This window comes from Leptosomus discolor, unplaced genomic scaffold (genome assembly GCF_034619465.1).
Source record: "Leptosomus discolor isolate bLepDis1 unplaced genomic scaffold, bLepDis1.hap2 HAP2_SCAFFOLD_27, whole genome shotgun sequence".
Classification (NCBI taxonomy): domain Eukaryota; kingdom Metazoa; phylum Chordata; class Aves; order Leptosomiformes; family Leptosomidae; genus Leptosomus; species Leptosomus discolor.
In genome coordinates this window covers 2,902,787-2,974,875 of record NW_028237782.1, presented here as the reverse complement: position 1 = coordinate 2,974,875, position 72,089 = coordinate 2,902,787, and positions in this window count along the sequence as shown.

Here is a 72,089-nt window from a genome sequence, read left to right as displayed (position 1 = left end):
GTAAAGCCCATCATCTAGTCCTACAGCCCAATGTCTGCAGGTAAAGCCCAACTTACAGAGGTGAAGGCAAACATCTAGATGTAAAACCCAAAATCTAGAGGTAAAGCCCAACATCTAGAGGAAAAGCCAAATATATAGATTTAAAACCCAAAATCTAGAGGTAAAGCCCAATATCTAGACCTAAAGCCCAAAATCTAGATTTAAAGCCCAACTTCTAGATCTAAAGACCAAAATCTAGATGTAAAGCCCAAATTCTAGATCTAACACCCAAAATCTAGAGGTAAAGACCAATATCTAGAGGTAAAACCCAACAGCTAGAGGTAAAGCCAGATATCTAGAGGTAAAGCCCAACATCTAGAGGAAAAGCCAAATATATATATATTTAAAACCCAAAATCTAGAGGTAAAGCCCAACATCTAGAGGTAAAGCCAGATATCTAGGGGTAAAGCCCAACATCTAGAGGAAAAGACAAATATATAGATTTAAAACCCAAACTCTAGAGGTAAAGCCCAATATCAAGACGTAAAGCCCAAAATCTAGATGTAAAGCCCAAATTCTAGATCTAACGCCCAAAATCTAGAGATAAAGACCAATATCTAGAGGTAAAACCCAACATCTAGAGGTAAAGCCAGATATCTAGAGGTAAAGCCGAACATCTAGAGGAAAAGCAAAATATATACATTTCAAACCCAAATTCTAGAGTTAAATCCCAACATCTAGAGGTAAAGCCCAACTTCCAGAGTTAAAGTCAAAAATCTAGAGGTAAACACCAATACCTAGAGTTAGAGCCCAAAATCTAGAGATAAAGCCCAACATCTAGGGATAAAGCCAGATATATAGATTTAAAATCCAAAATCTGGAGGTAAAGCCCAACATCTAGAGCTAAAGCCCCAAATCTAGATGTAAAGCCCAATTGCTAGATCTAAAGCCAAATACTCTAGAGGTAAAGCCCAACATGTAGAGGTAAAGACTAAGATCTAGAGGTGAATTCCAATATCTAGTGTTAAAGCCCGACACCTACAGTTAAAGCCAAACATCTAGATGTAAAACCCAACTTCTAGAGGTAAAGCCGAATATCTAGAGTTAAAGCGCATCCTTTCGAGTAAAGCCCAAAATCTAGAGTTAAAGCCCAACATCTAGAGGGAAAGCCCAGAATCTAGATGTAAAGCCTAACATCTAGAGGTGAATTCCAAAATCAAGTGTTAAGGCCTGACATCTACAGTTAAATCCAACCATATAGATATAACCCCCAACTTCTAGAGGTAAGGCCCAAAATCTAGAGGTAAAGCCCAGCTTCCAGAGTTAAAGTCCAAAATCTAGAGGTAAACACCAATACCTAGAGTTAGAGCCCAAAATCTAGAGATATGCCAAATATATACATTTAAAACCCAAAATCTAGAGATAAAGCCGAACATCTGAATGTAAAGCAAAACATCTAGATGGAATCCAAACATGTAGAGGTAAAGCCTAACATCTAGAGGTGAAGCACAACATATAGAGGTATAGCCCAACATCTAGAGATAAAGACCAACATCTAAATGTAAAGCAAAACATCTAGATGTAAACCCCTACATCTAGAGGTAAAGTCCAATATCTAGACCTAAAGACCAACATCTAGAGGTAAAACCCAACATCTAGTGGTAAAGCCCAACGTCTGGAGGTAAAGCCCAGATTCTAGAGAGAAGCCAAAAATCCAGATGGAAAACCCAAAATCTAGAGGTTAAGCCCAACATCTACAGGTAAATCCAGATATCTAGGGGTAAAGCCCAACAACTAGAGGAAAAGCCAAATATATAGATATAAACTCCAAAATCCAGAGGTAAAGCCCAATATCTAGACGTAAAGCCCAAAATCTAGATGAAAAGCAAAACTTCTAGATCTAAAGCCCAACATCTAGAGGTAAATACCAATAGCTAGAGGTAAAACCCAACATCTAGAGGTAAAGCCAGATATCTAGAGGTAAAGCCCAACGTCTCGAGGTAAAGCCCATCATCTAGTCCTACAGCCCAATGTCTGCACGTAAAGCCGAACTTACAGAGGTGAAGGCAAACATCTAGATGTAAACCCCAAAATCTAGAGGTAAAGCCCAATATCTAGACGTAAAGCCCAAAGTCTAGATGTAAAGCCCAACTTCTAGATCTAAAGCCCAAAATCTAGATGTAAAGCCCAACTTCTAGATCTAAAGCCCAAAATATAGATGTAAAGCCCAACTTCTAAATCTAAAGCCCAACATCTGGAGGTAAAGCCCAATATTTAGATTTTAAGCACTTCATTTATAGGTAAAGCCCAAAATCTAGATGTAAAGCCCAACTTCTAGAGGTAAAGCCCATCATCTAGTCCTACAGCCCAATGTCTGCAGGTAAAGCCCAACTTACAGAGGTGAAGGCAAACATCTAGATGTAAAAACCAAAATCTAGAGGTAAAGCCCAACATCTAGAGGAAAAGCCATATATATAGATTTAAAACCCAAAATCTAGAGGTAAAGCCCAATATCTAGACCTAAAGCCCAAAATCTAGATGTAAAGCCCAAATTCTAGATCTAACACCCAAAATCTCGAGGTAAAGACCAATATCTAGAGGTAAAACCCAACATCTAGAGGTAAAGCCAGATATCTAGAGGTAAAGCCCAACATCTAGGGGTAAACCCCAACTTTCAGAGTTAAAGTCCAAAATCTAGAGGTAAATACCAATACCTAGAGTTAGAGCCCAAAATCTAGAGATATGCCAAATATATAGATTTAAAACCCAAAATCTAGAGATAAAGCCGAACACCTAAATGTAAAGCAAAACATCTAGATGTAATGCAAACATCTAGAGGTAAAGCCTAACAACTAGAGGTGAAGCACAACATATAGAGGTATAACCCAACATCTAAAGATAAAGACCAACATCCAAATGTAAAGCAAAATATCTAGATGTAAAACCCTACATCTAGAGGTAAAGTCCAATATCTAGACCTAAAGACCAACATCTAGAGGTTAACCCCAACATCTAGTGGTAAAGCCCAACGTCTGGAGGTAAAGCCCAGATTCTAGAGAGAAGCCAAAAATCCAGATGGAAAACCCAAAATCTAGAGGTAAAGCCCAACATCTACAGGTAAATCCAGATATCTAGGGGTAAAGCCCAACATCTAGAGGAAAAGCCAAATATATAGATATAAAACCCAAAATCTAGAGGTAAAGACCAATATCTAGACGTAAAGCCCAAAATCTAGATGAAAAGCACAACTTCTAGGTCTAACGCCCAAAATCTAGAGATAAAGACCAATATCTAGAGGTAAATCCCAACATCTAGAGGTAAAGCCAGATATCTAGAGGTAAAGCCCAACGTCTCGAGGTAAAGCCCATCATCTAGTCCTACAGCCCAATGTCTGCAGGTAAAGCCCAACTTACAGACGTGAAGGCAAACATCTAGATGTAAAACCCAAAATCAAGAGGTAAAGACCAATATCTAGACGTAAAGCCCAAAATCTAGATGTAAAGCCCAACTTCTAGATCTAAAGCCCAAAATATAGATGTAAAGCCCAACTTCTAAATCTAAAGCCCAACATCTAGAGGTAAAGCCCAATATTTAGAGTGTAAGCGCACCATTTGGAGGTAAAGCCCAAAATCTAGATGTAAAGCCCAACTTCTAGAGGTAAAGCCCATCATCTAGTCCTACAGCCCAATGTCTGCAGGTAAAGCCCAACTGACAGAGGTGAAGGCAAACATCTAGATGTAAAACCCAAAATCTAGAGGTAAAGCCCAACATCTAGAGGAAAAGCCAAATATATAGATATAAACCCCAAAATCTAGAGGTAAAACCCAATATCTAGACGTAAAGCCCAAAATCTAGATGTAAAGCCCAACTTCTAAATCTAAAGCCCAATATCTGGAGGAAAAGCCCAATATTTAGAGTTTAAGCGCATCATTTAGAGGTAAAGCCAGATATCTAGAGGTAAAGCCCAACGTCTGGAGGTAAAGCCCATCATCTAGTCCTACAGCCCAATGTCTGCAGGTAAAGCCCAACTTACAGAGGTGAAGGCAAACATCTAGATTGAAAACCCCAAATCTAGAGGTAAAGCCCTACATCTAGAGGAAAAGCCAAATATATATATATTTAAAACTCAAAATCTAGAGGTAAAGCCCAACATCTAGAGGTAAAGCCAGATATCTAGGGGTAAACACCAACATCTAGAGGAAAAGCCAAATATATAGATTTAAAACCCAAAATCTAGAGGTAAAGCCCAATATCAAGACGTAAAGGCCAAAATCTAGATGTAAAGCCCAACTTCTTGATCTAAAGCCCAAAATATAGATGTAAAGCCCAACTTCTAAACCTAAAGCCCAACATCTAGAGGTAAGGCCCAATATTTAGAGTTTAAGCGCATCATTTAGAGGTAAAGCCCAAAATCTAGATGTAAAGCCCAACTTCTAGAGGTAAAGCCCATCATCTAGTCCTACAGCCCAATGTCTGCAGGTAAAGCCCAACATACAGAGGTGAAGGCAAACATCTAGATGTAAAACCCAAAATCTAGAGGTAAAGCCCAACCTCTAGAGGAAAAGCCAAATATATATATATTTAAAACCCAAAACCTAGAGGTAAAGCCCAACATCTAGAGGTAAAGCCAGATATCTAGTGGTAAAGCCCAACATCTAGAGGAAAAGCCAAATATATAGATTTAAAACCCAAAATCTAGAGGTAAAGCCCAATATCTAGACGTAAAGCCCAAAATCTAGATGTAAACCCCAACTTCTAGATCTAAAGCCCAAAATCTAGATGTAAAGCCCAAATTCTAGATCTAACGCCCAAAATCTAGAGATAAAGACCAATATCTAGAAGTAAAACCCAACATCTAGAGGTAAAGCAGATATCTAGAGGTAAAGCCCAACATCTAGAGGAAAAGCCAAATATATAGATTTAAAACCCAAAATCTAGAAATAAAGCTGAACATCTAAATGTAAAGCAAAACATCTAGATGTAATCCAAACATCTAGAGGTAAAGCCTAACATCTAGAGGTGAAGCACAACATATAGAGGTATAACACAACATCTAGAGATAAAGACCAACATCTAAATGTAAAGCAAAACATCTAGATGTAAAACGCTACATCTAGAGTTAAAGTCCAATATCTAGACCTAAAGACCAACATCTAGAGGTAAAACCCAACATCTAGTGGTAAAGCCCAACGTCTGGAGGTAAAGCCCAGATTCTAGAGAGAAGCCAAAAATCCAGATGTAAGAACCAAAATCTAGAGGTAAAGCCCAACATCTACAGGTAAATCCAGATATCTAGGGGTAAAGCCCAACATCTAGAGGAAAAGCCAAATATATAGTTTTAAAGACCAAAATCTGGATGTAAAGCTCAACTTCTAGATCTAAAGCCCAAAATCTAGATGTAAACCCAAATTCTAGATCTAACGCCCAAAATCTAGAGATAAAGACCAATATCTAGAGGTAAAACCCAACATCTAGAGTTAAAGCCTGATATCTAGAGGTAAAGCCCAACATCTAGAGGAAAAGCAAAATATATAGATTTCAAAACCAAATTCTACAGTTAAATTCCAACATCTAGGGGTAAACCCCAACTTCCAGAGTTAAAGTCCAAAATCTAGAGGTAAACACCAATACCTAGAGTTAGAGCCCAAAATCTAGAGATATGCCAAATATATAGATTTAAAAACCCAAAATCTAGAGATAAAGCCGAACATCTAAATGTAAAGCAAAACATCTAGATGTAATCCAAACATCTAGAGGTAAAGCCTAACATCTAGAGGTGAAGCAAAACATATAGAGGTATAACCCAACATCTAGAGATAAAGACCAACATCTAAATATAAAGCAAAACATCTAGATGTAAAACCCTACATCTAGAGGTAAAGTCCAATATCTAGACCTAAAGACAAAGATCTAGAGGTAAAAACCAACATCTAGTGGTAAAGCCCAACGTCTGGAGGTAAAGCCCAGATTCTAGAGAGAAGCCAAAAATCCAGATGGAAAACCCAAAATCTAGAGGTAAAGCCAAACATCTACAGATAAATCCAGATATCTAGGGGTAAAGCCCAACATCTAGAGGAAAAGCCAATTATATAGATTTAAAGCCCAAAATCTAGATGTAAAGCCCAGCTTCTAGATCTAAAGCCCAACATCTAGATGTAAAGCCCAAATTCTAGATCTAACGCCCAAAATCTGGAGATAAAGACCAAAATCTAGAGGTAAAACCCAACATCTAGAGGTAAAGCCAGATATCTAGAGGTAAAGCCCAAAATCTAGAGGAAAAGCAAAATATATAGATTCCAAACTCAAATTCTAGAGTTAAATCCCAACATCTAGGGGTAAACTCCAACTTCCAGAGTTAAAGTCCAAAATCTAGAGGTAAACACCAATACCTAGAGTTAGAACCAAAAATCTAGAGATATGCCAAATATATAGATTTAAAACCCAAAATCTAGAGATAAAGCCGAACACCTAAATGTAAAGCAAAACATCTAGATGTAATCCAAACATCTAGAGGTAAAGCCTAACAACTAGAGGTGAAGCACAACATATAGAGGTATAACCCAACATCTAAAGATAAAGACCAACATCCAAATGTAAAGCAAAATATCTAGATGTAAAACCCTACATCTAGAGGTAAAGTCCAACATCTAGACCTAAAGACCAACATCTAGAGGTAAAACCCAACATCTAGTGGTAAAGCCCAACGTCTGGAGGTAAAGCCCAGATTCTAGAGAGAAGTCAAAAATACAGATGGAAAACCCAAAATCTAGAGGTAAAGCCCAACATCTACAGGTAAATCCAGATATCTAGGGGTAAAGCCCAACATCTAGAGGAAAAGCCAAATATATAGATATAAAACCCAAAATCTAGAGGTAAAGCCCAATATCTAGACGTAAAGCCCAAAATCTAGATGAAAAGCACAACTTCTAGGTCTAACGCCCAAAATCTAGAGATAAAGACCAATATCTAGAGGTAAATCCCAACATCTAGAGGTAAAGCCAGATATCTAGAGGTAAAGCCCAACGTCTCGAGGTAAAGCCCATCATCTAGTCCTACAGCCCAATGTCTGCAGGTAAAGCGCAACTGACAGAGGTGAAGGCAAACATCTAGATGTAAAACCCAAAATCTAGAGGTAAAGCCCAACATCTAGAGGAAAAGCGAAATATATAGATTTAAGACCCAAAATCTAGAGGTAAAGCCCAATATCTAGACCTAAAGCCCAAAATCTAGATGTAAAGCCCAAATTCTAGATCTAACACCCAAAATCTCGAGGTAAAGACCAATATCTAGACGTAAAACCCAAAATCCGGATGTAAAGTCCAACTTCTAGATCTAAAGCCCAAAATATAGATGTAAAGCCCAACTTCTAAATCTAAAGCCCAACATCTAGAGGTAAGGCCCAATATTTAGAGTTTAAGCGCACCATTTGGAGGTAAAGCCCAAAATCTAGATGTAAAGCCCAACTTCTAGAGGTAAAGCCCATCATCTAGTCCTACAGCCCAATGTCTGCAGGTAAAGCCCAACTGACAGAGGTGAAGGCAAACATCTAGATGTAAAACCCAAAATCTAGAGGTAAAGCCCAACATCTAGAGGAAAAGCCAAATATATAGATTTAAAACCCAAAATCTAGAGGTAAAGCCCAATATCTAGACCTAAAGCCCAAAATCTAGATGTAAAGCCCAAATTCTAGATCTAACACCCAAAATCTCGAGGTAAAGACCAATATCTAGACGTAAAACCCAACATCTAGAGGTAAAGCCAGATATCTAGAGGTAAAGCCCAACATCTAGAGGAAAAGCAAAATATATAGATTTCAAACCCAAATTCTAGAGTTAAATCCCAACATCTAGGGGTAAACCCCAACTTCCAGAGTTAAAGTCCAAAATCTAGAGGTAAATACCAATACCTAGAGGTAAAGCCCAACATCTAGAGGAAAAGCCAAATATATAGATTTAAAACCCAAAATCTAGAGATAAAGCCGAACATCTAAATGTAAAGCAAAACATCTAGATGTAATCCAAACATCTAGAGGTAAAGCCTAACATCTAGAGGTGAAGCACAACATATAGAGGTATAACACAACATCTAGAGATAAAGACCAACATCTAAATGTAAAGCAAAACATCTAGATGTAAACCCCTACATCTAGAGGTAAAGTCCAATATCTAGACCTAAAGACCAACATCTAGAGGTAAAACCCAACATCTAGTGGTAAAGCCCAACGTCTGGAGGTAAAGCCCGGATTCTAGAGAGAAGCCAAAAATCCAGATGTAAGAACCAAAATCTAGAGGTAAAGCCCAACATCTACAGGTAAATCCAGATATCTAGGGGTAAAGCCCAACATCTAGAGGAAAAGCCAAATATATAGATTTAAAGACCAAAATCTGGATGTAAAGCTCAACTTCTAGATCTAAAGCCCAACATCTAGATGTAAACCCAAATTCTAGATCTAACGCCCAAAATCTAGAGATAAAGACCAATATCTAGAGGTAAAACCCAACATCTAGAGGTAAAGCCAGATATCTAGAGGTAAAGTCCAACATCTAGAGGAAAAGAAAAATATATAGATTTCAAACCCAAATTCTACAGTTAAATCCCAACATCTAGGGGTAAACCCCAACTTCCAGAGTTAAAGTCCAAAATCTAGAGGTAAACACCAATACCTAGAGTTAGAGCCCAAAATCTAGAGATATGCCAAATATATAGATTTAAAACCCAAAATCTAGAGATAAAGCCGAACATCTAAATGTAAAGCAAAACATCTAGATGTAATCCAAACATCTAGAGGTAAAGCCTAACATCTAGAGGTGAAGCACAACATATAGAGGTATAACCCAACATCTAGAGATAAAGACCAACATCTAAATATAAAGCAAAACATCTAGATGTAAAACCCTACATCTAGAGGTAAAGTCCAATATCCAGACCTAAAGACAAAGATCTAGAGGTAAAAACCAACATCTAGTGGTAAAGCCCAACGTCTGGAGGTAAAGCCCAGATTCTAGAGAGAAGCCAAAAATCCAGATGGAAAACCCAAAATCTAGATGTAAAGCCCAACATCTACAGATAAATCCAGATATCTAGGGGTAAAGCCCAAGATCTAGAGGAAAAGCCAATTATATAGATTTAAAGCCCAAAATCTAGATGTAAAGCCCAGCTTCTAGATCTAAAGCCCAACATCTAGATGTAAAGCCCAAATTCTAGATCTAACGCCCAAAATCTGGATATAAAGACCAAAATCTAGAGGTAAAACCCAACATCTAGAGGTAAAGCCAGATATCTAGAGGTAAAGCCCAAAATCTAGAGGAAAAGAAAAAAATATAGATTTCAAACTCAAATTCTAGAGTTAAATCCCAACATCTAGGGGTAAACCCCAACTTCCAGAGTTAAAGTCCAAAATCTAGAGGTAAACACCAATACCTAGAGTTAGAACCCAAAATCTAGAGATATGCCAAATATATAGATTTAAAACCCAAAATCTAGAGATAAAGCCGAACACCTAAATGTAAAGCAAAACATCTAGATGTAATCCAAACATCTAGAGGTAAAGCCTAAAACTAGAGGTGAAGCACAACATATAGAGGTATAACCCAACATCTAAAGATAAAGACCAACATCCAAATGTAAAGCAAAATATCTAGATGTAAAACCCTACATCTAGAGGTAAAGTCCAATATCTAGACCTAAAGACCAACATCTAGAGGTAAAACCCAACATCTAGCGGTAAAGCCCAACGTCTGGAGGTAAAGCCCAGATTCTAGAGAGAAGTCAAAAATCCAGATGGAAAACCCAAAATCTAGAGGTAAAGCCCAACATCTACAGGTAAATCCAGATACCTAGGGGTAAAGCCCAACATCTAGAGGAAAAGCCAAATATATAGATATAAAACCCAAAATCTAGAGGTAAAGCCCAATATCTAGACGTAAAGCCCAAAATCTAGATGAAAAGCACAACTTCTAGGTCTAACGCCCAAAATCTAGAGATAAAGACCAATATCTAGAGGTAAATCCCAACATCTAGAGGTAAAGCCAGATATCTAGAGGTAAAGACCAACGTCTCGAGGTAAAGCCCATCACCTAGTCCTACAGCCCAATGTCTGCAGGTAAAGCCCAACTTACAGACGTGAAGGCAAACATCTAGATGTAAAACCCAAAATCAAGAGGTAAAGACCAATATCTAGACGTAAAGCCCAAAATCTAGATGTAAAGTCCAACTTCTAGATCTAAAGCCCAAAATATAGATGTAAAGCCCAACTTCTAAATCTAAAGCCCAACATCTAGAGGTAAAGCCCAATATTTAGAGTTTAAGCGCACCATTTGGAGGTAAAGCCCAAAATCTAGATGTAAAGCCCAACTTCTAGAGGTAAAGCCCATCATCTAGTCCTACAGCCCAATGTCTGCAGGTAAAGCCCAACTGACAGAGGTGAAGGCAAACATCTAGATGTAAAACCCAAAATCTAGAGGTAAAGCCCAACATCTAGAGGAAAAGCCAAATATATAGATTTAAAACCCAAAATCTAGAGGTAAAGCCCAATATCTAGACGTAAAGCCCAAAATCTAGATGTAAAGCCCAACTTCTAGATCTAAAGCCCAAAATCTAGATGTAAAGCCCAAATTCTAGATCTAACACCCAAAATCTAGAGGTAAAGACCAATATCTAGAGGTAAAACCCAACATCTAGAGGTAAAGCCAGATATCTAGAGGTAAAGCCCAACATCTAGAGGAAAAGCAAAATATATAGATTTCAAATCCAAATTCTAGAGTTCAATCCCAACATCTAGAGGTAAAGCCCAACTTCCAGAGTTAAAGTCCAAAATCTAGAGGTAAACACCAATACCTAAAGTTAGAGCCCAAAATCTAGAGATAAAGCCCAACATCTAGAGACAAAGCCAGATATATAGATTTAAAATCCAAAATCTGGAGGTAAAGCCCAACATCTAGAGCTAAAGCCCCAAATCTAGATGTAAAGCCCAATTGCTAGATCTAAAGCCAAATAACCTAGAGGTAAAGCCCAACATATAGAGGTAAAGACTAAGATCTAGAGGTGAATTCCAATATCTAGTGTTAAAGCCCGACACCTACAGTTAAAGCCAAACATCTAGATGTAAAACCCAACTTCTAGAGGTAAAGCCGAATATCTAGAGTTAAAGCGCATCCTTTAGAGTAAAGCCCAAAATCTAGAGTTAAAGCCCAACATCTAGAGGGAGAGCCCAGAATCTAGATGTAAAGCCTAACATCTAGAGGTGAATTCCAAAATCAAATGTTAAGGCCTGACATCTACAGTTAAATCCAACCATATAGATATAACCCCCAACTTCTAGAGGTAAGGCCCAAAATCTAGAGGTAAAGCCCAACAGCTAGAGTTAAAGCCGAACGTCTTGAGGTAAAGCCCAAAGTCTAGAGTTAAAGCCCAACTTCTAGAGGTAAAGTCCAACATCTAGAGGTAAAGCCAGATATCTGACGGTAAAGCCCAACATCTAGAGGAAAAGCCAAATATATAGATTTAAAACCCAAAATCTAGAGATAAAGCCGAACATCTGAATGTAAAGCAAAACATCTAGATGTAATCCAAACATCTAGAGGTAAAGCCTAACATCTAGAGGTGAAGCACAACATATAGAGGTATAACCCAACATCTAGAGATAAAGACCAACATCTAAATGTAAAGCAAAACATCTAGATGTAAAACCCTACATCTAGAGGTAAAGTCCAATATCTAGACCTAATGACCAACATCTAGAGGTAAAACCCAACATCTAGTGGTAAAGCCCAACGTCTGGAGGTAAAGCCCAGATTCTAGAGAGAAGCCAAAAATCCAGATGGAAAACCCAAAATCTAGAGGTAAAGCCCAACATCTACAGGTAAATCCAGATATCTAGGGGTAAAGCCCAACATCTAGAGGAAAAGCCAAATATATAGATATAAACCCCAAAATCTAGAGGTAAAGCCCTACATCTAGAGGAAAAGCCAAATATATATATATTTAAAACTCAAAATCTAGAGGTAAAGCCCAACATCTAGAGGTAAAGCCAGATATCTAGGGGTAAAGCCCAACATCTAGAGGAAAAGCCAAATATATAGATTTAAAACCCAAAATCTAGAGGTAAAGCCCAATATCAAGACGTAAAGGCCAAAATCTAGATGTAAAGCCCAACTTCGTGATCTAAAGCCCAAAATATAGATGTAAAGCCCAACTTCTAAACCTAAAGCCCAACATCTAGAGGTAAGGCCCAATATTTAGAGTTTAAGCGCATCATTTAGAGGTAAAGCCCAAAATCTAGATGTAAAGCCAGGCTTCTAGATGTAAAGCCCAAATTCTAGATCTAACACCCAAAATCTAGAGGTAAAGCCCAATATCTAGACGTAAAGCCCAAAATCTAGATGAAAAGCACAACTTCTAGATCTAAAGCCCAACATCTAGAGGTAAAGACCAGTAGCTAGAGGTAAAACCCAACATCTAGAGGTAAAGCCAGATATCTAGAGGTAAAGCCCAACGTCTGGAGGTAAAGCCCATCATCCAGTCCTACAGACCAATGTCTGCAGGTAAAGCCCAACTTACAGAGGTGAAGGCAAACATCTAGATGTAAAACCCCAAGTCTAGAGGTAAAGCCCAACATCTAGAGGAAAAGCCAAATATATAGATTTAAAACCCAAAATCTAGAGGTAAAGCCCAATATCAAGACGTAAATGACAAAATCTAGATGTAAAGCCCAACTTCTTGATCTAAAGCCCAAAATCTAGATGTAAAGCCCAAATTCTAGATCAATAGCCCAAAATCTAGAGATAAAGACCAATATCTAGAGGTAAATCCCAACATCTAGAGGTAAAGCCAGATATCTAGAGGTAAAGCCCAACATCTAGAGGAAAAGCAAAATATATAGATTTCAAAACCAAATTCTAGAGTTCAATCGCAACATCTAGAGGTAAATCCCAAAGTGTAGATGTAAAGCTCAACTTCCAGATTTAAAGTCAAAAATCTAAATGTAAATACCAATACCTAGAGGTAGAGCCCAAAATGTAGAGGTAAAGCCCAACATCTAGAGATAAAGCCAGATATATAGATCTAAACCCCAAAATCTAGAGGTGAAGCCCAATATCTAGACGTAAATCCCAAAATCTAGATGTAAAGCCCAACTTCAAAACCTAAAGCCCAACATCTAGAGGTAAAGCCCAATATTTAGAGTTTAAGCGCATCATTTAGAGGTAAAGCCCAAAATCTAGATGTAAAGCCCAACTTCTAGAGGTAAAGCCCATCATCTAGTCCTACAGCCCAATGTCTCCAGGTAAAGCCCAACTTACAGAGGTGAAGGCAAACATCTAGATCTAAAGCCCAAAATCTAGATCTAAAGCCCAAAATCTAGATGTAAAGCCCAACTTCTAGATCTAAAGCCCAACTTCTAAATCTAAAGCCCAACATCTAGAGGTAAAGCCCAATATTTAGAATTTAAGCGCATCATTTAGAGGTAAAGCCCAAAATCTAGATGTAAAGCCCAACTTCTAGAGGTAAAGCCCATCATCTAGTCCTACAGCCCAATGTCTGCAGGTAAAGCCCAACTTACAGAGGTGAAGGCAAACATCTAGATGTAAAACCCAAAATCTAGAGGTAAAGCCCAACATCTAGAGGAAAAGCCAAATATATAGATTTAAAACCCAAAATCTAGAGGTAAAGCCCAATATCTAGACCTAAAGCCCAAAATCTAGATTTAAAGCCCAACTTCTAGATCTAAAGACCAAAATCTAGATGTAAAGCCCAAATTCTAGATCTAACACCCAAAATCTAGAGGTAAAGACCAATATCTAGAGGTAAAACCCAACAGCTAGAGGTAAAGCCAGATATCTAGAGGTAAAGCCCAACATCTAGAGGAAAAGCCAAATATATATATATTTAAAACCCAAAATCTAGAGGTAAAGCCCAACATCTAGAGGTAAAGCCAGATATCTAGGGGTAAAGCCCAACATCTAGAGGAAAAGACAAATATATAGATTTAAAACCCAAACTCTAGAGGTAAAGCCCAATATCAAGACGTAAAGCCCAAAATCTAGATGTAAAGCCCAAATTCTAGATCTAACGCCCAAAATCTAGAGATAAAGACCAATATCTAGAGGTAAAACCCAACATCTAGAGGTAAAGCCAGATATCTAGAGGTAAAGCCGAACATCTAGAGGAAAAGCAAAATATATACATTTCAAACCCAAATTCTAGAGTTAAATCCCAACATCTAGAGGTAAAGCCCAACTTCCAGAGTTAAAGTCAAAAATCTAGAGGTAAACACCAATACCTAGAGTTAGAGCCCAAAATCTAGAGATAAAGCCCAACATCTAGGGATAAAGCCAGATATATAGATTTAAAATCCAAAATCTGGAGGTAAAGCCCAACATCTAGAGCTAAAGCCCCAAATCTAGATGTAAAGCCCAATTGCTAGATCTAAAGCCAAATACTCTAGAGGTAAAGCCCAACATGTAGAGGTAAAGACTAAGATCTAGAGGTGAATTCCAATATCTAGTGTTAAAGCCCGACACCTACAGTTAAAGCCAAACATCTAGATGTAAAACCCAACTTCTAGAGGTAAAGCCGAATATCTAGAGTTAAAGCGCATCCTTTCGAGTAAAGCCCAAAATCTAGAGTTAAAGCCCAACATCTAGAGGGAAAGCCCAGAATCTAGATGTAAAGCCTAACATCTAGAGGTGAATTCCAAAATCAAGTGTTAAGGCCTGACATCTACAGTTAAATCCAACCATATAGATATAACCCCCAACTTCTAGAGGTAAGGCCCAAAATCTAGAGGTAAAGCCCAGCTTCCAGAGTTAAAGTCCAAAATCTAGAGGTAAACACCAATACCTAGAGTTAGAGCCCAAAATCTAGAGATATGCCAAATATATACATTTAAAACCCAAAATCTAGAGATAAAGCCGAACATCTGAATGTAAAGCAAAACATCTAGATGGAATCCAAACATGTAGAGGTAAAGCCTAACATCTAGAGGTGAAGCACAACATATAGAGGTATAGCCCAACATCTAGAGATAAAGACCAACATCTAAATGTAAAGCAAAACATCTAGATGTAAACCCCTACATCTAGAGGTAAAGTCCAATATCTAGACCTAAAGACCAACATCTAGAGGTAAAACCCAACATCTAGTGGTAAAGCCCAACGTCTGGAGGTAAAGCCCAGATTCTAGAGAGAAGCCAAAAATCCAGATGGAAAACCCAAAATCTAGAGGTAAAGCCCAACATCTACAGGTAAATCCAGATATCTAGGGGTAAAGCCCAACAACTAGAGGAAAAGCCAAATATATAGATATAAACTCCAAAATCCAGAGGTAAAGCCCAATATCTAGACGTAAAGCCCAAAATCTAGATGAAAAGCAAAACTTCTAGATCTAAAGCCCAACATCTAGAGGTAAATACCAATAGCTAGAGGTAAAACCCAACATCTAGAGGTAAAGCCAGATATCTAGAGGTAAAGCCCAACGTCTCGAGGTAAAGCCCATCATCTAGTCCTACAGCCCAATGTCTGCACGTAAAGCCGAACTTACAGAGGTGAAGGCAAACATCTAGATGTAAACCCCAAAATCTAGAGGTAAAGCCCAATATCTAGACGTAAAGCCCAAAGTCTAGATGTAAAGCCCAACTTCTAGATCTAAAGCCCAAAATCTAGATGTAAAGCCCAACTTCTAGATCTAAAGCCCAAAATATAGATGTAAAGCCCAACTTCTAAATCTAAAGCCCAACATCTGGAGGTAAAGCCCAATATTTAGATTTTAAGCACTTCATTTATAGGTAAAGCCCAAAATCTAGATGTAAAGCCCAACTTCTAGAGGTAAAGCCCATCATCTAGTCCTACAGCCCAATGTCTGTAGGTAAAGCCCAACTTACAGAGGTGAAGGCAAACATCTAGATGTAAAAACCAAAATCTAGAGGTAAAGCCCAACATCTAGAGGAAAAGCCATATATATAGATTTAAAACCCAAAATCTAGAGGTAAAGCCCAATATCTAGACCTAAAGCCCAAAATCTAGATGTAAAGCCCAAATTCTAGATCTAACACCCAAAATCTCGAGGTAAAGACCAATATCTAGAGGTAAAACCCAACATCTAGAGGTAAAGCCAGATATCTAGAGGTAAAGCCCAACATCTAGGGGTAAACCCCAACTTTCAGAGTTAAAGTCCAAAATCTAGAGGTAAATACCAATACCTAGAGTTAGAGCCCAAAATCTAGAGATATGCCAAATATATAGATTTAAAACCCAAAATCTAGAGATAAAGCCGAACACCTAAATGTAAAGCAAAACATCTAGATGTAATGCAAACATCTAGAGGTAAAGCCTAACAACTAGAGGTGAAGCACAACATATAGAGGTATAACCCAACATCTAAAGATAAAGACCAACATCCAAATGTAAAGCAAAATATCTAGATGTAAAACCCTACATCTAGAGGTAAAGTCCAATATCTAGACCTAAAGACCAACATCTAGAGGTTAACCCCAACATCTAGTGGTAAAGCCCAACGTCTGGAGGTAAAGCCCAGATTCTAGAGAGAAGCCAAAAATCCAGATGGAAAACCCAAAATCTAGAGGTAAAGCCCAACATCTACAGGTAAATCCAGATATCTAGGGGTAAAGCCCAACATCTAGAGGAAAAGCCAAATATATAGATATAAAACCCAAAATCTAGAGGTAAAGACCAATATCTAGACGTAAAGCCCAAAATCTAGATGAAAAGCACAACTTCTAGGTCTAACGCCCAAAATCTAGAGATAAAGACCAATATCTAGAGGTAAATCCCAACATCTAGAGGTAAAGCCAGATATCTAGAGGTAAAGCCCAACGTCTCGAGGTAAAGCCCATCATCTAGTCCTACAGCCCAATGTCTGCAGGTAAAGCCCAACTTACAGACGTGAAGGCAAACATCTAGATGTAAAACCCATAATCAAGAGGTAAAGACCAATATCTAGACGTAAAGCCCAAAATCTAGATGTAAAGCCCAACTTCTAGATCTAAAGCCCAAAATATAGATGTAAAGCCCAACTTCTAAATCTAAAGCCCAACATCTAGAGGTAAAGCCCAATATTTAGAGTGTAAGCGCACCATTTGGAGGTAAAGCCCAAAATCTAGATGTAAAGCCCAACTTCTAGAGGTAAAGCCCATCATCTAGTCCTACAGCCCAATGTCTGCAGGTAAAGCCCAACTGACAGAGGTGAAGGCAAACATCTAGATGTAAAACCCAAAATCTAGAGGTAAAGCCCAACATCTAGAGGAAAAGCCAAATATATAGATATAAACCCCAAAATCTAGAGGTAAAACCCAATATCTAGACGTAAAGCCCAAAATCTAGATGTAAAGCCCAACTTCTAAATCTAAAGCCCAATATCTGGAGGAAAAGCCCAATATTTAGAGTTTAAGCGCATCATTTAGAGGTAATGCCAGATATCTAGAGGTAAAGCCCAACGTCTGGAGGTAAAGCCCATCATCTAGTCCTACAGCCCAATGTCTGCAGGTAAAGCCCAACTTACAGAGGTGAAGGCAAACATCTAGATTGAAAACCCCAAATCTAGAGGTAAAGCCCTACATCTAGAGGAAAAGCCAAATATATATATATTTAAAACTCAAAATCTAGAGGTAAAGCCCAACATCTAGAGGTAAAGCCAGATATCTAGGGGTAAACACCAACATCTAGAGGAAAAGCCAAATATATAGATTTAAAACCCAAAATCTAGAGGTAAAGCCCAATATCAAGACGTAAAGGCCAAAATCTAGATGTAAAGCCCAACTTCTTGATCTAAAGCCCAAAATATAGATGTAAAGCCCAACTTCTAAACCTAAAGCCCAACATCTAGAGGTAAGGCCCAATATTTAGAGTTTAAGCGCATCATTTAGAGGTAAAGCCCAAAATCTAGATGTAAAGCCCAACTTCTAGAGGTAAAGCCCATCATCTAGTCCTACAGCCCAATGTCTGCAGGTAAAGCCCAACATACAGAGGTGAAGGCAAACATCTAGATGTAAAACCCAAAATCTAGAGGTAAAGCCCAACCTCTAGAGGAAAAGCCAAATATATATATATTTAAAACCCAAAACCTAGAGGTAAAGCCCAACATCTAGAGGTAAAGCCAGATATCTAGTGGTAAAGCCCAACATCTAGAGGAAAAGCCAAATATATAGATTTAAAACCCAAAATCTAGAGGTAAAGCCCAATATCTAGACGTAAAGCCCAAAATCTAGATGTAAACCCCAACTTCTAGATCTAAAGCCCAAAATCTAGATGTAAAGCCCAAATTCTAGATCTAACGCCCAAAATCTAGAGATAAAGACCAATATCTAGAAGTAAAACCCAACATCTAGAGGTAAAGCAGATATCTAGAGGTAAAGCCCAACATCTAGAGGAAAAGCCAAATATATAGATTTAAAACCCAAAATCTAGAAATAAAGCTGAACATCTAAATGTAAAGCAAAACATCTAGATGTAATCCAAACATCTAGAGGTAAAGCCTAACATCTAGAGGTGAAGCACAACATATAGAGGTATAACACAACATCTAGAGATAAAGACCAACATCTAAATGTAAAGCAAAACATCTAGATGTAAAACGCTACATCTAGAGTTAAAGTCCAATATCTAGACCTAAAGACCAACATCTAGAGGTAAAACCCAACATCTAGTGGTAAAGCCCAACGTCTGGAGGTAAAGCCCAGATTCTAGAGAGAAGCCAAAAATCCAGATGTAAGAACCAAAATCTAGAGGTAAAGCCCAACATCTACAGGTAAATCCAGATAGCTAGGGGTAAAGCCCAACATCTAGAGGAAAAGCCAAATATATAGTTTTAAAGACCAAAATCTGGATGTAAAGCTCAACTTCTAGATCTAAAGCCCAAAATCTAGATGTAAACCCAAATTCTAGATCTAACGCCCAAAATCTAGAGATAAAGACCAATATCTAGAGGTAAAACCCAACATCTAGAGTTAAAGCCTGATATCTAGAGGTAAAGCCCAACATCTAGAGGAAAAGCAAAATATATAGATTTCAAAACCAAATTCTACAGTTAAATCCCAACATCTAGGGGTAAACCCCAACTTCCAGAGTTAAAGTCCAAAATCTAGAGGTAAACACCAATACCTAGAGTTAGAGCCCAAAATCTAGAGATATGCCAAATATATAGATTTAAAAACCCAAAATCTAGAGATAAAGCCGAACATCTAAATGTAAAGCAAAACATCTAGATGTAATCCAAACATCTAGAGGTAAAGCCTAACATCTAGAGGTGAAGCAAAACATATAGAGGTATAACCCAACATCTAGAGATAAAGACCAACATCTAAATATAAAGCAAAACATCTAGATGTAAAACCCTACATCTAGAGGTAAAGTCCAATATCTAGACCTAAAGACAAAGATCTAGAGGTAAAAACCAACATCTAGTGGTAAAGCCCAACGTCTGGAGGTAAAGCCCAGATTCTAGAGAGAAGCCAAAAATCCAGATGGAAAACCCAAAATCTAGAGGTAAAGCCAAACATCTACAGATAAATCCAGATATCTAGGGGTAAAGCCCAACATCTAGAGGAAAAGCCAATTATATAGATTTAAAGCCCAAAATCTAGATGTAAAGCCCAGCTTCTAGATCTAAAGCCCAACATCTAGATGTAAAGCCCAAATTCTAGATCTAACGCCCAAAATCTGGAGATAAAGACCAAAATCTAGAGGTAAAACCCAACATCTAGAGGTAAAGCCAGATATCTAGAGGTAAAGCCCAAAATCTAGAGGAAAAGCAAAATATATAGATTCCAAACTCAAATTCTAGAGTTAAATCCCAACATCTAGGGGTAAACTCCAACTTCCAGAGTTAAAGTCCAAAATCTAGAGGTAAACACCAATACCTAGAGTTAGAACCAAAAATCTAGAGATATGCCAAATATATAGATTTAAAACCCAAAATCTAGAGATAAAGCCGAACACCTAAATGTAAAGCAAAACATCTAGATGTAATCCAAACATCTAGAGGTAAAGCCTAACAACTAGATGTGAAGCACAACATATAGAGGTATAACCCAACATCTAAAGATAAAGACCAACATCCAAATGTAAAGCAAAATATCTAGATGTAAAACCCTACATCTAGAGGTAAAGTCCAACATCTAGACCTAAAGACCAACATCTAGAGGTAAAACCCAACATCTAGTGGTAAAGCCCAACGTCTGGAGGTAAAGCCCAGATTCTAGAGAGAAGTCAAAAATACAGATGGAAAACCCAAAATCTAGAGGTAAAGCCCAACATCTACAGGTAAATCCAGATATCTAGGGGTAAAGCCCAACATCTAGAGGAAAAGCCAAATATATAGATATAAAACCCAAAATCTAGAGGTAAAGCCCATTATCTAGACGTAAAGCCCAAAATCTAGATGAAAAGCACAACTTCTAGGTCTAACGCCCAAAATCTAGAGATAAAGACCAATATCTAGAGGTAAATCCCAACATCTAGAGGTAAAGCCAGATATCTAGAGGTAAAGCCCAACGTCTCGAGGTAAAGCCCATCATCTAGTCCTACAGCCCAATGTCTGCAGGTAAAGCCCAACTGACAGAGGTGAAGGCAAACATCTAGATGTAAAACCCAAAATCTAGAGGTAAAGCCCAACATCTAGAGGAAAAGCCAAATATATAGATTTAAAACCCAAAATAAAGAGGTAAAGCCCAATATCTAGACCTAAAGCCCAAAATCTAGATGTAAAGCCCAACTTCTAGATCTAAAGCCCAAAATCTAGATGTAAAGCCCAAATTCTAGATCTAACACCCAAAATCTAGAGGTAAAGACCAATATCTAGAGATAAAACCCAACATCTAGAGGTAAAGCCAGATATCTAGAGGTAAAGCCCAACATCTAGAGGAAAAGCAAAATATATAGATTTCAAATCCAAATTCTAGAGTTCAATCCCAACATCTAGAGGTAAAGCCCAACTTCCAGAGTTAAAGTCCAAAATCTAGAGGTAAACACCAATACCTAGAGTTAGAGCCCAAAATCTAGAGATAAATCCCAACATCTAGAGACAAAGCCAGATATATAGATTTAAAATCCACAATCTGGAGGTAAAGCCCAACATCTAGAGGTAAAGCCCCAAATCTAGATGTAAAGCCCAATTGCTAGATCTAAAGCCAAATACTCTAGAGGTAAAGCCCAACATGTAGAGGTAAAGACTAAGATCTAGAGGTGAATTCCAATATCTAGTGTTAAAGCCCGACACCTACATTTAAAGTCAAACATCTAGTTGTAAACCCCAACTTCTACAGGTAAAGCCGAATATCTAGAGTTAAAGCGCATCCTTTCGAGTAAAGCCCAAAATCTAGAGTTAAAGCCCAACATCTAGAGGGAAAGCCCAGAATCTAGATGTAAAGCCTAACATCTAGAGGTGAATTCCAAAATCAAGTGTTAAGGCCTGACATCTACAGTTAAATCCAACCATATAGATATAACCCCCAACTTCTAGAGATAAGGCCCAAAATCTAGAGGTAAAGCCCAACAGCTAGAATTAAAGCCGAACGTCTTGAGGTAAAGCCCAAAGTCTAGAGTTAAAGCCCAACTTCTAGAGGTAAAGCCCAACATCTAGACGTAAAGCCAGATATCTGACGGTAAAGCCCAACATCTAGAGGAAAAGCCAAATATATAGATTTAAAACCCAACAACTAGAGATAAAGCCGAACATCTAAATGTAAAGCAAAACATCTAGATGTAATCCAAACATCTAGAGGTAAAGCCTAACATCTAGAGGTGAAGCACAACATATAGAGGTATAACCCAACATCAAGAGATAAAGACCAACATCTAAATGTAAAGCAAAACATCTAGATGTAAAACCCTACATCTAGAGGTAAAGTCCAATGTCTAGACCTAAAGACCAACATCTAGAGGTAAAACCCAAAATCTAGTGGTAAAGCCCAACGTCTGGAGGTAAAGCCCAGATTCTAGAGAGAAGCCAAAAATCCAGATGTAAAACCCAAAATCTAGAGGTAAAGCCCAACATCTACAGGTAAATCCAGATACCTAGGGGTAAAGCCCAACATCTAGAGGAAAAGCCAAATATATAGATATAAACCCCAAAATCTAGAGGTAAAGCCCAATATCTAGCCGTAAAGACCAAAATCTAGATGTAAAGCCCAACTTCTAGATCTAAAGCCCAAATTCTAGATCTAACACCCAACATCTAGAGGTAAAGACCAATATCTAGAGGTAAAGCCAGATATCTAGATGTAAAGCCCAACGTCTGGAGGTAAAGCCCATCATCTAGTCCTACAGCCCAATGTCTGCAGGTAAAGCCCAACTTACAGAGGTGAAGGCAAACATCTAGATGTAAAACCCCAAATCTAGAGGTAAAGCCCAACATCTAGAGGAAAAGCCAAATATATATATATTTAAAACCCAAAATCTAGAGGTAAAGCCCAATATCTAGACGTAAAGCCCAAAATCTAGATGTAAAGCCCAGATTCTATATCTAACGCCCAAAATCTAGAGATAAAGACCAATATCTAGAGGTTAAAACCCAACATCTAGAGGTAAAGCCAGATATCTAGAGGTAAAGCCCAACATCTAGAGGAAAAGCAAAATATATAGATTTCAAACCCAAATTCTAGAGTTAAATCCCAACATCTCGAGGTAAATCCCAAAGTCTAGATTTAAAGCTCAACTTCCAGATTTAAAGTCAAAAATCTAAATGTAAATACCAATACCTAGAGGTAGAGCCCAAAATGTAGAGGTAAAGCCCAACATCTAGAGATAAAGCCAGATATATAGATCTAAACCCCAAAATCTAGAGGTGAAGCCCAATATCTAGACGTAAAGCCCAAAATCTAGATGTAAAGCCCAACTTCTAGATCTAAAGCCCAAAATATAGATGTAAAGCCCAAAATCTAGAGGTAAAGCCCAATATTTAGAGTTTAAGCGCATCATTTAGAGGTAGAGCCCAAAATGTAGAGGTAAAGCCCAACATCTAGAGATAAAGCCAGATATATAGATCTAAACACCAAAATCTAGAGGTAAAGCCCAATATCTAGACGTTAAGCCCAAAATCTAGATGTAAAGCCCAACTTCTTGATCTACAGCCCAAAATCTAGATGTAAAGCCCAAATTCTAGATCGAATGCCCAAAATCCAGAGATAAAGACCAATATCTAGAGGTAAAACCCAACATCTAGAGGAAAAGCAAAATATATAGATTTCAAACCCAAATTCTAGAGTTAAATCCCAACATCTAGAGGTAAAGCCCAAAGTCTAGAGGTAAAGCCCAAATTCTAGATCTAAAGCCCAAAATCTAGATGTAAAGCCCAAGTTCTAAATCTAAAGCCCAACATCTAGAGGTAAAGCTCAATATTTAGAATTTAAGCGCATCATTTAGAGGTAAAGCCCAAAATCTAGATGTAAAGCCCAACTTCTAGAGGTAAAGCCCATCATCTAGTCCTACAGCCCAATGTCTGCAGGTAAAGCCCAACTTACAGAGGTAAAGGCAAACATCTAGATGTAAACCCCAAAATCTAGAGGTAAAGCCCAACATCTAGAGGAAAAGCCAAATATATAGATTTAAAACCCAAAATCTAGAGGTAAAGCCGAACATCTAGAGGAAAAGCCAAATATATAGATTTAAAAACCAAAATCTAGAGGTAAAACCCAATATCTAGACGTAAAGCCCAAAGTCTAGATGTAAAGCCCAACTTCTAGATCTAAAGCCCAAAATCTAGATGTAAATCCCAAATTCTAGATCTAACACCCAAAATCTAGAGGTAAAGACCAATATCTAGAGGTAAAACCCAACATCTAGAGGTAAAGCCAGATATCTAGAGGTAAAGCCCAACATCTAGAGGAAAAGCAAAATATATAGATTTCAAACCCAAATTCTAGAGTTCAATCCCAACATCTAGAGGTAAAGCCCAACTTCCAGAGTTAAAGTCCAAAATCTAGAGGTAAACACCAATACCTAGAGTTAGAGCACAAAATCTAGAGATAAAGCCCAACATCTAGAGATAAAGCCAGATATATAGATTTAAAATCCAAAATCTGGAGGTAAAGCCCAACATCTAGAAATAAAGCCCCAAATCTAGATTTAAAGCCCAATTTCTAGATCTAAAGCCAAATAACCTAGAGGTAAAGCCCAACATATAGAGGGAAAGACTAAGATCTAGAGGTGAATTCCAATATCTAGTGTTAAAACCCGACACCTAAAGCCAAACATCTAGATGTAAAACCCAACTTCTAGAGGTAAAGCCGAATATCTAGAGTTAAAGTGCATCCTTTCGTGTAAAGCCCAAAATCTAGAGTTAAAGCCCAACATCTAGAGGGAAAGCCCAGAATCTAGATATAAAGCCTAACATCTAGAGGTGAATTCCAAAATCAAGTGTTAAGGCCTGACATCTACAGTTAAATCCAACCATATAGATATAACCCCCAACTTCTAGAGGTAAGGCCCAAAATCTAGAGGTAAAGCCCAACAGCTAGAGTTAAAGCCGAACGTCTTGAGGTAAAGCCCAAAGTCTAGAGTTAAAGCCCAACTTCTAGAGGTAAAGCCCAACATCTAGACGTAAAGCCAGATATCTGACGGTAAAGCCCAACATCTAGAGGAAAAGCCAAATATATATAGATTTAAAACCCAAAATCTAGAGGTGAAGCCCAACATCTAGAGGTAAAGCCAGATATCTAGAGGTAAAGCCCAACGTCTGGAGGTAAAGCCCATCATCTAGTCCTACAGCCCAATGTCTGCAGGTAAAGCCCAACTTACAGAGGTGAAGGCAAACATCCAAATGTAAAACCTAAAATCTAGAGGTAAAGCCCAACATCTAGAGGAAAAGACAAATATATATATTTAAAACCCAAAATCTAGAGGTAAAGCCCAATATCTAGACCTAAAGCCCAAAATCTAGATGTAAAGCCCAAATTCTAGATCTAACACCCAAAATCTAGAGGTAAAGACCAATATCTAGAGGTAAAACCAACATCTAGAGGTAAAGCCAGATATCTAGAGGTAAAGACCAACGTCTGGAGGTAAAGCCCATCATCTAGTCCTACAGCCCAATGTCTGCAGGTAAAGCCCAACTTACAGAGGTGAAGGCAAACATCTAGATGTAAAACCCCAAATCTAGAGGTAAAGCCCAACATCTAGAGGAAAAGCCAAATATATATATATTTAAAACCCAAAATCTAGAGGTAAAGCCCAATATCTAGACGTAAAGCCCAAAATCTAGATGTAAAGCCCAGATTCTATATCTAACGCCCAAAATCTAGAGATAAAGACCAATATCTAGAGGTTAAAACCCAACATCTAGAGGTAAAGCCAGATATCTAGAGGTAAACCCCAACATCTAGAGGAAAAGCAAAATATATAGATTTCAAACCCAAATTCTAGAGTTAAATCCCAACATCTCGAGGTAAATCCCAAAGTCTAGATTTAAAGCTCAACTTCCAGATTTAAAGTCAAAAATCTAAATGTAAATACCAATACCTAGAGGTAGAGCCCAAAATGTAGAGGTAAAGCCCAACATCTAGAGATAAAGCCAGATATATAGATCTAAACCCCAAAATCTAGAGGTGAAGCCCAATATCTAGACGTAAAGCCCAAAATCTAGATGTAAAGCCCAACTTCTAGATCTAAAGCCCAAAATATAGATGTAAAGCCCAAAATCTAGAGGTAAAGCCCAATATTTAGAGTTTAAGCGCATCATTTAGAGGTAGAGCCCAAAATGTAGAGGTAAAGCCCAACATCTAGAGATAAAGCCAGATATATAGATCTAAACCCCAAAATCTAGAGGTAAAGCCCAATATCTAGACGTTAAGCCCAAAATCTAGATGTAAAGCCCAACTTCTTGATCTACAGCCCAAAATCTAGATGTAAAGCCCAAATTCTAGATCGAATGCCCAAAATCCAGAGATAAAGACCAATATCTAGAGGTAAAACCCAACATCTAGAGGAAAAGCAAAATATATAGATTTCAAACCCAAATTCTAGAGTTAAATCCCAACATCTAGAGGTAAAGCCCAAAGTCTAGAGGTAAAGCCCAAATTCTAGATCTAAAGCCCAAAATCTAGATGTAAAGCCCAAGTTCTAAATCTAAAGCCCAACATCTAGAGGTAAAGCTCAATATTTAGAATTTAAGCGCATCATTTAGAGGTAAAGCCCAAAATCTAGATGTAAAGCCCAACTTCTAGAGGTAAAGCCCATCATCTAGTCCTACAGCCCAATGTCTGCAGGTAAAGCCCAACTTACAGAGGTAAAGGCAAACATCTAGATGTAAACCCCAAAATCTAGAGGTAAAGCCCAACATCTAGAGGAAAAGCCAAATATATAGATTTAAAACCCAAAATCTAGAGGTAAAGCCGAACATCTAGAGGAAAAGCCAAATATATAGATTTAAAAACCAAAATCTAGAGGTAAAACCCAATATCTAGACGTAAAGCCCAAAGTCTAGATGTAAAGCCCAACTTCTAGATCTAAAGCCCAAAATCTAGATGTAAATCCCAAATTCTAGATCTAACACCCAAAATCTAGAGGTAAAGACCAATATCTAGAGGTAAAACCCAACATCTAGAGGTAAAGCCAGATATCTAGAGGTAAAGCCCAACATCTAGAGGAAAAGCAAAATATATAGATTTCAAACCCAAATTCTAGAGTTCAATCCCAACATCTAGAGGTAAAGCCCAACTTCCAGAGTTAAAGTCCAAAATCTAGAGGTAAACACCAATACCTAGAGTTAGAGCACAAAATCTAGAGATAAAGCCCAACATCTAGAGATAAAGCCAGATATATAGATTTAAAATCCAAAATCTGGAGGTAAAGCCCAACATCTAGAAATAAAGCCCCAAATCTAGATTTAAAGCCCAATTTCTAGATCTAAAGCCAAATAACCTAGAGGTAAAGCCCAACATATAGAGGGAAAGACTAAGATCTAGAGGTGAATTCCAATATCTAGTGTTAAAACCCGACACCTACAGTTAAAGCCAAACATCTAGATGTAAAACCCAACTTCTAGAGGTAAAGCCGAATATCTAGAGATAAAGTGCATCCTTTCGTGTAAAGCCCAAAATCTAGAGTTAAAGCCCAACATCTAGAGGGAAAGCCCAGAATCTAGATATAAAGCCTAACATCTAGAGGTGAATTCCAAAATCAAGTGTTAAGGCCTGATATCTACAGTTAAATCCAACCATATAGATATAACCCCCAACTTCTAGAGGTAAGGCCCAAAATCTAGAGGTAAAGCCCAACAGCTAGAGTTAAAGCCGAACGTCTTGAGGTAAAGCCCAAAGTCTAGAGTTAAAGCCCAACTTCTAGAAGTAAAGCCCAACATCTAGACGTAAAGCCAGATATCTGACGGTAAAGCCCAACATCTAGAGGAAAAGCCAAATATATATAGATTTAAAACCCAAAATCTAGAGGTGAAGCCCAACATCTAGAGGTAAAGCCAGATATCTAGAGGTAAAGCCCAACGTCTGGAGGTAAAGCCCATCATCTAGTCCTAAAGCCCAATGTCTGCAGGTAAAGCCCAACTTACAGAGGTGAAGGCAAACATCTAGATGTAAACCCCAAAATCTAGAGGTAAAGCCCAATATCTAGACGTAAAGCCCAAAGTCTAGATGTAAAGCCCAACTTCTAGATCTAAAGCCCAAAATCTAGATGTAAAGCCCAACTTCTAGATCTAAAGCCCAAAATATAGATGTAAAGCCCAACTTCTAAATCTAAAGCCCAACATCTGGAGGTAAAGCCCAATATTTAGATTTTAAGCACTTCATTTATAGGTAAAGCCCAAAATCTAGATGTAAAGCCCAACTTCTAGATGTAAAGCCCATCATCTAGTCCTACAGCCCAATGTCTGCAGGTAAAGCCCAACTTACAAAGGTGAAGGCAAACATCTAGATGTAAAAACCAAAATCTAGAGGTAAAGCCCAACATCTAGAGGAAAAGCCATATATATAGATTTAAAACCCAAAATCTAGAGGTAAAGCCCAATATCTAGACCTAAAGCCCAAAATCTAGATGTAAAGCCCAAATTCTAGATCTAACACCCAAAATCTCGAGGTAAAGACCAATATCTAGAGGTAAAACCCAACATCTAGAGGTAAAGCCAGATATCTAGAGGTAAAGCCCAACATCTAGGGGTAAACCCCAACTTTCAGAGTTAAAGTCCAAAATCTAGAGGTAAATACCAATACCTAGAGTTAGAGCCCAAAATCTAGAGATATGCCAAATATATAGATTTAAAACCCAAAATCTAGAGATAAAGCCGAACACCTAAATGTAAAGCAAAACATCTAGATGTAATGCAAACATCTAGAGGTAAAGCCTAACAACTAGAGGTGAAGCACAACATATAGAGGTATAACCCAACATCTAAAGATAAAGACCAACATCCAAATGTAAAGCAAAATATCTAGATGTAAAACCCTACATCTAGAGGTAAAGTCCAATATCTAGACCTAAAGACCAACATCTAGAGGTTAACCCCAACATCTAGACGTAAAGCCCAACGTCTGGAGGTAAAGCCCAGATTCTAGAGAGAAGCCAAAAATCCAGATGGAAAACCCAAAATCTAGAGGTAAAGCCCAACATCTACAGGTAAATCCAGATATCTAGGGGTAAAGCCCAACATCTAGAGGAAAAGCCAAATATATAGATATAAAACCCAAAATCTAGAGGTAAAGACCAATATCTAGACGTAAAGCCCAAAATCTAGATGAAAAGCACAACTTCTAGGTCTAACGCCCAAAATCTAGAGATAAAGACCAATATCTAGAGGTAAATCCCAACATCTAGAGGTAAAGCCAGATATCTAGAGGTAAAGCCCAACGTCTCGAGGTAAAGCCCATCATCTAGTCCTACAGCCCAATGTCTGCAGGTAAAGCCCAACTTACAGACGTGAAGGCAAACATCTAGATGTAAAACCCAAAATCAAGAGGTAAAGACCAATATCTAGACGTAAAGCCCAAAATCTAGATGTAAAGCCCAACTTCTAGATCTAAAGCCCAAAATATAGATGTAAAGCCCAACTTCTAAATCTAAAGCCCAACATCTAGAGGTAAAGCCCAATATTTAGAGTGTAAGCGCACCATTTGGAGGTAAAGCCCAAAATCTAGATGTAAAGCCCAACTTCTAGAGGTAAAGCCCATCATCTAGTCCTACAGCCCAATGTCTGCAGGTAAAGCCCAACTGACAGAGGTGAAGGCAAACATCTAGATGTAAAACCCAAAATCTAGAGGTAAAGCCCAACATCTAGAGGAAAAGCCAAATATATAGATATAAACCCCAAAATCTAGAGGTAAAACCCAATATCTAGACGTAAAGCCCAAAATCTAGATGTAAAGCCCAACTTCTAGAGGTAAAGCCCATCATCTAGTCCTACAGCCCAATGTCTGCAGGTAAAGCCCAACTTACAGAGGTGAAGGCAAACATCTAGATTGAAAACCCCAAATCTAGAGGTAAAGCCCTACATCTAGAGGAAAAGCCAAATATATATATATTTAAAACTCAAAATCTAGAGGTAAAGCCCAACATCTAGAGGTAAAGCCAGATGTCTAGGGGTAAACACCAACATCTAGAGGAAAAGCCAAATATATAGATTTAAAACCCAAAATCTAGAGGTAAAGCCCAATATCTAGACGTAAAGCCCAAAATCTAGATGTAAACCCCAACTTCTAGATCTAAAGCCCAAAATCTAGATGTAAAGCCCAAATTCTAGATCTAACGCCCAAAATCTAGAGATAAAGACCAATATCTAGAAGTAAAACCCAACATCTAGAGGTAAAGCAGATATCTAGAGGTAAAGCCCAACATCTAGAGGAAAAGCCAAATATATAGATTTAAAACCCAAAATCTAGAAATAAAGCTGAACATCTAAATGTAAAGCAAAACATCTAGATGTAATCCAAACATCTAGAGGTAAAGCCTAACATCTAGAGGTGAAGCACAACATATAGAGGTATAACACAACATCTAGAGATAAAGACCAACATCTAAATGTAAAGCAAAACATCTAGATGTAAAACGCTACATCTAGAGTTAAAGTCCAATATCTAGACCTAAAGACCAACATCTAGAGGTAAAACCCAACATCTAGTGGTAAAGCCCAACGTCTGGAGGTAAAGCCCAGATTCTAGAGAGAAGCCAAAAATCCAGATGTAAGAACCAAAATCTAGAGGTAAAGCCCAACATCTACAGGTAAATCCAGATAGCTAGGGGTAAAGCCCAACATCTAGAGGAAAAGCCAAATATATAGTTTTAAAGACCAAAATCTGGATGTAAAGCTCAACTTCTAGATCTAAAGCCCAAAATCTAGATGTAAACCCAAATTCTAGATCTAACGCCCAAAATCTAGAGATAAAGACCAATATCTAGAGGTAAAACCCAACATCTAGAGTTAAAGCCTGATATCTAGAGGTAAAGCCCAACATCTAGAGGAAAAGCAAAATATATAGATTTCAAAACCAAATTCTACAGTTAAATCCCAACATCTAGGGGTAAACCCCAACTTCCAGAGTTAAAGTCCAAAATCTAGAGGTAAACACCAATACCTAGAGTTAGAGCCCAAAATCTAGAGATATGCCAAATATATAGATTTAAAAACCCAAAATCTAGAGATAAAGCCGAACATCTAAATGTAAAGCAAAACATCTAGATGTAATCCAAACATCTAGAGGTAAAGCCTAACATCTAGAGGTGAAGCAAAACATATAGAGGTATAACCCAACATCTAGAGATAAAGACCAACATCTAAATATAAAGCAAAACATCTAGATGTAAAACCCTACATCTAGAGGTAAAGTCCAATATCTAGACCTAAAGACAAAGATCTAGAGGTAAAAACCAACATCTAGTGGTAAAGCCCAACGTCTGGAGGTAAAGCCCAGATTCTAGAGAGAAGCCAAAAATCCAGATGGAAAACCCAAAATCTAGAGGTAAAGCCAAACATCTACAGATAAATCCAGATATCTAGGGGTAAAGCCCAACATCTAGAGGAAAAGCCAATTATATAGATTTAAAGCCCAAAATCTAGATGTAAAGCCCAGCTTCTAGATCTAAAGCCCAACATCTAGATGTAAAGCCCAAATTCTAGATCTAACGCCCAAAATCTGGAGATAAAGACCAAAATCTAGAGGTAAAACCCAACATCTAGAGGTAAAGCCAGATATCTAGAGGTAAAGCCCAAAATCTAGAGGAAAAGCAAAATATATAGATTCCAAACTCAAATTCTAGAGTTAAATCCCAACATCTAGGGGTAAACTCCAACTTCCAGAGTTAAAGTCCAAAATCTAGAGGTAAACACCAATACCTAGAGTTAGAACCAAAAATCTAGAGATATGCCAAATATATAGATTTAAAACCCAAAATCTAGAGATAAAGCCGAACACCTAAATGTAAAGCAAAACATCTAGATGTAATCCAAACATCTAGAGGTAAAGCCTAACAACTAGAGGTGAAGCACAACATATAGAGGTATAACCCAACATCTAAAGATAAAGACCAACATCCAAATGTAAAGCAAAATATCTAGATGTAAAACCCTACATCTAGAGGTAAAGTCCAACATCTAGACCTAAAGACCAACATCTAGAGGTAAAACCCAACATCTAGTGGTAAAGCCCAACGTCTGGAGGTAAAGCCCAGATTCTAGAGAGAAGTCAAAAATACAGATGGAAAACCCAAAATCTAGAGGTAAAGCCCAACATCTACAGGTAAATCCAGATATCTAGGGGTAAAGCCCAACATCTAGAGGAAAAGCCAAATATATAGATATAAAACCCAAAATCTAGAGGTAAAGCCCAATATCTAGACGTAAAGCCCAAAATCTAGATGAAAAGCACAACTTCTAGGTCTAACGCCCAAAATCTAGAGATAAAGACCAATATCTAGAGGTAAATCCCAACATCTAGAGGTAAAGCCAGATATCTAGAGGTAAAGCCCAACGTCTCGAGGTAAAGCCCATCATCTAGTCCTACAGCCCAATGTCTGCAGGTAAAGCCCAACTGACAGAGGTGAAGGCAAACATCTAGATGTAAAACCCAAAATCTAGAGGTAAAGCCCAACATCTAGAGGAAAAGCCAAATATATAGATTTAAAACCCAAAATAAAGAGGTAAAGCCCAATATCTAGACCTAAAGCCCAAAATCTAGATGTAAAGCCCAACTTCTAGATCTAAAGCCCAAAATCTAGATGTAAAGCCCAAATTCTAGATCTAACACCCAAAATCTAGAGGTAAAGACCAATATCTAGAGATAAAACCCAACATCTAGAGGTAAAGCCAGATATCTAGAGGTAAAGCCCAACATCTAGAGGAAAAGCAAAATATATAGATTTCAAATCCAAATTCTAGAGTTCAATCCCAACATCTAGAGGTAAAGCCCAACTTCCAGAGTTAAAGTCCAAAATCTAGAGGTAAACACCAATACCTAGAGTTAGAGCCCAAAATCTAGAGATAAATCCCAACATCTAGAGACAAAGCCAGATATATAGATTTAAAATCCACAGTCTGGAGGTAAAGCCCAACATCTAGAGGTAAAGCCCCAAATCTAGATGTAAAGCCCAATTGCTAGATCTAAAGCCAAATACTCTAGAGGTAAAGCCCAACATGTAGAGGTAAAGACTAAGATCTAGAGGTGAATTCCAATATCTAGTGTTAAAGCCCGACACCTACATTTAAAGTCAAACATCTAGTTGTAAACCCCAACTTCTACAGGTAAAGCCGAATATCTAGAGTTAAAGCGCATCCTTTCGAGTAAAGCCCAAAATCTAGAGTTAAAGCCCAACATCTAGAGGGAAAGCCCAGAATCTAGATGTAAAGCCTAACATCTAGAGGTGAATTCCAAAATCAAGTGTTAAGGCCTGACATCTACAGTTAAATCCAACCATATAGATATAACCCCCAACTTCTAGAGATAAGGCCCAAAATCTAGAGGTAAAGCCCAACAGCTAGAATTAAAGCCGAACGTCTTGAGGTAAAGCCCAAAGTCTAGAGTTAAAGCCCAACTTCTAGAGGTAAAGCCCAACATCTAGACGTAAAGCCAGATATCTGACGGTAAAGCCCAACATCTAGAGGAAAAGCCAAATATATAGATTTAAAACCCAACAACTAGAGATAAAGCCGAACATCTAAATGTAAAGCAAAACATCTAGATGTAATCCAAACATCTAGAGGTAAAGCCTAACATCTAGAGGTGAAGCACAACATATAGAGGTATAACCCAACATCAAGAGATAAAGACCAACATCTAAATGTAAAGCAAAACATCTAGATGTAAAACCCTACATCTAGAGGTAAAGTCCAATGTCTAGACCTAAAGACCAACATCTAGAGGTAAAACCCAAAATCTAGTGGTAAAGCCCAACGTCTGGAGGTAAAGCCCAGATTCTAGAGAGAAGCCAAAAATCCAGATGTAAAACCCAAAATCTAGAGGTAAAGCCCAACATCTACAGGTAAATCCAGATACCTAGGGGTAAAGCCCAACATCTAGAGGAAAAGCCAAATATATAGATATAAACCCCAAAATCTAGAGGTAAAGCCCAATATCTAGCCGTAAAGACCAAAATCTAGATGTAAAGCCCAACTTCTAGATCTAAAGCCCAAATTCTAGATCTAACACCCAACATCTAGAGGTAAAGACCAATATCTAGAGGTAAAGCCAGATATCTAGATGTAAAGCCCAACGTCTGGAGGTAAAGCCCATCATCTAGTCCTACAGCCCAATGTCTGCAGGTAAAGCCCAACTTACAGAGGTGAAGGCAAACATCCAAATGTAAAACCTAAAATCTAGAGGTAAAGCCCAACATCTAGAGGAAAAGCCAAATATATAGATTTAAAACCCAAAATCTAGAGGTAAAGCCCAATATCTAGACCTAAAGCCCAAAATCTAGATGTAAAGCCTAAATTCTAGATCTAACACCCAAAATCTAGAGGTAAAGACCAATATCTAGAGGTAAAACCAACATCTAGAGGTAAAGCCAGATATCTAGAGGTAAAGCCCAACGTCTGGAGGTAAAGCCCATCATCTAGTCCTACAGCCCAATGTCTGCAGGTAAAGCCCAACTTACAGAGGTGAAGGCAAACATCTAGATGTAAAACCCCAAATCTAGAGGTAAAGCCCAACATCTAGAGGAAAAGCCAAATATATATATATTTAAAACCCAAAATCTAGAGGTAAAGCCCAATATCTAGACGTAAAGCCCAAAATCTAGATGTAAAGCCCAGATTCTATATCTAACGCCCAAAATCTAGAGATAAAGACCAATATCTAGAGGTTAAAACCCAACATCTAGAGGTAAAGCCAGATATCTAGAGGTAAAGCCCAACATCTAGAGGAAAAGCAAAATATATAGATTTCAAACCCAAATTCTAGAGTTAAATCCCAACATCTCGAGGTAAATCCCAAAGTCTAGATTTAAAGCTCAACTTCCAGATTTAAAGTCAAAAATCTAAATGTAAATACCAATACCTAGAGGTAGAGCCCAAAATGTAGAGGTAAAGCCCAACATCTAGAGATAAAGCCAGATATATAGATCTAAACCCCAAAATCTAGAGGTGAAGCCCAATATCTAGACGTAAAGCCCAAAATCTAGATGTAAAGCCCAACTTCTAGATCTAAAGCCCAAAATATAGATGTAAAGCCCAAAATCTAGAGGTAAAGCCCAATATTTAGAGTTTAAGCGCATCATTTAGAGGTAGAGCCCAAAATGTAGAGGTAAAGCCCAACATCTAGAGATAAAGCCAGATATATAGATCTAAACCCCAAAATCTAGAGGTAAAGCCCAATATCTAGACGTTAAGCCCAAAATCTAGATGTAAAGCCCAACTTCTTGATCTACAGCCCAAAATCTAGATGTAAAGCCCAAATTCTAGATCGAATGCCCAAAATCCAGAGATAAAGACCAATATCTAGAGGTAAAACCCAACATCTAGAGGAAAAGCCAAATATATAGATTTAAAACCCAAAATCTAGAGGTAAAGCCGAACATCTAGAGGAAAAGCCAAATATATAGATTTAAAAACCAAAATCTAGAGGTAAAACCCAATATCTAGACGTAAAGCCCAAAGTCTAGATGTAAAGCCCAACTTCTAGATCTAAAGCCCAAAATCTAGATGTAAATCCCAAATTCTAGATCTAACACCCAAAATCTAGAGGTAAAGACCAATATCTAGAGGTAAAACCCAACATCTAGAGGTAAAGCCAGATATCTAGAGGTAAAGCCCAACATCTAGAGGAAAAGCAAAATATATAGATTTCAAACCCAAATTCTAGAGTTCAATCCCAACATCTAGAGGTAAAGCCCAACTTCCAGAGTTAAAGTCCAAAATCTAGAGGTAAACACCAATACCTAGAGTTAGAGCACAAAATCTAGAGATAAAGCCCAACATCTAGAGATAAAGCCAGATATATAGATTTAAAATCCAAAATCTGGAGGTAAAGCCCAACATCTAGAAATAAAGCCCCAAATCTAGATTTAAAGCCCAATTTCTAGATCTAAAGCCAAATAACCTAGAGGTAAAGCCCAACATATAGAGGGAAAGACTAAGATCTAGAGGTGAATTCCAATATCTAGTGTTAAAACCCGACACCTACAGTTAAAGCCAAACATCTAGATGTAAAACCCAACTTCTAGAGGTAAAGCCGAATATCTAGAGTTAAAGTGCATCCTTTCGTGTAAAGCCCAAAATCTAGAGTTAAAGCCCAACATCTAGAGGGAAAGCCCAGAATCTAGATATAAAGCCTAACATCTAGAGGTGAATTCCAAAATCAAGTGTTAAGGCCTGACATCTACAGTTAAATCCAACCATATAGATATAACCCCCAACTTCTAGAGGTAAGGCCCAAAATCTAGAGGTAAAGCCCAACAGCTAGAGTTAAAGCCGAACGTCTTGAGGTAAAGCCCAAAGTCTAGAGTTAAAGCCCAACTTCTAGAGGTAAAGCCCAACATCTAGACGTAAAGCCAGATATCTGACGGTAAAGCCCAACATCTAGAGGAAAAGCCAAATATATATAGATTTAAAACCCAAAATCTAGAGGTGAAGCCCAACATCTAGAGGTAAAGCCAGATATCTAGAGGTAAAGCCCAACGTCTGGAGGTAAAGCCCATCATCTAGTCCTACAGCCCAATGTCTGCAGGTAAAGCCCAACTTACAGAGGTGAAGGCAAACATCCAAATGTAAAACCTAAAATCTAGAGGTAAAGCCCAACATCTAGAGGAAAAGACAAATATATATATTTAAAACCCAAAATCTAGAGGTAAAGCCCAATATCTAGACCTAAAGCCCAAAATCTAGATGTAAAGCCCAAATTCTAGATCTAACACCCAAAATCTAGAGGTAAAGACCAATATCTAGAGGTAAAACCAACATCTAGAGGTAAAGCCAGATATCTAGAGGTAAAGCCCAACGTCTGGAGGTAAAGCCCATCATCTAGTCCTACAGCCCAATGTCTGCAGGTAAAGCCCAACTTACAGAGGTGAAGGCAAACATCTAGATGTAAAACCCCAAATCTAGAGGTAAAGCCCAACATCTAGAGGAAAAGCCAAATATATATATATTTAAAACCCAAAATCTAGAGGTAAAGCCCAATATCTAGACGTAAAGCCCAAAATCTAGATGTAAAGCCCAGATTCTATATCTAACGCCCAAAATCTAGAGATAAAGACCAATATCTAGAGGTTAAAACCCAACATCTAGAGGTAAAGCCAGATATCTAGAGGTAAAGCCCAACATCTAGAGGAAAAGCAAAATATATAGATTTCAAACCCAAATTCTAGAGTTAAATCCCAACATCTCGAGGTAAATCCCAAAGTCTAGATTTAAAGCTCAACTTCCAGATTTAAAGTCAAAAATCTAAATGTAAATACCAATACCTAGAGGTAGAGCCCAAAATGTAGAGGTAAAGCCCAACATCTAGAGATAAAGCCAGATATATAGATCTAAACCCCAAAATCTAGAGGTGAAGCCCAATATCTAGACGTAAAGCCCAAAATCTAGATGTAAAGCCCAACTTCTAGATCTAAAGCCCAAAATATAGATGTAAAGCCCAAAATCTAGAGGTAAAGCCCAATATTTAGAGTTTAAGCGCATCATTTAGAGGTAGAGCCCAAAATGTAGAGGTAAAGCCCAACATCTAGAGATAAAGCCAGATATATAGATCTAAACCCCAAAATCTAGAGGTAAAGCCCAATATCTAGACGTTAAGCCCAAAATCTAGATGTAAAGCCCAACTTCTTGATCTACAGCCCAAAATCTAGATGTAAAGCCCAAATTCTAGATCGAATGCCCAAAATCCAGAGATAAAGACCAATATCTAGAGGTAAAACCCAACATCTAGAGGAAAAGCAAAATATATAGATTTCAAACCCAAATTCTAGAGTTAAATCCCAACATCTAGAGGTAAAGCCCAAAGTCTAGAGGTAAAGCCCAAATTCTAGATCTAAAGCCCAAAATCTAGATGTAAAGCCCAAGTTCTAAATCTAAAGCCCAACATCTAGAGGTAAAGCTCAATATTTAGAATTTAAGCGCATCATTTAGAGGTAAAGCCCAAAATCTAGATGTAAAGCCCAACTTCTAGAGGTAAAGCCCATCATCTAGTCCTACAGCCCAATTTCTGCAGGTAAAGCCCAACTTACAGAGGTAAAGGCAAACATCTAGATGTAAACCCCAAAATCTAGAGGTAAAGCCCAACATCTAGAGGAAAAGCCAAATATATAGATTTAAAACCCAAAATCTAGAGGTAAAGCCGAACATCTAGAGGAAAAGCCAAATATATAGATTTAAAAACCAAAATCTAGAGGTAAAACCCAATATCTAGACGTAAAGCCCAAAGTCTAGATGTAAAGCCCAACTTCTAGATCTAAAGCCCAAAATCTAGATGTAAATCCCAAATTCTAGATCTAACACCCAAAATCTAGAGGTAAAGACCAATATCTAGAGGTAAAACCCAACATCTAGAGGTAAAGCCAGATATCTAGAGGTAAAGCCCAACATCTAGAGGAAAAGCAAAATATATAGATTTCAAACCCAAATTCTAGAGTTCAATCCCAACATCTAGAGGTAAAGCCCAACTTCCAGAGTTAAAGTCCAAAATCTAGAGGTAAACACCAATACCTAGAGTTAGAGCACAAAATCTAGAGATAAAGCCCAACATCTAGAGATAAAGCCAGATATATAGATTTAAAATCCAAAATCTGGAGGTAAAGCCCAACATCTAGAAATAAAGCCCCAAATCTAGATTTAAAGCCCAATTTCTAGATCTAAAGCCAAATAACCTAGAGGTAAAGCCCAACATATAGAGGGAAAGACTAAGATCTAGAGGTGAATTCCAATATCTAGTGTTAAAACCCGACACCTACAGTTAAAGCCAAACATCTAGATGTAAAACCCAACTTCTAGAGGTAAAGCCGAATATCTAGAGTTAAAGTGCATCCTTTCGTGTAAAGCCCAAAATCTAGAGTTAAAGCCCAACATCTAGAGGGAAAGCCCAGAATCTAGATATAAAGCCTAACATCTAGAGGTGAATTCCAAAATCAAGTGTTAAGGCCTGACATCTACAGTTAAATCCAACCATATAGATATAACCCCCAACTTCTAGAGGTAAGGCCCAAAATCTAGAGGTAAAGCCCAACAGCTAGAGTTAAAGCCGAACGTCTTGAGGTAAAGCCCAAAGTCTAGAGTTAAAGCCCAACTTCTAGAGGTAAAGCCCAACATCTAGACGTAAAGCCAGATATCTGACGGTAAAGCCCAACATCTAGAGGAAAAGCCAAATATATATAGATTTAAAACCCAAAATCTAGAGGTGAAGCCCAACATCTAGAGGTAAAGCCAGATATCTAGAGGTAAAGCCCAACGTCTGGAGGTAAAGCCCATCATCTAGTCCTACAGCCCAATGTCTGCAGGTAAAGCCCAACTTACAGAGGTGAAGGCAAACATCCAAATGTAAAACCTAAAATCTAGAGGTAAAGCCCAACATCTAGAGGAAAAGACAAATATATATATTTAAAACCCAAAATCTAGAGGTAAAGCCCAATATCTAGACCTAAAGCCCAAAATCTAGATGTAAAGCCCAAATTCTAGATCTAACACCCAAAATCTAGAGGTAAAGACCAATATCTAGAGGTAAAACCAACATCTAGAGGTAAAGCCAGATATCTAGAGGTAAAGACCAACGTCTGGAGGTAAAGCCCATCATCTAGTCCTACAGCCCAATGTCTGCAGGTAAAGCCCAACTTACAGAGGTGAAGGCAAACATCTAGATGTAAAACCCCAAATCTAGAGGTAAAGCCCAACATCTAGAGGAAAAGCCAAATATATATATATTTAAAACCCAAAATCTAGAGGTAAAGCCCAATATCTAGACGTAAAGCCCAAAATCTAGATGTAAAGCCCAGATTCTATATCTAACGCCCAAAATCTAGAGATAAAGACCAATATCTAGAGGTTAAAACCCAACATCTAGAGGTAAAGCCAGATATCTAGAGGTAAAGCCCAACATCTAGAGGAAAAGCAAAATATATAGATTTCAAACCCAAATTCTAGAGTTAAATCCCAACATCTCGAGGTAAATCCCAAAGTCTAGATTTAAAGCTCAACTTCCAGATTTAAAGTCAAAAATCTAAATGTAAATACCAATACCTAGAGGTAGAGCCCAAAATGTAGAGGTAAAGCCCAACATCTAGAGATAAAGCCAGATATATAGATCTAAACCCCAAAATCTAGAGGTGAAGCCCAATATCTAGACGTAAAGCCCAAAATCTAGATGTAAAGCCCAACTTCTAGATCTAAAGCCCAAAATATAGATGTAAAGCCCAAAATCTAGAGGTAAAGCCCAATATTTAGAGTTTAAGCGCATCATTTAGAGGTAGAGCCCAAAATGTAGAGGTAAAGCCCAACATCTAGAGATAAAGCCAGATATATAGATCTAAACCCCAAAATCTAGAGGTAAAGCCCAATATCTAGACGTTAAGCCCAAAATCTAGATGTAAAGCCCAACTTCTTGATCTACAGCCCAAAATCTAGATGTAAAGCCCAAATTCTAGATCGAATGCCCAAAATCCAGAGATAAAGACCAATATCTAGAGGTAAAACCCAACATCTAGAGGAAAAGCAAAATATATAGATTTCAAACCCAAATTCTAGAGTTAAATCCCAACATCTAGAGGTAAAGCCCAAAGTCTAGAGGTAAAGCCCAAATTCTAGATCTAAAGCCCAAAATCTAGATGTAAAGCCCAAGTTCTAAATCTAAAGCCCAACATCTAGAGGTAAAGCTCAATATTTAGAATTTAAGCGCATCATTTAGAGGTAAAGCCCAAAATCTAGATGTAAAGCCCAACTTCTAGAGGTAAAGCCCATCATCTAGTCCTACAGCCCAATGTCTGCAGGTAAAGCCCAACTTACAGAGGTAAAGGCAAACATCTAGATGTAAACCCCAAAATCTAGAGGTAAAGCCCAACATCTAGAGGAAAAGCCAAATATATAGATTTAAAACCCAAAATCTAGAGGTAAAGCCGAACATCTAGAGGAAAAGCCAAATATATAGATTTAAAAACCAAAATCTAGAGGTAAAACCCAATATCTAGACGTAAAGCCCAAAGTCTAGATGTAAAGCCCAACTTCTAGATCTAAAGCCCAAAATCTAGATGTAAATCCCAAATTCTAGATCTAACACCCAAAATCTAGAGGTAAAGACCAATATCTAGAGGTAAAACCCAACATCTAGAGGTAAAGCCAGATATCTAGAGGTAAAGCCCAACATCTAGAGGAAAAGCAAAATATATAGATTTCAAACCCAAATTCTAGAGTTCAATCCCAACATCTAGAGGTAAAGCCCAACTTCCAGAGTTAAAGTCCAAAATCTAGAGGTAAACACCAATACCTAGAGTTAGAGCACAAAATCTAGAGATAAAGCCCAACATCTAGAGATAAAGCCAGATATATAGATTTAAAATCCAAAATCTGGAGGTAAAGCCCAACATCTAGAAATAAAGCCCCAAATCTAGATTTAAAGCCCAATTTCTAGATCTAAAGCCAAATAACCTAGAGGTAAAGCCCAACATATAGAGGGAAAGACTAAGATCTAGAGGTGAATTCCAATATCTAGTGTTAAAACCCGACACCTACAGTTAAAGCCAAACATCTAGATGTAAAACCCAACTTCTAGAGGTAAAGCCGAATATCTAGAGATAAAGTGCATCCTTTCGTGTAAAGCCCAAAATCTAGAGTTAAAGCCCAACATCTAGAGGGAAAGCCCAGAATCTAGATATAAAGCCTAACATCTAGAGGTGAATTCCAAAATCAAGTGTTAAGGCCTGATATCTACAGTTAAATCCAACCATATAGATATAACCCCCAACTTCTAGAGGTAAGGCCCAAAATCTAGAGGTAAAGCCCAACAGCTAGAGTTAAAGCCGAACGTCTTGAGGTAAAGCCCAAAGTCTAGAGTTAAAGCCCAACTTCTAGAAGTAAAGCCCAACATCTAGACGTAAAGCCAGATATCTGACGGTAAAGCCCAACATCTAGAGGAAAAGCCAAATATATATAGATTTAAAACCCAAAATCTAGAGGTGAAGCCCAACATCTAGAGGTAAAGCCAGATATCTAGAGGTAAAGCCCAACGTCTGGAGGTAAAGCCCATCATCTAGTCCTAAAGCCCAATGTCTGCAGGTAAAGCCCAACTTACAGAGGTGAAGGCAAACATCTAGATGTAAACCCCAAAATCTAGAGGTAAAGCCCAATATCTAGACGTAAAGCCCAAAGTCTAGATGTAAAGCCCAACTTCTAGATCTAAAGCCCAAAATCTAGATGTAAAGCCCAACTTCTAGATCTAAAGCCCAAAATATAGATGTAAAGCCCAACTTCTAAATCTAAAGCCCAACATCTGGAGGTAAAGCCCAATATTTAGATTTTAAGCACTTCATTTATAGGTAAAGCCCAAAATCTAGATGTAAAGCCCAACTTCTAGAGGTAAAGCCCATCATCTAGTCCTACAGCCCAATGTCTGCAGGTAAAGCCCAACTTACAAAGGTGAAGGCAAACATCTAGATGTAAAAACCAAAATCTAGAGGTAAAGCCCAACATCTAGAGGAAAAGCCATATATATAGATTTAAAACCCAAAATCTAGAGGTAAAGCCCAATATCTAGACCTAAAGCCCAAAATCTAGATGTAAAGCCCAAATTCTAGATCTAACACCCAAAATCTCGAGGTAAAGACCAATATCTAGAGGTAAAACCCAACATCTAGAGGTAAAGCCAGATATCTAGAGGTAAAGCCCAACATCTAGGGGTAAACCCCAACTTTCAGAGTTAAAGTCCAAAATCTAGAGGTAAATACCAATACCTAGAGTTAGAGCCCAAAATCTAGAGATATGCCAAATATATAGATTTAAAACCCAAAATCTAGAGATAAAGCCGAACACCTAAATGTAAAGCAAAACATCTAGATGTAATGCAAACATCTAGAGGTAAAGCCTAACAACTAGAGGTGAAGCACAACATATAGAGGTATAACCCAACATCTAAAGATAAAGACCAACATCCAAATGTAAAGCAAAATATCTAGATGTAAAACCCTACATCTAGAGGTAAAGTCCAATATCTAGACCTAAAGACCAACATCTAGAGGTTAACCCCAACATCTAGACGTAAAGCCCAACGTCTGGAGGTAAAGCCCAGATTCTAGAGAGAAGCCAAAAATCCAGATGGAAAACCCAAAATCTAGAGGTAAAGCCCAACATCTACAGGTAAATCCAGATATCTAGGGGTAAAGCCCAACATCTAGAGGAAAAGCCAAATATATAGATATAAAACCCAAAATCTAGAGGTAAAGACCAATATCTAGACGTAAAGCCCAAAATCTAGATGAAAAGCACAACTTCTAGGTCTAACGCCCAAAATCTAGAGATAAAGACCAATATCTAGAGGTAAATCCCAACATCTAGAGGTAAAGCCAGATATCTAGAGGTAAAGCCCAACGTCTCGAGGTAAAGCCCATCATCTAGTCCTACAGCCCAATGTCTGCAGGTAAAGCCCAACTTACAGACGTGAAGGCAAACATCTAGATGTAAAACCCAAAATCAAGAGGTAAAGACCAATATCTAGACGTAAAGCCCAAAATCTAGATGTAAAGCCCAACTTCTAGATCTAAAGCCCAAAATATAGATGTAAAGCCCAACTTCTAAATCTAAAGCCCAACATCTAGAGGTAAAGCCCAATATTTAGAGTGTAAGCGCACCATTTGGAGGTAAAGCCCAAAATCTAGATGTAAAGCCCAACTTCTAGAGGTAAAGCCCATCATCTAGTCCTACAGCCCAATGTCTGCAGGTAAAGCCCAACTGACAGAGGTGAAGGCAAACATCTAGATGTAAAACCCAAAATCTAGAGGTAAAGCCCAACATCTAGAGGAAAAGCCAAATATATAGATATAAACCCCAAAATCTAGAGGTAAAACCCAATATCTAGACGTAAAGCCCAAAATCTAGATGTAAAGCCCAACTTCTAGAGGTAAAGCCCATCATCTAGTCCTACAGCCCAATGTCTGCAGGTAAAGCCCAATTACAGAGGTGAAGGCAAACATCTAGATTGAAAACCCCAAATCTAGAGGTAAAGCCCTACATCTAGAGGAAAAGCCAAATATATATATATTTAAAACTCAAAATCTAGAGGTAAAGCCCAACATCTAGAGGTAAAGCCAGATATCTAGGGGTAAACACCAACATCTAGAGGAAAAGCCAAATATATAGATTTAAAACCCAAAATCTAGAGGTAAAGCCCAATATCTAGACGTAAAGCCCAAAATCTAGATGTAAACCCCAACTTCTAGATCTAAAGCCCAAAATCTAGATGTAAAGCCCAAATTCTAGATCTAACGCCCAAAATCTAGAGATAAACACCAATATCTAGAAGTAAAACCCAACATCTAGAGGTAAAGCAGATATCTAGAGGTAAAGCCCAACATCTAGAGGAAAAGCCAAATATATAGATTTAAAACCCAAAATCTAGAAATAAAGCTGAACATCTAAATGTAAAGCAAAACATCTAGATGTAATCCAAACATCTAGAGGTAAAGCCTAACATCTAGAGGTGAAGCACAACATATAGAGGTATAACACAACATCTAGAGATAAAGACCAACATCTAAATGTAAAGCAAAACATCTAGATGTAAAACGCTACATCTAGAGTTAAAGTCCAATATCTAGACCTAAAGACCAACATCTAGAGGTAAAACCCAACATCTAGTGGTAAAGCCCAACGTCTGGAGGTAAAGCCCAGATTCTAGAGAGAAGCCAAAAATCCAGATGTAAGAACCAAAATATAGAGGTAAAGCCCAACATCTACAGGTAAATCCAGATATCTAGGGGTAAAGCCCAACATCTAGAGGAAAAGCCAAATATATAGTTTTAAAGACCAAAATCTGGATGTAAAGCTCAACTTCTAGATCTAAAGCCCAAAATCTAGATGTAAACCCAAATTCTAGATCTAACGCCCAAAATCTAGAGATAAAGACCAATATCTAGAGGTAAAACCCAACATCTAGAGTTAAAGCCTGATATCTAGAGGTAAAGCCCAACATCTAGAGGAAAAGCAAAATATATAGATTTCAAAACCAAATTCTACAGTTAAATCCCAACATCTAGGGGTAAACCCCAACTTCCAGAGTTAAAGTCCAAAATCTAGAGGTAAACACCAATACCTAGAGTTAGAGCCCAAAATCTAGAGATATGCCAAATATATAGATTTAAAAACCCAAAATCTAGAGATAAAGCCGAACATCTAAATGTAAAGCAAAACATCTAGATGTAATCCAAACATCTAGAGGTAAAGCCTAACATCTAGAGGTGAAGCAAAACATATAGAGGTATAACCCAACATCTAGAGATAAAGACCAACATCTAAATATAAAGCAAAACATCTAGATGTAAAACCCTACATCTAGAGGTAAAGTCCAATATCTAGACCTAAAGACAAAGATCTAGAGGTAAAAACCAACATCTAGTGGTAAAGCCCAACGTCTGGAGGTAAAGCCCAGATTCTAGAGAGAAGCCAAAAATCCAGATGGAAAACCCAAAATCTAGAGGTAAAGCCAAACATCTACAGATAAATCCAGATATCTAGGGGTAAAGCCCAACATCTAGAGGAAAAGCCAATTATATAGATTTAAAGCCCAAAATCTAGATGTAAAGCCCAGCTTCTAGATCTAACGCCCAAAATCTAGAGGTAACGACCAAATTCTAGATCTAACGCCCAAAATCTGGAGATAAAGACCAAAATCTAGAGGTAAACCCCAACTTCTAGATCTAAAGCCCAAAATCTAGATGTAAAGCCCAAATTCTAGATCTAACGCCCAAAATCTAGAGATAAACACCAATATCTAGAAGTAAAACCCAACATCTAGAGGTAAAGCAGATATCTAGAGGTAAAGCCCAACATCTAGAGGAAAAGCCAAATATATAGATTTAAAACCCAAAATCTAGAAATAAAGCTGAACATCTAAATGTAAAGCAAAACATCTAGATGTAATCCAAACATCTAGAGGTAAAGCCTAACATCTAGAGGTGAAGCACAACATATAGAGGTATAACACAACATCTAGAGATAAAGACCAACATCTAAATGTAAAGCAAAACATCTAGATGTAAAACGCTACATCTAGAGTTAAAGTCCAATATCTAGACCTAAAGACCAACATCTAGAGGTAAAACCCAACATCTAGTGGTAAAGCCCAACGTCTGGAGGTAAAGCCCAGATTCTAGAGAGAAGCCAAAAATCCAGATGTAAGAACCAAAATATAGAGGTAAAGCCCAACATCTACAGGTAAATCCAGATATCTAGGGGTAAAGCCCAACATCTAGAGGAAAAGCCAAATATATAGTTTTAAAGACCAAAATCTGGATGTAAAGCTCAACTTCTAGATCTAAAGCCCAAAATCTAGATGTAAACCCAAATTCTAGATCTAACGCCCAAAATCTAGAGATAAAGACCAATATCTAGAGGTAAAACCCAACATCTAGAGTTAAAGCCTGATATCTAGAGGTAAAGCCCAACATCTAGAGGAAAAGCAAAATATATAGATTTCAAAACCAAATTCTACAGTTAAATCCCAACATCTAGGGGTAAACCCCAACTTCCAGAGTTAAAGTCCAAAATCTAGAGGTAAACACCAATACCTAGAGTTAGAGCCCAAAATCTAGAGATATGCCAAATATATAGATTTAAAAACCCAAAATCTAGAGATAAAGCCGAACATCTAAATGTAAAGCAAAACATCTAGATGTAATCCAAACATCTAGAGGTAAAGCCTAACATCTAGAGGTGAAGCAAAACATATAGAGGTATAACCCAACATCTAGAGATAAAGACCAACATCTAAATATAAAGCAAAACATCTAGATGTAAAACCCTACATCTAGAGGTAAAGTCCAATATCTAGACCTAAAGACAAAGATCTAGAGGTAAAAACCAACATCTAGTGGTAAAGCCCAACGTCTGGAGGTAAAGCCCAGATTCTAGAGAGAAGCCAAAAATCCAGATGGAAAACCCAAAATCTAGAGGTAAAGCCAAACATCTACAGATAAATCCAGATATCTAGGGGTAAAGCCCAACATCTAGAGGAAAAGCCAATTATATAGATTTAAAGCCCAAAATCTAGATGTAAAGCCCAGCTTCTAGATCTAAAGCCCAACATCTAGATGTAAAGCCCAAATTCTAGATCTAACGCCCAAAATCTGGAGATAAAGACCAAAATCTAGAGGTAAAACCCAACATCTAGAGGTAAAGCCAGATATCTAGAGGTAAAGCCCAAAATCTAGAGGAAAAGCAAAATATATAGATTCCAAACTCAAATTCTAGAGTTAAATCCCAACATCTAGGGGTAAACTCCAACTTCCAGAGTTAAAGTCCAAAATCTAGAGGTAAACACCAATACCTAGAGTTAGAACCAAAAATCTAGAGATATGCCAAATATATAGATTTAAAACCCAAAATCTAGAGATAAAGCCGAACACCTAAATGTAAAGCAAAACATCTAGATGTAATCCAAACATCTAGAGGTAAAGCCTAACAACTAGAGGTGAAGCACAACATATAGAGGTATAACCCAACATCTAAAGATAAAGACCAACATCCAAATGTAAAGCAAAATATCTAGATGTAAAACCCTACATCTAGAGGTAAAGTCCAACATCTAGACCTAAAGACCAACATCTAGAGGTAAAACCCAACATCTAGTGGTAAAGCCCAACGTCTGGAGGTAAAGCCCAGATTCTAGAGAGAAGTCAAAAATACAGATGGAAAACCCAAAATCTAGAGGTAAAGCCCAACATCTACAGGTAAATCCAGATATCTAGGGGTAAAGCCCAACATCTAGAGGAAAAGCCAAATATATAGATATAAAACCCAAAATCTACAGGTAAAGCCCAATATCTAGACGTAAAGCCCAAAATCTAGATGAAAAGCACAACTTCTAGGTCTAACGCCCAAAATCTAGAGATAAAGACCAATATCTAGAGGTAAATCCCAACATCTAGAGGTAAAGCCAGATATCTAGAGGTAAAGCCCAACGTCTCGAGGTAAAGCCCATCATCTAGTCCTACAGCCCAATGTCTGCAGGTAAAGCCCAACTGACAGAGGTGAAGGCAAACATCTAGATGTAAAACCCAAAATCTAGAGGTAAAGCCCAACATCTAGAGGAAAAGCCAAATATATAGATTTAAAACCCAAAATAAAGAGGTAAAGCCCAATATCTAGACCTAAAGCCCAAAATCTAGATGTAAAGCCCAACTTCTAGATCTAAAGCCCAAAATCTAGATGTAAAGCCCAAATTCTAGATCTAACACCCAAAATCTAGAGGTAAAGACCAATATCTAGAGATAAAACCCAACATCTAGAGGTAAAGCCAGATATCTAGAGGTAAAGCCCAACATCTAGAGGAAAAGCAAAATATATAGATTTCAAATCCAAATTCTAGAGTTCAATCCCAACATCTAGAGGTAAAGCCCAACTTCCAGAGTTAAAGTCCAAAATCTAGAGGTAAACACCAATACCTAGAGTTAGAGCCCAAAATCTAGAGATAAATCCCAACATCTAGAGACAAAGCCAGATATATAGATTTAAAATCCACAATCTGGAGGTAAAGCCCAACATCTAGAGGTAAAGCCCCAAATCTAGATGTAAAGCCCAATTGCTAGATCTAAAGCCAAATACTCTAGAGGTAAAGCCCAACATGTAGAGGTAAAGACTAAGATCTAGAGGTGAATTCCAATATCTAGTGTTAAAGCCCGACACCTACATTTAAAGTCAAACATCTAGTTGTAAACCCCAACTTCTACAGGTAAAGCCGAATATCTAGAGTTAAAGCGCATCCTTTCGAGTAAAGCCCAAAATCTAGAGTTAAAGCCCAACATCTAGAGGGAAAGCCCAGAATCTAGATGTAAAGCCTAACATCTAGAGGTTAATTCCAAAATCAAGTGTTAAGGCCTGACATCTACAGTTAAATCCAACCATATAGATATAACCCCCAACTTCTAGAGATAAGGCCCAAAATCTAGAGGTAAAGCCCAACAGCTAGAATTAAAGCCGAACGTCTTGAGGTAAAGCCCAAAGTCTAGAGTTAAAGCCCAACTTCTAGAGGTAAAGCCCAACATCTAGACGTAAAGCCAGATATCTGACGGTAAAGCCCAACATCTAGAGGAAAAGCCAAATATATAGATTTAAAACCCAACAACTAGAGATAAAGCCGAACATCTAAATGTAAAGCAAAACATCTAGATGTAATCCAAACATCTAGAGGTAAAGCCTAACATCTAGAGGTGAAGCACAACATATAGAGGTATAACCCAACATCAAGAGATAAAGACCAACATCTAAATGTAAAGCAAAACATCTAGATGTAAAACCCTACATCTAGAGGTAAAGTCCAATGTCTAGACCTAAAGACCAACATCTAGAGGTAAAACCCAAAATCTAGTGGTAAAGCCCAACGTCTGGAGGTAAAGCCCAGATTCTAGAGAGAAGCCAAAAATCCAGATGGAAAACCCAAAATCTAGAGGTAAAGCCCAACATCTACAGGTAAATCCAGATACCTAGGGGTAAAGCCCAACATCTAGAGGAAAAGCCAAATATATAGATATAAACCCCAAAATCTAGAGGTAAAGCCCAATATCTAGCCGTAAAGACCAAAATCTAGATGTAAAGCCCAACTTCTAGATCTAAAGCCCAAATTCTAGATCTAACACCCAACATCTAGAGGTAAAGACCAATATCTAGAGGTAAAGCCAGATATCTAGATGTAAAGCCCAACGTCTGGAGGTAAAGCCCATCATCTAGTCCTACAGCCCAATGTCTGCAGGTAAAGCCCAACTTACAGAGGTGAAGGCAAACATCCAAATGTAAAACCTAAAACCTAGAGGTAAAGCCCAACATCTAGAGGAAAAGCCAAATATATAGATTTAAAACCCAAAATCTAGAGGTAAAGCCTAAATTCTAGATCTAACACCCAAAATCTAGAGGTAAAGACCAATATCTAGAGGTAAAACCAACATCTAGAGGTAAAGCCAGATATCTAGAGGTAAAGCCCAACGTCTGGAGGTAAAGCCCATCATCTAGTCCTACAGCCCAATGTCTGCAGGTAAAGCCCAACTTACAGAGGTGAAGGCAAACATCTAGATGTAAAACCCCAAATCTAGAGGTAAAGCCCAACATCTAGAGGAAAAGCCAAATATATATATATTTAAAACCCAAAATCTAGAGGTAAAGCCCAATATCTAGACGTAAAGCCCAAAATCTAGATGTAAAGCCCAGATTCTATATCTAACGCCCAAAATCTAGAGATAAAGACCAATATCTAGAGGTTAAAATCCAACATCTAGAGGTAAAGCCAGATATCTAGAGGTAAAGCCCAACATCTAGAGGAAAAGCAAAATATATAGATTTCAAACCCAAATTCTAGAGTTAAATCCCAACATCTCGAGGTAAATCCCAAAGTCTAGATTTAAAGCTCAACTTCCAGATTTAAAGTCAAAAATCTAAATGTAAATACCAATACATAGAGGTAGAGCCCAAAATGTAGAGGTAAAGCCCAACATCTAGACATAAAGCCAGATATATAGATCTAAACCCCAAAATCTAGAGGTGAAGCCCAATATCTAGACGTAAAGCCCAAAATCTAGATGTAAAGCCCAACTTCTAGATCTAAAGCCCAAAATATAGATGTAAAGCCCAAAATCTAGAGGTAAAGCCCAATATTTAGAGTTTAAGCGCATCATTTAGAGGTAGAGCCCAAAATGTAGAGGTAAAGCCCAACATCTAGAGATAAAGCCAGATATATAGATCTAAACCCCAAAATCTAGAGGTAAAGCCCAATATCTAGACGTTAAGCCCAAAATCTAGATGTAAAGCCCAACTTCTTGATCTACAGCCCAAAATCTAGATGTAAAGCCCAAATTCTAGATCGAATGCCCAAAATCCAGAGATAAAGACCAATATCTAGAGGTAAAACCCAACATCTAGAGGAAAAGCAAAATATATAGATTTCAAACCCAAATTCTAGAGTTAAATCCCAACATCTAGAGGTAAAGCCCAAAGTCTAGAGGTAAAGCCCAAATTCTAGATCTAAAGCCCAAAATCTAGATGTAAAGCCCAAGTTCTAAATCTAAAGCCCAACATCTAGAGGTAAAGCTCAATATTTAGAATTTAAGCGCATCATTTAGAGGTAAAGCCCAAAATCTAGATGTAAAGCCCAACTTCTAGAGGTAAAGCCCATCATCTAGTCCTACAGCCCAATGTCTGCAGGTAAAGCCCAACTTACAGAGGTAAAGGCAAACATCTAGATGTAAACCCCAAAATCTAGAGGTAAAGCCCAACATCTAGAGGAAAAGCCAAATATATAGATTTAAAACCCAAAATCTAGAGGTAAAGCCGAACATCTAGACGTAAAGCCCAAAATCTAGATGTAAACCCCAACTTCTAGATCTAAAGCCCAAAATCTAGATGTAAAGCCCAAATTCTAGATCTAACGCCCAAAATCTAGAGATAAAGACCAATATCTAGAAGTAAAACCCAACATCTAGAGGTAAAGCAGATATCTAGAGGTAAAGCCCAACATCTAGAGGAAAAGCCAAATATATAGATTTAAAACCCAAAATCTAGAAATAAAGCTGAACATCTAAATGTAAAGCAAAACATCTAGATGTAATCCAAACATCTAGAGGTAAAGCCTAACATCTAGAGGTGAAGCACAACATATAGAGGTATAACACAACATCTAGAGATAAAGACCAACATCTAAATGTAAAGCAAAACATCTAGATGTAAAACGCTACATCTAGAGTTAAAGTCCAATATCTAGACCTAAAGACCAACATCTAGAGGTAAAACCCAACATCTAGTGGTAAAGCCCAACGTCTGGAGGTAAAGCCCAGATTCTAGAGAGAAGCCAAAAATCCAGATGTAAGAACCAAAATATAGAGGTAAAGCCCAACATCTACAGGTAAATCCAGATATCTAGGGGTAAAGCCCAACATCTAGAGGAAAAGCCAAATATATAGTTTTAAAGACCAAAATCTGGATGTAAAGCTCAACTTCTAGATCTAAAGCCCAAAATCTAGATGTAAACCCAAATTCTAGATCTAACGCCCAAAATCTAGAGATAAAGACCAATATCTAGAGGTAAAACCCAACATCTAGAGTTAAAGCCTGATATCTAGAGGTAAAGCCCAACATCTAGAGGAAAAGCAAAATATATAGATTTCAAAACCAAATTCTACAGTTAAATCCCAACATCTAGGGGTAAACCCCAACTTCCAGAGTTAAAGTCCAAAATCTAGAGGTAAACACCAATACCTAGAGTTAGAGCCCAAAATCTAGAGATATGCCAAATATATAGATTTAAAAACCCAAAATCTAGAGATAAAGCCGAACATCTAAATGTAAAGCAAAACATCTAGATGTAATCCAAACATCTAGAGGTAAAGCCTAACATCTAGAGGTGAAGCAAAACATATAGAGGTATAACCCAACATCTAGAGATAAAGACCAACATCTAAATATAAAGCAAAACATCTAGATGTAAAACCCTACATCTAGAGGTAAAGTCCAATATCTAGACCTAAAGACAAAGATCTAGAGGTAAAAACCAACATCTAGTGGTAAAGCCCAACGTCTGGAGGTAAAGCCCAGATTCTAGAGAGAAGCCAAAAATCCAGATGGAAAACCCAAAATCTAGAGGTAAAGCCAAACATCTACAGATAAATCCAGATATCTAGGGGTAAAGCCCAACATCTAGAGGAAAAGCCAATTATATAGATTTAAAGCCCAAAATCTAGATGTAAAGCCCAGCTTCTAGATCTAACGCCCAAAATCTAGAGGTAACGACCAAATTCTAGATCTAACGCCCAAAATCTGGAGATAAAGACCAAAATCTAGAGGTAAACCCCAACTTCTAGATCTAAAGCCCAAAATCTAGATGTAAAGCCCAAATTCTAGATCTAACGCCCAAAATCTAGAGATAAAGACCAATATCTAGAAGTAAAACCCAACATCTAGAGGTAAAGCAGATATCTAGAGGTAAAGCCCAACATCTAGAGGAAAAGCCAAATATATAGATTTAAAACCCAAAATCTAGAAATAAAGCTGAACATCTAAATGTAAAGCAAAACATCTAGATGTAATCCAAACATCTAGAGGTAAAGCCTAACATCTAGAGGTGAAGCACAACATATAGAGGTATAACACAACATCTAGAGATAAAGACCAACATCTAAATGTAAAGCAAAACATCTAGATGTAAAACCCTACATCTAGAGTTAAAGTCCAATATCTAGACCTAAAGACCAACATCTAGAGGTAAAACCCAACATCTAGTGGTAAAGCCCAACGTCTGGAGGTAAAGCCCAGATTCTAGAGAGAAGCCAAAAATCCAGATGTAAGAACCAAAATATAGAGGTAAAGCCCAACATCTACAGGTAAATCCAGATATCTAGGGGTAAAGCCCAACATCTAGAGGAAAAGCCAAATATATAGTTTTAAAGACCAAAATCTGGATGTAAAGCTCAACTTCTAGATCTAAAGCCCAAAATCTAGATGTAAACCCAAATTCTAGATCTAACGCCCAAAATCTAGAGATAAAGACCAATATCTAGAGGTAAAACCCAACATCTAGAGTTAAAGCCTGATATCTAGAGGTAAAGCCCAACATCTAGAGGAAAAGCAAAATATATAGATTTCAAAACCAAATTCTACAGTTAAATCCCAACATCTAGGGGTAAACCCCAACTTCCAGAGTTAAAGTCCAAAATCTAGAGGTAAACACCAATACCTAGAGTTAGAGCCCAAAATCTAGAGATATGCCAAATATATAGATTTAAAAACCCAAAATCTAGAGATAAAGCCGAACATCTAAATGTAAAGCAAAACATCTAGATGTAATCCAAACATCTAGAGGTAAAGCCTAACATCTAGAGGTGAAGCAAAACATATAGAGGTATAACCCAACATCTAGAGATAAAGACCAACATCTAAATATAAAGCAAAACATCTAGATGTAAAACCCTACATCTAGAGGTAAAGTCCAATATCTAGACCTAAAGACAAAGATCTAGAGGTAAAAACCAACATCTAGTGGTAAAGCCCAACGTCTGGAGGTAAAGCCCAGATTCTAGAGAGAAGCCAAAAATCCAGATGGAAAACCCAAAATCTAGAGGTAAAGCCAAACATCTACAGATAAATCCAGATATCTAGGGGTAAAGCCCAACATCTAGAGGAAAAGCCAATTATATAGATTTAGAGCCCAAAATCTAGATGTAAAGCCCAGCTTCTAGATCTAAAGCCCAACATCTAGATGTAAAGCCCAAATTCTAGATCTAACGCCCAAAATCTGGAGATAAAGACCAAAATCTAGAGGTAAAACCCAACATCTAGAGGTAAAGCCAGATATCTAGAGGTAAAGCCCAAAATCTAGAGGAAAAGCAAAATATATAGATTCCAAACTCAAATTCTAGAGTTAAATCCCAACATCTAGGGGTAAACTCCAACTTCCAGAGTTAAAGTCCAAAATCTAGAGGTAAACACCAATACCTAGAGTTAGAACCAAAAATCTAGAGATATGCCAAATATATAGATTTAAAACCCAAAATCTAGAGATAAAGCCGAACACCTAAATGTAAAGCAAAACATCTAGATGTAATCCAAACATCTAGAGGTAAAGCCTAACAACTAGAGGTGAAGCACAACATATAGAGGTATAACCCAACATCTAAAGATAAAGACCAACATCCAAATGTAAAGCAAAATATCTAGATGTAAAACCCTACATCTAGAGGTAAAGTCCAACATCTAGACCTAAAGACCAACATCTAGAGGTAAAACCCAACATCTAGTGGTAAAGCCCAACGTCTGGAGGTAAAGCCCAGATTCTAGAGAGAAGTCAAAAATACAGATGGAAAACCCAAAATCTAGAGGTAAAGCCCAACATCTACAGGTAAATCCAGATATCTAGGGGTAAAGCCCAACATCTAGAGGAAAAGCCAAATATATAGATATAAAACCCAAAATCTACAGGTAAAGCCCAATATCTAGACGTAAAGCCCAAAATCTAGATGAAAAGCACAACTTCTAGGTCTAACGCCCAAAATCTAGAGATAAAGACCAATATCTAGAGGTAAATCCCAACATCTAGAGGTAAAGCCAGATATCTAGATGTAAAGCCCAACGTCTCGAGGTAAAGCCCATCATCTAGTCCTACAGCCCAATGTCTGCAGGTAAAGCCCAACTGACAGAGGTGAAGGCAAACATCTAGATGTAAAACCCAAAATCTAGAGGTAAAGCCCAACATCTAGAGGAAAAGCCAAATATATAGATTTAAAACCCAAAATAAAGAGGTAAAGCCCAATATCTAGACCTAAAGCCCAAAATCTAGATGTAAAGCCCAACTTCTAGATCTAAAGCCCAAAATCTAGATGTAAAGCCCAAATTCTAGATCTAACACCCAAAATCTAGAGGTAAAGACCAATATCTAGAGATAAAACCCAACATCTAGAGGTAAAGCCAGATATCTAGAGGTAAAGCCCAACATCTAGAGGAAAAGCAAAATATATAGATTTCAAATCCAAATTCTAGAGTTCAATCCCAACATCTAGAGGTAAAGCCCAACTTCCAGAGTTAAAGTCCAAAATCTAGAGGTAAACACCAATACCTAGAGTTAGAGCCCAAAATCTAGAGATAAATCCCAACATCTAGAGACAAAGCCAGATATATAGATTTAAAATCCACAATCTGGAGGTAAAGCCCAACATCTAGAGGTAAAGCCCCAAATCTAGATGTAAAGCCCAATTGCTAGATCTAAAGCCAAATACTCTAGAGGTAAAGCCCAACATGTGGAGGTAAAGACTAAGATCTAGAGGTGAATTCCAATATCTAGTGTTAAAGCCCGACACCTACATTTAAAGTCAAACATCTAGTTGTAAACCCCAACTTCTACAGGTAAAGCCGAATATCTAGAGTTAAAGCGCATCCTTTCGAGTAAAGCCCAAAATCTAGAGTTAAAGCCCAACATCTAGAGGGAAAGCCCAGAATCTAGATGTAAAGCCTAACATCTAGAGGTGAATTCCAAAATCAAGTGTTAAGGCCTGACATCTACAGTTAAATCCAACCATATAGATATAACCCCCAACTTCTAGAGATAAGGCCCAAAATCTAGAGGTAAAGCCCAACAGCTAGAATTAAAGCCGAACGTCTTGAGGTAAAGCCCAAAGTCTAGAGTTAAAGCCCAACTTCTAGAGGTAAAGCCCAACATCTAGACGTAAAGCCAGATATCTGACGGTAAAGCCCAACATCTAGAGGAAAAGCCAAATATATAGATTTAAAACCCAACAACTAGAGATAAAGCCGAACATCTAAATGTAAAGCAAAACATCTAGATGTAATCCAAACATCTAGAGGTAAAGCCTAACATCTAGAGGTGAAGCACAACATATAGAGGTATAACCCAACATCAAGAGATAAAGACCAACATCTAAATGTAAAGCAAAACATCTAGATGTAAAACCCTACATCTAGAGGTAAAGTCCAATGTCTAGACCTAAAGACCAACATCTAGAGGTAAAACCCAAAATCTAGTGGTAAAGCCCAACGTCTGGAGGTAAAGCCCAGATTCTAGAGAGAAGCCAAAAATCCAGATGTAAAACCCAAAATCTAGAGGTAAAGCCCAACATCTACAGGTAAATCCAGATACCTAGGGGTAAAGCCCAACATCTAGAGGAAAAGCCAAATATATAGATATAAACCCCAAAATCTAGAGGTAAAGCCCAATATCTAGCCGTAAAGACCAAAATCTAGATGTAAAGCCCAACTTCTAGATCTAAAGCCCAAATTCTAGATCTAACACCCAACATCTAGAGGTAAAGACCAATATCTAGAGGTAAAGCCAGATATCTAGAGGTAAAGCCCAACGTCTGGAGGTAAAGCCCATCATCTAGTCCTACAGCCCAATGTCTGCAGGTAAAGCCCAACTTACAGAGGTGAAGGCAAACATCCAAATGTAAAACCTAAAATCTAGAGGTAAAGCCCAACATCTAGAGGAAAAGCCAAATATATAGATTTAAAACCCAAAATCTAGAGGTAAAGCCCAATATCTAGACCTAAAGCCCAAAATCTAGATGTAAAGCCTAAATTCTAGATCTAACACCCAAAATCTAGAGGTAAAGACCAATATCTAGAGGTAAAACCAACATCTAGAGGTAAAGCCAGATATCTAGAGGTAAAGCCCAACGTCTGGAGGTAAAGCCCATCATCTAGTCCTACAGCCCAATGTCTGCAGGTAAAGCCCAACTTACAGAGGTGAAGGCAAACATCTAGATGTAAAACCCCAAATCTAGAGGTAAAGCCCAACATCTAGAGGAAAAGCCAAATATATATATATTTAAAACCCAAAATCTAGAGGTAAAGCCCAATATCTAGACGTAAAGCCCAAAATCTAGATGTAAAGCCCAGATTCTATATCTAACGCCCAAAATCTAGAGATAAAGACCAATATCTAGAGGTTAAAACCCAACATCTAGAGGTAAAGCCAGATATCTAGAGGTAAAGCCCAACATCTAGAGGAAAAGCAAAATATATAGATTTCAAACCCAAATTCTAGAGTTAAATCCCAACATCTCGAGGTAAATCCCAAAGTCTAGATTTAAAGCTCAACTTCCAGATTTAAAGTCAAAAATCTAAATGTAAATACCAATACCTAGAGGTAGAGCCCAAAATGTAGAGGTAAAGCCCAACATCTAGAGATAAAGCCAGATATATAGATCTAAACCCCAAAATCTAGAGGTGAAGCCCAATATCTAGACGTAAAGCCCAAAATCTAGATGTAAAGCCCAACTTCTAGATCTAAAGCCCAAAATATAGATGTAAAGCCCAAAATCTAGAGGTAAAGCCCAATATTTAGAGTTTAAGCGCATCATTTAGAGGTAGAGCCCAAAATGTAGAGGTAAAGCCCAACATCTAGAGATAAAGCCAGATATATAGATCTAAACCCCAAAATCTAGAGGTAAAGCCCAATATCTAGACGTTAAGCCCAAAATCTAGATGTAAAGCCCAACTTCTTGATCTACAGCCCAAAATCTAGATGTAAAGCCCAAATTCTAGATCGAATGCCCAAAATCCAGAGATAAAGACCAATATCTAGAGGTAAAACCCAACATCTAGAGGAAAAGCAAAATATATAGATTTCAAACCCAAATTCTAGAGTTAAATCCCAACATCTAGAGGTAAAGCCCAAAGTCTAGAGGTAAAGCCCAAATTCTAGATCTAAAGCCCAAAATCTAGATGTAAAGCCCAAGTTCTAAATCTAAAGCCCAACATCTAGAGGTAAAGCTCAATATTTAGAATTTAAGCGCATCATTTAGAGGTAAAGCCCAAAATCTAGATGTAAAGCCCAACTTCTAGAGGTAAAGCCCATCATCTAGTCCTACAGCCCAATGTCTGCAGGTAAAGCCCAACTTACAGAGGTAAAGGCAAACATCTAGATGTAAACCCCAAAATCTAGAGGTAAAGCCCAACATCTAGAGGAAAAGCCAAATATATAGATTTAAAACCCAAAATCTAGAGGTAAAGCCGAACATCTAGAGGAAAAGCCAAATATATAGATTTAAAAACCAAAATCTAGAGGTAAAACCCAATATCTAGACGTAAAGCCCAAAGTCTAGATGTAAAGCCCAACTTCTAGATCTAAAGCCCAAAATCTAGATGTAAATCCCAAATTCTAGATCTAACACCCAAAATCTAGAGGTAAAGACCAATATCTAGAGGTAAAACCCAACATCTAGAGGTAAAGCCAGATATCTAGAGGTAAAGCCCAACATCTAGAGGAAAAGCAAAATATATAGATTTCAAACCCAAATTCTAGAGTTCAATCCCAACATCTAGAGGTAAAGCCCAACTTCCAGAGTTAAAGTCCAAAATCTAGAGGTAAACACCAATACCTAGAGTTAGAGCACAAAATCTAGAGATAAAGCCCAACATCTAGAGATAAAGCCAGATATATAGATTTAAAATCCAAAATCTGGAGGTAAAGCCCAACATCTAGAAATAAAGCCCCAAATCTAGATTTAAAGCCCAATTTCTAGATCTAAAGCCAAATAACCTAGAGGTAAAGCCCAACATATAGAGGGAAAGACTAAGATCTAGAGGTGAATTCCAATATCTAGTGTTAAAACCCGACACCTACAGTTAAAGCCAAACATCTAGATGTAAAACCCAACTTCTAGAGGTAAAGCCGAATATCTAGAGTTAAAGTGCATCCTTTCGTGTAAAGCCCAAAATCTAGAGTTAAAGCCCAACATCTAGAGGGAAAGCCCAGAATCTAGATATAAAGCCTAACATCTAGAGGTGAATTCCAAAATCAAGTGTTAAGGCCTGACATCTACAGTTAAATCCAACCATATAGATATAACCCCCAACTTCTAGAGGTAAGGCCCAAAATCTAGAGGTAAAGCCCAACAGCTAGAGTTAAAGCCGAACGTCTTGAGGTAAAGCCCAAAGTCTAGAGTTAAAGCCCAACTTCTAGAAGTAAAGCCCAACATCTAGACGTAAAGCCAGATATCTGACGGTAAAGCCCAACATCTAGAGGAAAAGCCAAATATATATAGATTTAAAACCCAAAATCTAGAGGTGAAGCCCAACATCTAGAGGTAAAGCCAGATATCTAGAGGTAAAGCCCAACGTCTGGAGGTAAAGCCCATCATCTAGTCCTAAAGCCCAATGTCTGCAGGTAAAGCCCAACTTACAGAGGTGAAGGCAAACATCCAAATGTAAAACCCAAAATCTAGAGGTAAAGCCCAACATCTAGAGGAAAAGCCAAATATATAGATTTAAAACCCAAAATCTAGAGGTAAAGCCCAATATCTAGACGTAAAGCCCAAAATCTAGATGTAAAGCCCAACTTCTAGATCTAAAGCCCAAAATCTAGATGTAAAGCCCAACTTCTAAATCTAAAGCCCAACATCTAGAGGTAAAGCCCAATATTTAGAATTTAAGCGCATCATTTAGAGGTAAAGCCCAAAATCTAGATGTAAAGCCCAACTTCTAGAGGTAAAGCCCATCATCTAGTCCTACAGCCCAATGTCTGCAGGTAAAGCCCAACTTACAGAGGTGAAGGCAAACATCCAAATGTAAAACCCAAAATCTAGAGGTAAAGCCCAACATCTAGAGGAAAAGCCAAATATATAGATTTAAAACCCAAAATCTAGAGGTAAAGCCCAATATCTAGACGTAAAGCCCAAAATCTAGATGTAAATCCCAAATTCTAGATCTAACACCCAAAATCTAGAGGTAAAGACCAATATCTAGAGGTAAAACCCAACATCTAGAGGTAAAGCCAGATATCTAGAGGTAAAGCCCAACGTCTGGAGGTAAAGCCCATCATCTAGTCCTTCAGCCCAATGTCTGCAGGTAAAGCCCAACTTACAGAGGTGAAGGCAAACATCTAGATGTAAAACCCCAAATCTAGAGGTAAAGCCCAATATCTAGACGTAAAGCCCAAAATCTAGATGTAAAGCCCAGATTCTATATCTAACGCCCAAAATCTAGAGATAAAAACCAATATCTAGAGGTAAAACCCAACATCTAGAGGTAAAGCCAGATATCTAGAGGTAAAGCCCAACATCTAGAGGAAAAGCAAAATATATAGATTTCAAACCCAAATTCTAGAGTTAAATCCCAACATCTCGAGGTAAATCCCAAAGTCTAGATTTAAAGCTCAACTTCCAGATTTAAAGTCAAAAATTAAAATGTAAATACCAATACCTAGAGGTAGAGCCCAAAATGTAGAGGTAAAGCCCAACATCTAGAGATAAAGCCAGATATATAGATCTAAACCCCAAAATCTAGAGGTGAAGCCCAATATCTAGACGTAAAGCCCAAAATCTAGATGTAAAGCCCAACTTCTAGATCTAAAGCCCAAAATATAGATGTAAAGCCCAAAATCTAGAGGTAAAGCCCAACATCTAGAGATAAAGCCAGATATATAGATCTAAACCCCAAAATCTAGAGGTAAAGCCCAATATCTAGACGTTAAGCCCAAAATCTAGATGTAAAGCCCAACTTCTTGATCTAAAGCCCAAAATCTAGATGTAAAGCTCAAATTCTAGATCGAACGCCCAAAATCCAGAGATAAAGACCAATATCTAGAGGTAAAACCCAACATCTAGAGGAAAAGCAAAATATATAGATTTCAAACCCAAATTCTAGAGTTAAATCCCAACATCTAGAAGTAAAGCCCAAAGTCTAGAGGTAAAGCCCAAATTCTAGATCTAAAGCCCAAAATCTAGATGTAAAGCCCAAGTTCTAAATCTAAAGCCCAACATCTAGAGGTAAAGCCCAATATTTAGAGTTTAAGCGCATCATTTAGAGGTAAAGCCCAAAATCTAGATGTAAAGCCCAACTTCTAGAGGTAAAGCCCATCATCTAGTCCTACAGCCCAATGTCTGCAGGTAAAGCCCAACTTACAGAGGTGAAGGCAAACATCTAGATGTAAAACCCAAAATCTAGAGGTAAAGCCCAACATCTAGAGGAAAAGCCAAATATATAGATTTAAAACCCAAAATCTAGAGGTAAAGCCCAACATCTAGAGGAAAAGCCAAATATATAGATTTAAAAACCAAAATCTAGAGGTAAAACCCAATATCTAGACGTAAAGCCCAAAGTCTAGATGTAAAGCCCAACTTCTAGATCTAAAGCCCAAAATCTAGATGTAAAGCCCAAATTCTAGATCTAACACCCAAAATCTAGAGGTAAAGACCAATATCTAGAGGTAAAACCCAACATCTAGAGGTAAAGCCAGATATCTAGAGGTAAAGCCCAACATCTAGAGGAAAAGCAAAATATATAGATTTCAAACCCAAATTCTAGAGTTCAATCCCAACATCTAGAGGTAAAGCCCAACTTCCAGAGTTAAAGTCCAAAATCTAGAGGTAAACACCAATACCTAGAGTTAGAGCCCAAAATCTAGAGATAAAGTCCAATATCTAGAGATAAAGCCAGATATATAGATTTAAAACCCAATATCTGGAGGTAAAGCCCAACATCTAGAGCTAAAGCCCCAAATCTAGATGTAAAGCCCAATCGCTACATCTAAAGCCAAATAACCTAGAGGTAAAGCCCAACATATAGAGGGAAAGACTAAGATCTAGAGGTGAATTCCAATATCTAGTGTTAAAACCCGACACCTACAGTTAAAGCCAAACATCTAGATGTAAAACCCAACTTCTAGAGGTAAAGCCGAATATCTAGAGTTAAAGCGCATCCTTTCGAGTAAAGCCCAAAATCTAGATTTAAAGCCCAACATCTAGAGGGAAAGCCCAGAACCTAGATGTAAAGCCTAACATCTAGAGGTGAATTCCAAAATCAAGTGTTAAGGCCTGACATCTACAGTTAAATCCAACCATATAGATATAACCCCCAACTTCTAGAGGTAAGGCCCAAAATCTAGAGATAAGCCCAACAGCTAGAGTTAAAGCCGAACGTCTTGAGGTAAAGCCCAAAGTCTAGAGTTAAAGCCCAACTTCTAGAGGTAAAGCCCAACATCTAGAGGTAAAGCCAGTTATCTGACGGTAAAGCCCAACATCTAGAGGAAAAGCCAAATATATAGATTTAAAACCCAAATTCTAGAGTTAAATCCCAACATCTAGGGGTAAACCCCAACTTCCAGAGTTAAAGTCCAAAATCTACAGGTAAACACCAATACCTAGATTTAGAGCCCAAAATCTAGAGATATGCCAAATATATAGATTAAAAACCCAAACTCTAGAGATAAAGCCGAACGTCTAAATGTAAAGCAAAACATCTAGATGTAATCCAAAGATCTAGAGGTAAAGCCTAACATCTAGAGGTGAAGCACAACATATAGAGGTATAAACCAACATCTAGAGATAAAGACCAACATCTAAATGTAAAGCAAAACATCTAGAGGTAAAACCCTACATCTAGAGGTAAAGTCCAATATCTAGACCTAAAGACCAACATCTAGAGGTAAAACCCAACATCTAGAGGTAAAGCCCAACGTCTGGAGGGAAAGCCCAGATTCTAGAGGGAAGCCAAAAATCCTGATGGAAAACTCAAAATCTAGAGGTAAAGCCCAACATCTACAGGTAAATCCAGATATCTAGGGGTAAAGCCCAACATCTAGAGGAAAAGACAAATATATAGATATAAACCCCAAAATCTAGAGGTAAAGACCAATATCTAGACTTAAAGATCAAAATCTAGATATAAAGCCCAACTTCTAGATCTAAAGCCCAAAATATAGATGTAAAGCCCAACTTCTAAATCTAAAGCCCAACATCTAGAGGTAAAGCCCAATATTTAGAGTTTAAGCGCATCATTTAGAGGTAAAGCCCAAAATCTAGAGGTAAATCCCAACATCTAGAGGTAAAGCCAGATATCAAGAGGTAAAGCCCAACGTCTGGAGGTAAAGCCCATCATCTAGTCCTACAGCCCAATGTCTGCAGGTAAAGCCCAACTTACAGAGGTGAAGGCAAACATCCAAATGTAAAACCCAAAATCTAGAGGTAAAGCCCAACATCTAGAGGAAAAGCCAAATATATAGATTTAAAACCCAAAATCTAGAGTTAAATCCCAACATCTAGAGGTAAATCCCAAAGTCTAGATGTAAAGCTCAACTTCCAGATTTAAAGTCAAAAAATCTAAATGTAAATACCAATACCTAGAGTTAGAGCCCAACATCTAGAGATAAAGCCCAACATCTAGAGATAAAGCCAGATATATAGATTTAAAATCCAAAATCTGGAGGTAAAGCCCAACATCTAGAGCTAAAGCCCCAAATCTAGATGTAAAGCCCAATTGCTACATCTAAAGCCAAATACTCTAGAGGTAAAGCCCAACATGTAGAGGTAAAGACTAAGATCTAGAGGTGAATTCCAATATCTAGTGTTAAAGGCCGACACCTACAGTTAAAGCCAAACATCTAGATGTAAAACCCAACTTCTAGAGGTAAAGCCAAATATCTAGAGTTAAAGCGCATCCTTTAGAGTAAAGCCCAAAATCTAGAGTTAAAGCCCAACATCTAGAGGGAAAGCCCAGAATCTAGATGTAAAGCCTAACATCTAGAGGTGAATTCCAAAATCAAGTGTTAAGGCCTGACATCTACAGTTAAATCCAACCATATAGATATAACCCCCAACTTCTAGAGGTAAAGCCCAACAGCTAGAGTTAAAGCCGAACGTCTTGAGGTAAAGTCCAAAGTCTAGAGGTAAAGCCCAACTTCTAGAGGTAAAGCCCAACTTCTAGAGGTAAAGCCCAACATCTAGACGTAAAGCCCAAAATCTAGAGGTAAAGCCCAACAGCTAGAGTTAAAGCCGAACGTCTTGAGGTAAAGTCCAAAGTCTAGAGGTAAAGCCCAACTTCTAGAGGTAAAGCCCAACATCTAGACGTAAAGCCAGATATCTGACGGTAAAGAACAACATCTAGAGGAAAAGCCAAATATATAGATTTAAAACCCAAAATCTAGAGATAAAGCCGAACATCTAAATGTAAAGCAAAACATCTAGATGTAATCCAAACATCTAGAGGTAAAGCCTAACATCTAGAGGAGAAGCACAATATATAGATGTATAACCCAACATCTAGGGATAAAGACCAACATCTAAATGTAAAGCAAAACATCTAGATGTAAACCCCTACATCTAGAGGTAAAGTCCAATATCTAGACCTAAAGACCAACATCTAGAGGTAAAACCCAACATCTAGTGGTAAAGCCCAACGTCTGGAGGTAAAGCCCAGATTCTAGAGAGAAGCCAAAAATCCAGATGGAAAACCCAAGATCTAGAGATAAAGCCCAACATCTACAGGTAAATCCAGATATCTAGGGGTAAAGCCCAACATCTAGAGGAAAAGCCAAATATATAGATATAAAACCCAAAATCTAGAGGTAAAGCCCAATATCGAGACGTAAAGCCCAAAATCTAGATGAAAAGCAGAACTTCTAGATCGAAAGCCCAACATCTAGAGGTAAAGACCAATATCTAGAGGTAAAACCCAACATCTAGAGGTAAAGCCAGATATCTAGAGGTAAAGCCCAACATCTAGAGGAAAAGCAAAATATATAGATTTCAAACCCAAATTCTAGAGTTCAATCCCAACATCTAGAGGTAAATCCCAAAGTCTAGATGTAAAGCTCAACTTCCAGATTTAAAGTCAAAAATCTAAATGTAAATACCAATACCTAGAGGTAGAGCCCAAAATGTAGAGGTAAAGCCCAACATCTAGAGATAAAGCCAGATATATAGATCTAAACCCCAAAATCTAGAGGTGAAGCCCAATATTTAGATGTAAAGCCCAAAATCTAGATGTAAAGCCCAACTTCTAGATCTAAAGCCGAAAATATAGTTGTAAAGCCCAACTTCTAAATCTAAAGCCCAACATCTGGAGGTAAAGCCTAATATTTAGAGTTTAAGCGCATCATTTAGAGGTAAAGCCAGATATCTAGAGGTAAAGCCCAACGTCTGGAGGTAAAGCCCATCATCTAGTCCTACAGCCCAATGTCTGCAGGTAAAGCCCAACTTACCGAGGTGAAGGCAAACATCTAGATGTAAAACCCCAAATCTAGATGTAAAGCCCAACATCTAGAGGAAAAGCCAAATATATATATATTTAAAACCCAAAATCTAGAGGTAAAGCCCAACATCTAGAGGTAAAGCCAGATATCTAGGGGTAAAGGCCAACATCTAGAGGAAAAGCCAAATATATAGATTTAAAACCCAAATTCTAGAGTTAAATCCCAACATCTAGGGGTAAACCCCAACTTCCAGAGTTAAAGTCCAAAATCTACAGGTAAACACCAATACCTAGATTTAGAGCCCAAAATCTAGAGATATGCCAAATATATAGATTAAAAACCCAAAATCTAGAGATAAAGTCGAACGTCTAAATGTAAAGCAAAACATCTAGATGTATTGCAAACATCTACAGGTAAAGCCTAACATCTAGAGGTGAAGCACAACATATAGAGGTATAACCCAACATCTAGAGATAAAGACCAACAGCTAGAGTTAAAGCCGAACGTCTTGAGGTAAAGTCCAAATTCTAGAGGTAAAGCCCAACATCTACAGGTAAATCCAGATACCTAGGGGTAAAGCCCAACATCTAGAGGAAAAGCCAAATATATAGATATAAAACACAAAATCTAGAGGTAAAGTCCAATATCTAGACGTAAAGATCAAAATCTAGATATAAACCCCAACTTCTAGATCTAAAGCCCAACATTTAGAGGTAAAGCCCAATATTTAGAGTTTAAGCGCATCATTTAGAGGTAAAGCCCAAAATCTAGATGTAAAGCCCAACTTCTAGAGGTAAAGCCCATCATCTAATCCTACAGCCTAATGTCTGCAGGTAAAGCCCAACTTACAGAGGTGAAGGCAAACATCAGGATGTAAAACCCAAAATCTAGAGGTAAAGCCCAACATCTAGAGGAAAAGCCAAATATATAGATTTAAAACCCAAAATCTAGAGGTAAATTCAATATCTAGACCTAAAGCCCAAAATCTAGATGTAAAGCCCAACTTCTAGATCTAAAGCCCAAATTCTAGATCTAAAGCCCAACATATAGAGGTAAAGACCAATATCTAGAGGTAAAACCCAACATCTAGAGATAAAGCCAGATATCTAGAGGTAAAGCCCAACATCTAGAGGAAAAGCAAAATATATGGATTTCAAACCCAAATTCTAGAGTTCAATCCCAACATCTAGAGGTAAAGCCCAACTTCCAGAGTTAAAGTCCAAAATCTAGAGGTAAACACCAATACCTAGAGGTAGAGCCCAAAATCTAGAGATAAAGCCCAAAATCTAGAGATAAAGCCAGATATATAGAGTTAAAATCCACAATCTGGAGGTAAAGCCCAACATCTAGAGCTAAAGCCCCAAATCTAGATGTAAAGCCCAATTGCTAGATCTAAAGCCAAATAGTCTAGAGGTAAAGCCCAACATGTAGAGGTAAAGACTAAGATCTAGAGGTGAATTCCAATATCTAGTGTTAAAGCCGGACACCTACAGTTAAAGCCAAACATCTAGATGTACAACCCAACTTCTAGCGGTAAAGCCGAATATGTAGAGTTAAAGCGCATCCTTTAGAGTAAAGCCCAAAATCTAGAGTTAAAGACCAACAGCTAGAGTTAAAGCCGAACGTCTTGAGGTAAAGCCCAAAGTCTAGAGTTAAAGCCCAACTTCTAGAGGTAAAGCCCAACTTCCAGAGTTAAAGTCCAAAATCTAGAGGTAAACACCAATACCTAGAGTTAGAGCCCAAAATCTAGAGATATGCCAAATATATAGATTTAAAACCCAAAATCTAGAGATAAAGCCAAAAATCTAAATGTAAAGCAAAACATCTAGATGTAATCCAAACATCTAGAGGTAAAGCCTAACATCTAGAGGTGAAGCACAACATATAGAGGTATAACCCAACATCTAGAGATAAAGACCAACATCTCAATGTAAAGCAAAACATCTAGATGTAAAACCCTACATCTAGAGGTAAAGTCCAATATCTAGACCTAAAGACCAACATCTAGAGGTAAAACCCAACATCTAGTGGTAAAACCCAACGTCTGGAGGTAAAGCCCAGATTCTAGAGAGAAGCCAAAAATCCAGATGGAAAACCCAAGATCTAGAGATAAAGCCCAACATCTACAGGTAAATCCAGATATCTAGGGGTAAAGCCCAACATCTAGAGGAAAAGCCAAATATATAGATATAAAACCCAAAATCTAGAGGTAAAGCCCAATATCGAGACGTAAAGCCCAAAATCTAGATGAAAAGCAGAACTTCTAGATCGAAAGCCCAACATCTAGAGGTAAAGACCAATATCTAGAGGTAAAACCCAACATCTAGAGGTAAAGCCAGATATCTAGAGGTAAAGCCCAACATCTAGAGGAAAAGCAAAATATATAGATTTCAAACCCAAATTCTAGAGTTAAATCCCAACATCTAGAGGTAAATCCCAAAGTCTAGATGTAAAGCTCAACTTCCAGATTTAAAGTCAAAAATCTAAATGTAAATACCAATACCTAGAGGTAGAGCCCAAAATGTAGAGGTAAAGCCCAACATCTAGACATAAAGCCAGATATATAGATCTAAACCCCAAAATCTAGAGGTGAAGCCCAATATTTAGATGTAAAGCCCAAAATCTAGATGTAAATCCCAAATTCTAGATCTAAAGCCGAAAATATAGTTGTAAAGCCCAACTTCTAAATCTAAAGCCCAACATCTGGAGGTAAAGCCCAATATTTAGAGTTTAAGCGCATCATTTAGAGGTAAAGCCAGATATCTAGAGGTAAAGCCCAACGTCTGGAGGTAAAGCCCATCATCTAGTCCTACAGCCCAATGTCTGCAGGTAAAGCCCAACTTACAGAGGTGAAGGCAAACATCTAGATGTAAAATCCCCAATCTAGAGGTAAAGCCCAACATCTAGAGGAAAAGCCAAATATATATATATTTAAAACCCAAAATCTAGAGGTAAAGCCCAACATCTAGAGGTAAAGCCAGATATCTAGGGGTAAAGGCCAACATCTAGAGGAAAAGCCAAATATATAGATTTAAAACCCAAAATAAAGAGGTAAAGCCCAATATCTAGACGTAAAGCCCAAAATCTAGATGTAAAGCCCAGCTTCTAGATCTAAAGCCAAAATCTAGATGTAAAGCCCAAATTCTAGATCTAACACCCAAAATCTAGAGATAAAGACCAATATCTAGAAGTAAAACCCGACATATATAGGTAAAGCCAGATATCTACAGGTAAAGCCCAACATCTAGAGGAAAAGCCAAATATATAGATTTAAAACCCAAAATCTAGAGATTAAGCCGAACATCTAAATGTAAAGCAAAACATCGAGATGTAATCCAAACATCTAGAGGTAAAGCCTAACATCTAGAGGTGAAGCACAACGTATAGAGGTATAACCCAACATCTAGAGATAAAGACCAACATCTAAATGTAAAGCAAAACATCTAGATGTAAAACCCTACATCTAGAGGTAAAGTCCAATATCTAGACCTAAAGACCAACATCTAGAGGTAAAACCCAACATCTAGTGGTAAAGCCCAACGTCTGGAGGTAAAGCCCAGATTCAAGAGAGAAGCCAAAAATCCAGATGGAAAACCCAAAATCTAGAGGTAAAGCCCAACATCTACAGGTAAATCCAGATATCTAGGGGTAAAGCCCAACATCTAGAGGAAAAGCCAAATATATAGATATAAACCCCAAAATCTAGAGGTAAAGCCCAATATCTAGATGTAAAGCCCAAAATCTAGATGAAAAGCCCAAATTCTAGATCTAAAGCCCAACATCTAGAGGTAAAGACCAATATCTAGAGGTAAAACCCAACATCTAGAGGTAAAGCCAGATATCTAGAGGTAAAGCCCAACGTCTGGAGGTAAAGCCCATCATCTAGTCCTACAGCCCAATGTCTGCAGTTAAGCCCAACTTACAGAGGTGAAGGCAAATATCTAGATGTAAAACCCCAAATCTAGAGGTAAAGCCCAACATCTAGAGGAAAAGCCAAATATATATATATTTAAAACCCAAAATCTAGAGATAAAGCCCAACATCTAGAGGTAAAGCCAGATATCTAGAGGTAAAGCCCAACGTCTGGAGGTAAAGCCCATCATCTAGTCCTACAGCCCAATGTCTGCAGGTAAAGCCCAACTTACAGAGGTGAAGGCAAACATCTAGATGTAAAACCCAAACTCTAGAGGTAAAGCCCAACATCTAGAGGAAAAGCCAAATATATAGATTTAAAACCCAAAATCTAGAGGTAAAGCCCAATATCAAGACGTAAAGGCCAAAATCTAGATGTAAAGCCCAGCTTCTAGATCTAAAGCCCAAAATCTAGATGTAAAGCCCAAATTCTAGATCTAACACCCAAAATCTAGAGGTAAAGACCAATATCTAGAGGTAAAACCCAACATCTAGAGGTAAAGCCAGATATCTAGAGGTAAAGCCCAACATCTAGAGGAAAAGCAAAATATATAGATTTCAAACCCAAATTCTAGAGTTCAATCCCAACATCTAGAGGTAAATCCCAAAGTCTAGATGTAAAGCTCAACTTCCAGATTTAAAGTCAAAAATCTAAATGTAAATACCAATACCTAGAGGTAGAGCCCAAAATGTAGAGGTAAAGCCCAACATCTAGAGATAAAGCCAGATATATAGATCTAAACCCCAAAATCTAGAGGTGAAGACCAATATCTAGACGTAAAGCCCAAAATCTAGATGTAAAGCCCAACTTCTAGATCTAAAGCCCAAAATATAGCTGTAAAGCCCAACTTCTAAATCTAAAGCCCAACATCTAGAGGTAAAGCCCAATATTTAGAGTTTAAGCGCATCATTTAGAGGTAAAGCCCAAAATCTAGATGTAAAGCCCAACTTCTAGAGGTAAAGCCCATCATCTAGTCCTACAGCCCAATGTCTGCAGGTAAAGCACATCTTACAGAGGTGAAGCCAAACATCTAGATGTAAAACCCAAAATCTAGAGGTAAAGCCCAACATCTAGAGGAAAAGCCAAATATATAGATTTAAAACCCAAAATCTAGAGGTAAAGCCCAATATCTAGACCTAAAGCCCAAAATCTAGATGTAAAGCCCAACTTCTAGATCTAAAGCCCAAAATCTAGATGTAAAGCCCAAATTCTAGATCTAACACCCAAAATCTAGAGGTAAAGACCAATATCTAGAGGTAAAACCCAACAGCTAGAGGTAAAGCCAGATATCTAGAGGTAAAGCCCAACATCTAGAGGAAAAGCAAAATATATGGATTTCAAACCCAAATTCTAGAGTTCAATCCCAACATCTAGAGCTAAAGCCCAACTTCCAGAGTTAAAGTCCCAAGTCTAGAGGTAAACACCAATACCTAGAGTTAGAGCCCAAAATCTAGAGATAAAGCCCAACATCTAGAGATAAAGCCAGATATATAGATTTAAAATCCAAAATCTGGAGGTAAAGCCCAACATCTAGAGCTAAAGCCCCAAATCTAGATGTAAAGCCCAATTGCTAGATCTAAAGCCAAATACTCTAGAGGTAAAGCCCAACATGTAGAGGTAAAGACTAAGGTCTAGAGGTGAATTCCAATATCTAGTGTTAAAGCCCGACACCTACAGTTAAAGCCAAACATCTATATGTACAACCCAACTTCTAGAGGTAAAGCTGAATATCTAGAGTTAAAGCGCATCCTTTCGAGTAAAGCCCAAAATCTAGAGTTAAAGCCCAACATCTAGAGGGAAAGGCCAGAATCTAGTTGTAAAGCCTAACATCTAGAGCTGAATTCCAAAATCAAGTGTTAAGGCCTGACATCTACAGTTAAATCCAACCATATAGATATAACCCCCAACTTCTAGAGGTAAGGCCCAAAATCTAGATGTAAAGCCCAACAGCTAGACGTAAAGCCAGATATCTGACGGTAAAGCCCAACATCTAGAGGAAAAGCTAAATATATATATATTTAAAACCCAAAATCTAGAGGTAAATCCCAACATCTAGAGGTAAAGCCAGATATCTAGGGGTAAAGTCCAAAATCTAGAGGAAAAGCCAAATATATAGATTTAAAACCCAAAATCTAGAGGTAAAGCCCAATATCTAGACGTAAAGCCCAAAATCTAGATGTAAAGCCCAAATTCTAGATCTAACACCCAAAATCTAGATGTAAAGCCGAAATTCTAGATCTAACACCCAAAATCTAGAGGTAAAGACCAATATCTTGAGGTAAAACATAACATCTAGAGGTAAAGCCAGATATCTAGAGGTAAAGCCCAACATCTAGAGGAAAAGCAAAATATATAGAATTCAAAACCAAATTCTAGAGTTAAATCCCAACATCTAGGGGTAAACCCCAACTTCCAGAGTTAAAGTCCAAAATCTAGAGGTAAACACCAATACCTAGAGTTAGAGCCCAACATCTAGAGATATGCCAAATATATAGATTTAAAACCCAAAATCTAGAGATAAAGCCGAACGTCTAAATGTAAAGCAAAACATCTAGATGTAATCCAAACATCTAGAGGTAAAGCCTAACAACTAGAGGTGAAGCACAACATATAGAGGTATAACCCAACATCTAGAGATAAAGACCAACATCTAAATGTAAAGCAAAACATCTCGATGTAAAACCCTACATCTAGAGGTAAAGTCCAATAGCTAGACCTAAAGACCAACATCTAGAGGTAAAACCCAACATCTAGTGGTAAAGCCCAACGTCTGGAGGTAAAGCCCAGATTCTAGAGAGAAGCCAAAAATCCAGATGGAAAACTTAAAATCTAGAGGTAAAGCCCAACATCTACAGGTAAATCCAGATATCTAGGGGTAAAGCCCAACATCTAGAGGAAAAGCCAAATATATAGATATAAAACCCAAAATCTAGAGGTAAAGACCAATATCTAGACGTAAAGATCAAAATCTAGATGAAAAGCCCAACTTCTAGATCTAAAGCCCAACATCTAGAGGTAAAGACCAATAGCTAGAGGTAAAACCCAACATCTAGAGGTAAAGCCAGATATCTAGAGGTAAAGCCCAACGTCTGGAGGTAAAGCCCATCATCTAGTCCTACAGCCCAATGTCTGCAGTTAAGCCCAACTTACAGAGGTGAAGGCAAATATCTA